The sequence below is a fragment of the Lycium barbarum genome, chromosome 4, assembly GCF_019175385.1.
Source record: "Lycium barbarum isolate Lr01 chromosome 4, ASM1917538v2, whole genome shotgun sequence".
Classification (NCBI taxonomy): Eukaryota; Viridiplantae; Streptophyta; class Magnoliopsida; order Solanales; family Solanaceae; genus Lycium; species Lycium barbarum.
In genome coordinates, this window is record NC_083340.1 from 127,690,743 (window position 1) to 127,762,831 (window position 72,089).

General features: G+C 36.5%; 2 protein-coding genes across 4 annotated transcripts; one reads left to right on the forward strand and one right to left on the reverse strand.

Moving 5' to 3' along the window:
* The first annotated feature begins 14,833 nt into the window (after nucleotides 1-14,833).
* Nucleotides 14,834-33,581, forward strand: LOC132636413 (anaphase-promoting complex subunit 6). Of its 3 annotated transcripts, none has more exons than XM_060353270.1 (16): nucleotides 14,834-15,309; nucleotides 18,679-18,813; nucleotides 18,919-18,992; nucleotides 19,914-19,953; nucleotides 20,234-20,279; nucleotides 21,146-21,225; nucleotides 21,494-21,678; nucleotides 21,843-21,968; nucleotides 28,094-28,186; nucleotides 29,505-29,630; nucleotides 30,661-30,730; nucleotides 30,913-30,995; nucleotides 31,292-31,405; nucleotides 32,270-32,369; nucleotides 32,480-32,515; nucleotides 33,221-33,581. In XM_060353270.1, the coding sequence occupies exons 1-16, from the start codon at nucleotides 15,064-15,066 to the stop codon at nucleotides 33,341-33,343; spliced, it is 1,677 nt and encodes a 558-aa protein (XP_060209253.1). In that variant the 5' UTR covers nucleotides 14,834-15,063; the 3' UTR covers nucleotides 33,344-33,581. The 3 variants fall into 3 exon arrangements, with proteins under 3 accessions (XP_060209253.1, XP_060209255.1, XP_060209254.1); XM_060353271.1 differs by having other exon boundaries at nucleotides 14,836-15,309; nucleotides 28,112-28,186; XM_060353272.1 differs by lacking the exon at nucleotides 21,843-21,968 and having other exon boundaries at nucleotides 28,112-28,186.
* Nucleotides 33,582-34,438: 857 nt separating this feature from the next.
* LOC132636414 (pathogen-related protein) lies at nucleotides 34,439-54,911 on the reverse strand. The gene is made up of 5 exons (XM_060353273.1): nucleotides 54,499-54,911; nucleotides 53,913-54,045; nucleotides 52,192-52,377; nucleotides 51,457-51,569; nucleotides 34,439-34,857 (listed from the first exon to the last, which is right to left on the reverse strand). Exons 1-5 carry the CDS (start codon nucleotides 54,652-54,654, stop codon nucleotides 34,696-34,698), a joined length of 750 nt encoding a protein of 249 aa, XP_060209256.1. The 5' UTR covers nucleotides 54,655-54,911; the 3' UTR covers nucleotides 34,439-34,695.
* Between the last annotated feature and the right edge of the window lie 17,178 nt (nucleotides 54,912-72,089).

A 72,089-nucleotide genomic window follows, 5' to 3' on the forward strand; every position in this document is an offset into this window, starting at 1 on the left:
CCTTCTCAGCTTTGACCACAATTTCCTGGCCCTGCCATTCAAATTTTATGGCCTAGTGCAAACTTGATGGTATCGCACTAGTGGAGTGGATCCAAGGCCTTCCCAGGAGCATATTGTAGTTGGCGGTGATTGCCATGACCTGATATTCTGCTGTGAAGGATGCGGGTCCGACTAGGATTTGCAGGTCTATCTCTCCCAGGGAATCAGTTAGAGATCCATCAAATCCCCTGACGTTTGTCCCACTCTAGCGAATCTTACCTATGCCACAACCAAGTTGTGTCAATGTGGTGATAGGGCAAATATTGAGGCCCGATCCATTGTCCACAAGCACTCTCCCTATTACTTTGTCATGACACTCCACGGTGATGTTAAGGGCTCTGTTGTAGGAGGTTCCTTCTGCTGGCATATTTGTGTTCTCTGCTGATGTGGGCTACCAACCTAGCCAAGTCTTCGTTTCTCGTACCAGTTGGTACGTGTACATCATCCAATACTCTCATGAGGGCCTGTCTATACGATGGGGAGCTGGCTAGCAATGCCAACAACGATATTAGTGTCGGTGTTTTCTTAAAATGCTAAACGATGGAGTAGCCTTTTGGTTGCATGCACCGCCAGAAATCTTCAGCTTCTCCTTCCGCTATTGTTCTCCTTTGGGTGTTTTCTTTCCTTGTATCATTCTGAGCTAACTCTTTAGGAGTGTAACGCCTCCCCGAGCGGGTCATGCCTTAAGCCATGGCTGCTTGTATAGTGATTGGCTCTTTGGGTGTGAGAGCAATTTGTTGTGCTTCCTGTGCTACCACGGGCGATGGAATCAAAGTTCTTAACCTCGATATTGCGTTCGTAGCTCCTGGCGCTGAGACCAGAACCTTGAAATTGGGGGTCTCCTGGAGTGTGAAGGAGGCTACTGTTTATTCCAGGGACTCGACTGCTTTGGGGACCAATGCTTCACAGGCTTCCCAGTCCACATTCCTCTCAATCATGTGGAATCCGTTGTTTCCATGATTAGGTAATGGGTTCATGCTCACATTGGGAGATGCAGTTTCCAAAATGATTTCCTTTTTGTCGATCAGATCCTAGATTTTGTGTTTGAGATTTATGCAGTCTTCAGTGTTGTGCCCATTTCCTCCTGAATGATAGGCACAAGTCTGATTAGCCCTGTAAACTCTGTTCCCTGGCTGTGCTGGCTTTGAGGGGACCTTCTGAATCAAACCTGCGGCCAATAGCCTTTCGAAGAGCCGAGACCTAGGCTCGAGGAGCATTGTGAATTCTCTTACTGGCCTCTTCTCAAAAGTAGGACGTGGAGCATTGTATACTCGGGGTGGCGGTTGATTTTGGTAATTCTGAGGTAGTTGATATGGTTGTGGTGCATTATTTGGTAGTGGACGGTAATTTTGTTGAGGTGGTGGTTGGTAAGAGGGGGCGACTACATGGACACTAGGCGGAGCCGTGTAAGCTGGTACGGTGGTGGTGAAGCTTGGTTGTGCATAATACACATTTGTTAGATAATTTATGAGGGGTGTAGTTATGTGAGAGGATTGTGGTTCTTTTGGGCTTGGGTTTGGAATGTGGGATATGCTTGACACGTCCTCTTTCTTCTTGCGGAAGATTCCTGTTGTAGCTTGTCCAGATGCCTTGTTAAAGACACTAACTATTTTCCCGGATTTGAGACCATCTTCTATGGCCTCTCCCATTTTGACCAATTTAGCAAATGACATTCCAACCATGGACAACATTCTGTCGTAGAAATCAGGCTCCTGGGATCTGATGAACACAGAAACTAGCTCTCCCTCAGACATCGGTGGCTGCACACGGGCTGCCTCGGCCCTCCATCTGCTAGCAAACTGCTTGTAGTTTTCTATTGATTTTTGCTTGACCTTTTCAAGGTAATAGCGGTTTGGCACTGTTTCGACATTAAAATGAAATCTCTCCATGAAGGATTTTGTCATGTCCTCCTAGGTTTGCCATTGGCGCATATCTTGAGTTGTGAACTATTCAGTGACCTCTCCGGTCAAACTATGACTGAATAATCACATAATTAGATGTTCATTTTTCTTTACTCTGACCAATTAGTCGCAGTAGGATCAGAGGTGTCCCTTGGGATTCCCTGTCCCGTTGAACATCTCAAAATTTGGGATTTTGAACCCTTCCGGCAAGTCCAAATCTGGATGCATACACAGGTCATCATATCTTAGACCTGTGGCCTTCCTCGCGGACATGTTGGATTTCTCCAGTAATTCCTCTATCTTCTTTTCCATATCCTTTTTGCGCTTATCATGTTCAGCTCTTCAAGCCTTTTCCATTTCTTCATAATTATCTAACTCTTTATACGCTGGGGAGAATTCACTTGGGATGTTGGGAGTGAAGGGCATGATAGGCTAGTTTGATTCCAAACCAAGCAGCAGGGCATGATCAGTCTTATCGGGGGAATGACACTTGGTGGGTGGTATGGTTGAGCGGGGCAGTGGTGGCTTGCCCAGTTGGTGGAGTTGGAGCAGGCACTTGGCTTGTCGAATAAATAAAACCCGACTGAGGAACCTAGTAAGAAGGGACGAAGTGAGTGGTCTTTTGGATTTGAGCGTATTTTGTTGGTGGAGGAGTGCAGTAGGAAGGACCGGCATGGTTTGGGTTGGTGGAGCCTAGTGGTGGGATGGTTCCTGGTGGGTATATAGGAAAATAATTGGGCATTGGGGAGCTCAGCGAAGGGAATAGAGGAGGAGGCCTCATTTTCTCTGTCGAGGCATTCTTGTCCGTATTTGTTGTCTCATTCCTAACCACCTTTTCTTGGAGGGCCGTAACGGCAATCAGTAATGTCGCAATCACATCTTCTTGAGATGATACTTTTTATGGGTCTTGGGCATCTCCGTCAAGGAGAGCGAGCTCATTTTTGTTATCGGGTGTACCAATCATCTTCTTTTTGCCTTTATTTGTGAGGGCTGCTAATGTCGCTTTGGATCTTGTGAAGTATGCCAGCTTTCAGTACTATGCTAATCGGCCTCGTTCTATAAGATAAGAATAAATCAACAGTAGATAAAATCAAATACTTATAGCAAAATATAAAGGCAAAATATCACATATTGATATTTAAAGCGCACATAGCACATAAAGTCATCTATTAAGCTTGAATACTTTTGATCCTTTGTTCCAAATGTTCGGATGTTTATGGGCCTTTGATGTTTGGGTGGAGCTTGGTTCAATGGGCTTTATGGTTGACTTACTTTGGCAAACCCTTTCCTATTATAGAAATTAAACAAATGGGGCGGGGAATTATAATTTATATTATGTAGCCGAGTCTCACGTAAATTGCCTACGTATCTCACCAGGGGAAATTAGGCCCTATCGTAGTTCGTTTTATAAAACAAAGGACATATATACTCTCTAAATATCCTTTAGGCTAAACCTAGCTAAAGACATCCCCCAAGCCCGGCTAGGGCTTCCCGCGTATCCCTCCATAGGGACGTCAGGTCGGCGTGGTTCCTTATAATATTTATGGGGGAGGCGGTAACTTTTTATGTGCAAAAAATGGGGACACCTAATTTCTACCCAAAAATATAATTTCGTGAGTCGCTGTCCTTACGAACTCGCTTCCTCATTTTCCGTTCATCTCAGTGCTATGGTGGTAGGATGACCAAGATCTCTTCTGTACTGATCTTGTGCTCGAGTTCAAGCTTGAATATGTGGCACTCCTCTATGTCGTGCCCCATAGCTCCTGTATGATACAGGAAAAACTTGTTCCTATTGGTCCCTAGTGGCGGGGGCTCGTGGGCAGGTTCCACTGGTCTAATCTTTCTTAGAGTAGCCACATTTGAGAAGATGTGGGCTTATGACTCCTCGAATATCGTTAAATCATATAGCCAGATCTGAGTACTAGCGGTGACCCCTTCTCCAGGGATAACAGGGTCATGGATTAGCAGGGTGTGTGTGGCCCCCACGAGGTCCCAATGATCCTATCATCAATCAAGCTACATATTCTTCTCATTAACCCTAGACACTCGTTCAAGGTATGATCGGCCTGTTGCGGTGAAAAAGGCATCTTTTGTATGTGTACACCAACTCGGGCGACGACAACCTAGCCCTAGTGGTGCAAGAAACTCCTGTGGCGACCATCCTTTCGTATACCTCCTTACAGGTAACGGGTCGTGGAGCTACCCTGAATGAGGAGGAATGGCCTTTGAAGTCTATGTCCCGCCAGGCCGGTTCGGAAGGGTCTGCTCTTTTAAAATTCTCAGATTCCATGGTGGAGGTGGCAGGTACCATCATGAGCGACGGTGCATAAAAGTCAGACCCCTCATTGGTTGGGGCATAGTAGTCAGATTCCTTGTTTGCCTTATTCTCTTCTTCTGCAAACTCAGGAAACATCTCAAATGGTTCTTTTATGTCCATGGGCTCTAATCCTTCTTCCTTCATATCTTGGGGCTCTTCTTCTTCCCCTTCCGGTTCCTATTTCCTAGTAGTTTCGGAGGCTTCCTGTTGAGGCTCCGACTCGCGGGTCTGATTCTGTCACCCATGGGTCTGATCTAGCTCTTTGGTTGTCATTCATTCCTTCCGGGGTCCCCTCTCTAGGCGTCATAGGCCTTCTCTCTAAAGGTATATAATTCAATACCAAATCCCTTACTTCTTCTGGGACATTACCATAGTATTGTTCTTGGGGTATGCCTCTGGCGGGTTCCCAACCATCTCTAGAAATCTGTCCACTTCCTCAATTTTCCTTCATATTTCTTGGAGGTGCTTCTCCATTTGTAGTACTTTGTCTCTTAGCATCTCAGTTGTCTCTCCCAGGGTCCGCGTTTCTTGTTCTCCTTAGTTTGCCATTGTAAGTCAACCTTTTATGGAGATGAATTTGGGTAAGTTTTAAGCTTTGGGGTTTTTCTTTTGGTATGTAGTTTATATCATCGAATCAAATGTATTCAAGCCTTTATATATGATAACACACATGGAAAATAGACATGTGAAGCACGTAGCAAGCATTCATGTAATTTGCAGATATGTATACTATTCGCGTTCCTAAAGCCTTTTTGATTTAAGGCTCTCTTAATCTAATTGAGACAAATCTAATTAGTTTTGTTAGCTAGCAAGATGGTTGTGAGTCCTTAACCCGATTAGTGACTACTTTGGGAGTGAAAGATGTAAACAAAAAATGGACGGAAATAGTTGTCAAGAATCTGAGAACCTGTTCTGTCAGCTTTGATCTCTTGTTTTTCTTTTCCCTATCCCCCATTATGTGTCCTATCTAATTGGTGAAGCAACCTGTGTTATGAAAGTAACTGGTGTGCTATAAACTCTTGCATCTGCACTGCTATTTATTCATGAATTGACCTTGGTTTAATCGGTGATCTTAAGTGTTCAATTTAACAAATTTAAAGTAGTAGGAGAATGGTGAGATGAAGTAAGTTTGGTCATGCTTTGTTAAGTCTTGAATAGCTTGGGTATTGAGGTTTGTCCTTAAAACATGGGACTTGTTTTTTCCTTGTACATGGATGTGGAATATGATTTCATAATAACTGATGATCATTGATTGCTTAGGCCTAAAAAATGAAGATAAGTATGTAGGATCTTGTAAGTCCTGTCAAAGTAAAAAGAAGAGGATAAAAAAGGGGACTGTAGTTGAAACCTTGAGGAAGTTGGATTTATAATTTAAACTGTCCAGCCTCCCTTTAGCATGTGCGCAAGGATAAGAGAAGAGGACCATGGTGTAGATGTGTGGGTTAAAACCACTTGACAAGTGGGGAATTCTTTTAAAGACATCTTAGGAGAAGATTGAGAAAGGGTCAGGTATCACTTGATCCACAATACTTTTCTTCCCACATAAGAGATTGTCATGGCATATCCCCTAAGTCTATGGGGTGTAACTTGCTATATTTGCACACTTGGTGATTTCTTTTCCATTTTGCTGAGTTAGATGGACCCTAAAGAATGAACTTTCTTTTACACTAATAGTTGTCCACTTAGATCATTAAACCTGATCTTAATATTTGACTTTAGATTCATATGAACTTGCTGAACTACTCAAATATGCTTTAGGGATTGGTTGACTAGACTAGATGATACACAATAGTTTAAAGATTACATTTATTGCTTAAAAATGAAAAGATGAAAAGACTTCAAGTAGAAATACCGATTGCTGAAAAATAAGGCAAAAGTGTTTTATGTGGACAATACAATAAGGTGTAAAGACTCTCTAATACCTAATTAGACTGGGTTAAGAGTTAAGACCTACATGGGAGTTCTATGTGTATTGATTTGGTTTCATCTGTGTTTGGAAAAAATGGTTTGTTTTTCTTTTTCTAAGAAGCATTAGAGTATATGAAAAAAAAAAATGTATATATATATAAAAAAAAAAGGGCAGTGGCTTATATTAATTTAGGTTGGTAGCATAATGACTTAGGAGTACACTTGACTTTTTCTTTATGGTACTCCAGATGATATATTATGTCTTTTACCTCGGAGATGTACTCTTGAGCCTACTAGTCCAAACCCTGTTAGAGAATAATAGATGAACTTAGCCATGTTTGAATAAGTGCATTGCCCTCCCCCCCTCCTTAGAACACCAGCTAAGGGTATACTAACAATAAGTGAACTTTGGAATAATCCCAGGTGAGTTAGGAATACTGTTCAGTTAAAAAATGAGAAATCTAAGAGTAGGCCACTAATTGTGAATATGTTTAAATCATGTGCATCTTCTTATGGAATTAACCCGTTTCTTTCTACAATGGAATGGGATTAGGGGAAAAGGTCTAAAAAGGGATTTCAAAACTCTGAACTTTAAAAATATTGAATCTTTTATGTATCCTTGGGACTCTTGGTCTTTCTATTTGCTTAAAGTGTGTGTGAAAATGCAGTTGCTATACTTAAAACTATATACTTTACATGGAATCACTAGGACTTAGAGTCTCTTGGCATTGCTTACAACTGACCTTGGCCTGAATTCTAGTTGTTTTTGTCTTGACCTTTAACTGAATGATCTTGAGGGAAATGCAACATCTCACTTGTGTTTATTAAAGCTAGCAAAGCCATGACCCCCTACTATACTCCCTTGGAATAATCAGATCTGTCAGTGCTGTATTTCTGTTGATGTCATAGTAATTAGGGATCAGTTGTTTCCCTTGTGTGCTGCATGCTGGTAAATGACTGTCTCAATAACAGGACTTTGATTTCACCTACTTGAGTTTGTCCATATCATGTCTATTCGGATTGCAGACGTTGTTCTCCTGTTCGTTTCCTGCATCATGTGTGAGAATCACCTAGACTTTAAAAATATGATCCATAAAAAATGTTAAGGACATTTGCTTGGGTTGTGCATAGGACACATAGTCCTGTTGAAGGTTTTGTATGAATAACTCTTCATGTCGTCTGTGAATGCCAAATTTACTGCTCTTCTCTGTTGTATTGTACCAGCACTGAAGTTGGTTTACCCTATGCTTATATGTCTTTACTTGCTTTACCATACCTACTTGATTCTTCACTGCTTGGGACTATGCAACCTCTATATGACTGTTTATGTTGTGATTGTTTAATTCAGTTTAGTTTTGGCCACATTATGTCCATATAGGTTGCTTCTTCCTTGTCTAAATCATATTTAGTTGCCTTGGTCTTGGTTCATAAGAATGGTATATCTGCTGAGACTATCCATCTCTTCTCTTCATGTTCTCATCTGTTCTTATTGATTTATGACTGTTCTATAACTGAGTATATTAGACCTGTATTCCAAGCCTGTATGTGGATATGTGAATCTATGTCCTCCATGGTTGTGTTGGTTGAGAGAGGCAGTTTAGGGGGGAGGGGCTTAGTTTGAACCTTCCCCTGGTGACCAGCCATGCCGAAGGTTCATGAAACCTCTTGGAACTTGTGCGGCATCAGGAATAAGGGAGGTGATGACTTTGCCTCCCCACCACCCACGTTTTGAGATAAGTTTAAGGACATGGAAATACATATGCACATTATATGATCTTGTGAATAAATAGGATATTGTGCTTGTATGTGTGTACATTTATGTGTATGACAGGACTTATGAGTGAATAGGGTACTGTGTATGTACGTGTGTATAGCTATATGTATGATAAGATCAGTAAAGTATAAACTAATCAGGGTCTTTGTTTCTTTCCTTCTCCACTGCATGGCCATTTGGGCCTTCGAATTCATTGAGTCTAGGAAGAAAAGAAAGAAGGGAAGCTAATATATTGAAGGCCCAGTCAGGGGTAAAAATGACACGAAGGCCCAACCATAGGTGAAAATGGTTACTAGGGGTTTGGTACACCCCTAGTCTATCCTTCTTATATTATTTATGTCATTTCTACTTTCTAAATACGTTTTTCTGTATTGTATTCATACTTGTAAAAACCCACAGTATTATTGGAATCATTTATGTTTCGAATTAGGCATCTTAGGCAAACGGTGCATATGCCGTTTAGATGACTCTAGATCCTTAAAACAATTCCTTTTGAAAAAACTGAAAAAACACGTACTAATTTTTCAAAGTTAAATGGGAAGCAAACCACATCTGTTTTTTATAACAACAAGACTAAAGAGGTTTTTGAGGTCAAAATAGTATGATGTATCGTTCGAAACTAAAGAGGACAAGTAAATTGGACAAAATCCTTTTTCATGATAAACACTTTTTTTAGGTTTTTTGAGTTGACAAAATATAGTAGTTTGGGCCAGAGTCCACCTAAGTTTTTTTTAAGAAAAACAAGATGGTCAAAATATTCTTGGGCCAGAGCCAATATCACTTTGTTTCTTGAAAAACAAATGATATAAATTATTTTTTGGGGCTAGAGCCCACTTGACTCTTTCTTGTATAAATTTACGGTTAAGATATTTTGGGCCAAGGCCCACGTTTTAGAAATGACTGAATGAGGTATTTGGGCCAGAAACGATTAAACAAAACAAATGAACTTCAAGCTGGATTTTTCCTTAAATAAATCTGGGACTTTACCCAGAAAAACGATGAGCATCTTTTCAAAAAATATATAAATCGTTTTGCCATAAAACTCAATTCGTTTTCAGAGAATACTATTCAATATGTCTAAAATTATGAAAAAGCTCTTTTTGGTAAACTAAACGGTCAAATTTTATACACCCATAGTTTTGAAGTTTTAGATAAGGATGTTATGGAAATGTATTAAATGGATTAACCCGGTCCATGTATGAGCCAAGCATGAACAAAGCCTATTCACCCCAGATTATAAAATAAATAAATTCTCTATCTTTCAAAAAACTACTATCCTTATATATAAAAGGAACTAGTTATATCCGGATATTATAAATCTGAATATAAATACCCTATATGTAAAGGGAATATTTTCAACTCTTTTCAAAATGATATGCAAAAAAAATGACAAGATTTTTACGGGAAATAAACATCAAATAAATAGTTCATGCAAATACTTACACATTGGAATTCGAAGGTCAACCGTATAGTACGGATCCTTAATACTAGGGTGCCTAACACATTGGATTAAGAAGCATTTTTCACGGTGTATGAATAAACCCTTTAAAACTGGTTTTCCTAATTTCCTAAAAATTAGGTGGCGACTCTTTTAAAACAAAGTCCGAAAGAGCACCAACAAGTTCGAAATAGCTTTTCCGAGCACTAACCCCGCCCGCAAAAATGCGAACCGTAACAGATGGAGACTTCGCTGGGGACTTAAAGGTTCTAACCATAAAGATTCCAATATAATGTGGGTATATTTGCTTCAACTGTTTATGTGTTTACTTTCCCGCAATTATCAACTGTCATTGCATGCTTATCATAACTCCGCCACTCCTGGCATTTAGTTTACCCTTTGTTCCAAAGGAGACTTCGCGAAGCACGCGGTCGTACGTTTACTATAAAATTAAAATATTTCTCTTGGAACTGTTATAAGGCGGGGTTGGTTCGTGGTCGTCCAACAGCACTAACAGTTCAGCCCCAATTGTCCGCTCGGGTTCTCGGCCTTTTGTGAAAAGCCCACTCAAGTAAAATTAGGATAGAGCTAAGCCAAATCCCTACTGAACTAGAGCATTCATACTTAGATGAGATTTGGGTATCTCAGACCTACCTAAAGCTCATTAAGAGAGGCCAACCTGTATTTGGACGGTCTATGACCCGAAGAGCACCGCATCATCCTGGCGAACATTTTCTAGGCTTTAGACAAATGCCGGAATCGCTGGCGATACTTCCAAGGATGTAGCATGTTGTTACAATGGTGGATTATCAAACACATCAACATGGCTAAGGAAGTCCAGTATCTGAGCAACCACAACAGGATAGACCGTCTTACAAATTATTGCCCGAACCTTGGTTACATATCCAAAGGGGCATGGGCCCGCTTCTTTGAGGAATTGACTAAAGATAGGATCCAGTGGAGTTTCCCGACTTCATAGCTAAAATTGTGGTGGTTCGGGGTAAGAATTGTCCCTTTGTGCCATTAGCAGGGTTCGAGGAATCCATCCTTATTATCTATCTCGGGTTTTAAGGCAATTTGGTAAGAGGCAAGTGATACCTCAGGTAGGAAATCCTAAGCAGTTCATCATTGAAAATACAGAGCATAAGATTAAGAACGCCAGGGTGATCCTCAGGGAATGGAATGGTCACGTGAGTTGGGGTTCAGATACTTTAACTCCAGACAGGTTCGATGCAGGATGTAACCCTGGGTATCATGAATGGCTACAGGGACACTTGGCCTGTGCATCCATCCCAAGGCCCACACTTCCTCACGATGCCCAAGAAGAAGAGCATCTGAAGGAATGTTTGGAAAGCACAGATGAGCACTTAGCCAGAATTTTAGAAGCAACAGATCCAGTGATAATAAGGATGGAGATGTACGAAGCACGACTTCGAATTCAGACCACCCTTCGGAGGGTCAAGAAGGCCAAGACAAGCTAGGCCTCGACATCAGCCGCTGAAGGAGAACCCTGCTGCTTTATTGCTTTATATCAAGCCCCATGTCGGCTTCGTCATCTTTGTAAACCCTTTGGGGAAGATATTTTTATTATTATTTATTAACTAATGATGATGTTTTTGGGGCAATGGTTCACTTTCACAAATGGCACTTGCATGTTTTAAGCGAGTTAATACTTTGACTTAAAGAGTTGGAGTTTTTTCTCAGTTCTAAAATTATTTTCTTGCTTATTCTCTATTTCGCGTGGCTGAATGTCGAGATTGGAAGCATAAGGCTCCAAAGTCCATTCTTTTCTTGGCAGCACATATAAAAGGGAACTCCTAATTCATTTTGTTTCCTTTACTTAGAATGTTTCCTAGTCTAAGGGTATTGTATTGGCTAAGCTGCTTGGTTTTTAATATTTGCCAATGACGGTTCATATTGTTAAAAGCTGTCTCATTTTGTTAGGTGTTTAGTTTTGATTCATTTGAGAAAAGATGGTATAACCAGTTTGAATATCATGTTGAAACTTACCTAAAATAGGCTGATTAGTTTTCATGGGGGCTTGTTTATCTATGTGACTTCAATGCTTCTATGTCAGCTGTGAAATGGTGTGGCTAATGTATCTTGAACATGTTTTTTTTCTTATTCCATCTTGAATGACTTTACTCACACAGACTAAGATAAAGTCAGGACTAGTTAATAGTTTTTTTTTTATACCAACTAATATGCAAATTGGAAATAGAATTTAGTTCAGTTTGGCTTTTGGGTTGGTGAACTAGTAATTGAAAACATCTGTGATCATGGTTTCACCTAGTCAAAGCCAGGACGTGTGCCAAACTGCTTATGTTTTTTTAGCAAATCCTAAAACTAATGTGACCAAAGGCCTGAATATGAATCTGTCTCTTTGGTTTGATTAATGTCTCAATCTCTTTCTAAACTTGTATGACTCGAACATATGATGCTTAAAAACATTGTCTTGGTATAACTCATGTCACAAGTCCTATATTTTGAAACTGGTCTATCTCTAAGGACTAAGAAGTTTGGTGAAACTGGAAAAGAAAAGGATAAACTTTTAGGGACCATAGGACCAAGTCATCACTTGAAGTTTTGAAATGAGGGAGTATTACTCCCTTCATTAAACCGCGATTTGGGCCGGGTCTGGTCCATTAGGCGGACTGGGCCTGGTTTGGAAAAAAATCGATATGGCCCTTTATTGTATACATGCATATGTATACCTAGTGTATATATGCATATATAGAGAAAATAGATAATTTGACAATTAAGATGATTATTAGTAACAATATTTAATTTTACTGAGAAGCTTTTAAAAAAAATCGAATTTTTGCTTCTTGAGCCTTTCAAACTTTTTCTTCTCTTTTTTCAATCCTTCCTCCTCTTTTTCTCGGGTGTGTAGAACCCCAAAATTTATCCAAAGACTAACATTACCGATGTGGTACAAACCTCATTTCTAGAACCAAACTTTCAACATATGGAATTAACGACCCATATCTAAAGGCATGGCAACGTATGTGGCTAGATCTGACCCATCTTGGGTCGTTCTGAGCCAATATTTAAGGACCAATAGGAAATCGTGAAAACAATAAAACAATATAACCTTAAAGCAATAGAAAATCATAAGTTTGATTAGAAATCTGAAAAAATAAGCAAAAAGAGGGATCTATTACCGTGTTTGGAATGAATTTTGAGTGAAATCGTGTTGAATATTAATGGTTTCACCCTTTTGATCATGCAAAGACTGTCAAAGTTTGAGCAACCTATATTTTTTCCATTTCTGGCATGAGAGAGGAAAAACAAAAGGGGCGGCGTCTTTAGGGTTTTAAGGAAAAGGGGAAAGGGAGGGAAAGAGAGGGGTAGGCCACGTTTGTTTGATTAAAGCGAATATGACCTTAATTAATTCTAATCCAACTGATTATTTCGATTATGGCCACAGTTGGCCTAATTAGCAAATTTTGAAATTAAATTGCATTAATGACTTTAATAAATTTGAACCAATGAAATCTGGTTATTTCAAATAAAGCCATTAAGAGACTGATTTTGCAAAAAATGACCCTAATTATTTTAAATCAGGAATTGATTAATTTAATTGTGCCCATAACAAAAAATAATTAAACAATTAAAAAATCAATTTGCAGTAATGATCACCTAATTGATTAATTAACCTAATTAAAACATTTATGAACTATTATGCATAATTTTGGCAATTTACACAATTATGCAAAATTAAAGATTAAAGGGTGAAATGATTAATTATTTAAATTACTCAAACTTCATGGATTAAATAAAGTATTTGCTAATTTTGATTTTCAACAATTTAAAAAATTAATTAAATGATTATTATTATTTTTAACAAAATACCCTTTTTTTTTTCTTTTTGATTAAGTCTAACAAGTATCTCACAAAATGTCATAAAAGGTACCAATTAATTTCTAAATAATTTGTGATGTCATGAAAAAACCTTTTACCAATTTAAAGGAGTAAAATATTGATCTGAACAATTATTTAAAAATCATTTAAACTCTTCAGGGTGTACAACTCATTTTATTTATTACCCCAAGGACTCTGAGTGATTAAAATAAATTACGGGAGGTAAAAAATTAGGTGTCAACAATAACAAATGATAATTTTAGAGAGATTTGACTGTACTAAACACGAGCAATTTTTATTCCATTTAATATAATTAATAAAATGATAATAGAATATTTTATTTAGGGTCTATTTGGAAAGCCACATGGTACTTGGAATGGGTGTAATTACTAGGGTAGTAATTACGCAGCCTAGTAATTACACCATGTTGTAATTACAACGACTTATTTGTTTGTCATCACGTAATTACAGTGTAATTACAAGCGTATGTAATTACACAGTTAGTTTAATTTAAAAATAAAATTTAATTATCAAAAATTAAAAAATAATATTTGAAAAATATGTGCCTTTATAAATAATATTAAATTATGTATTTAACAACCCATTATTTCTTGAAAATATGTTAATTAATAATCATATATTTGTAACTCATATTGTAAAAATTAATTGATATATTTTTTTAACAATATTTTAATTTTAATTAATTAAAAAAATTAAAAGCTGACTTTTTTGTGAGAACATCATTGGTTGGATGCTTGACAAAAAAAAAATATTTATAAATATAATGCCATAACATTATTCAAACATTTGACCAAAAAAAAAAAAACACTGTCAACTATAAGTGAAAAATAAACAGCTTGCAATATGAAATAAGAAGTCAATAGTACTAAAGCAAAGAAATTAAAATTGAAAATACAACGTAACTTCAAATCCAAAAATAAATTTTAATATAATACTATGTCAAATTCCTACATTACATAAGTAAGTTCCAACGTAACTTAAGTAAATATAATTTAAAAGAAAGAGAAAATATAAGTCTATAACCTCATTCACAACAAAATTCTACTTTAATAACATGACTCATTATATGCCGAGTTTGTTAATGACTCATTCTTTCATACTAAGAGGTGTAGTTTAAAAAATTAGAATAATCACACAGTTATGCTAAATGAATAAAACAAAAAAAGAGCAATGACATGAAATCACAAGAAGTAAACGTTGAGAATGAAATAAGTAATACAAAAATAAAAATATATTTTAAAAGTAAAAATAATTAAAAAGTAAAATATAAAAGAGGTTAAAATAATAGAAGTAAAAATAATAGAAGTAAAAATAAATTAAAAAGGAAAAGAAATTAAAATAAATCAAAAAAAGAGAGAAACTAAAAAGTATAATTACAGGGTGTAATTACATCAAATTCTCAACCCCCTTAGGAATTGAAGAGTGTAATTACACGCTTTCAATTATACTCAATTCTCACTTAACTAAGTAATTATTTAATCAAACAAACAGATAAAACTGTACAATTATATCCAATTCCAATTACCCAGTGGCTTTCCAAACAGGTCCTTAAAGTGACAATCCACACAAAACAACGGGCAAGAACCTCAACAAAATTGCGTTGAATTTTGGTAGCCTCATCAGGCATATGTTTTTTCAAAAACCCATCTAAAACCCTCCCGCTCTTTCACCTGTCTCTTCCGCCCAAATCCGACTAACACCCTTTTTCCCCAATCATTCCACAACTCCCAAAACACTAAACTTCCAAACTCAAAACTTCACAATCAATCCTCAATTAGCATACAAACAAACTAATATTACAATGAGGGAAGAAGAAATAGAGAGACTAAGAGGTGTTGTTCGTGATTGTGTGAGCAAACATTTATACTCTTCAGCTATATTCTTTGCTGATAAAGTTGCTGCAATTACTTCTGACCCAGCTGATATATACATGCAAGCACAAGCTTTATATCTTGGGAGACATTATCGCCGTGCTTTTCACCTTCTTAATGCGTCCCAAATTGTCCTTCGTGACCTAAGATTCCGATACCTCGCTGCTAAGTGCCTCGTATGCCCCTTTTTTTTAATTAATTTAATTCTATAGTTGCTGTTTGGTGAATTTATTTGTCTGTTTCAAGCTAATTGGGGTGTCATTTCGATGTCTAGTTGCCTCCATTTGGACCCATTTTTGTCCAAGTTCGTGTCTTTTTGCACTTGTATAAATAGGGTTATGTGTAATTTGGTACGATTTGTGTTTGGAGTAACAAACTACTTAATTCATTAGTTGCGATTTAGTGAATTGTTTTTCTATTCCAAGCTAATTGGGGTCTTGTTGATGTCTATTTGGACCCGTTTTGGTCCAAGATTGTGTCTTTTTGCACTTGTATGAATAGGGGTTCTAATGTGTAATTTAGTACTGTTCATGTTTAGGTGTTAATGGAGTAACAGGCTACTTACTCATAGTACTTTTACCCTTTTACATTAATGGTTTGTTTGGTATGAAGGAAAATGTTTTCTTGCAAAATGTTTTTCAGGAAAATAAGTGGGTTTCTTAGTTATTTTCTTGTGTTTGGTAAGTACGCAAAAAAATATTATCCAAGATCGTTTACATGTCATCTAACAAAACACTAAGAGGATGGTCATGGGGTTGGGGGGGGGGGTAGACAGTGGGGGGTGGGGAGGATGGTCATGGGGTTGGAGGGGTGGAGAGTGGGGATTGGTGGGGGGATGGAGAGTGTTGTGTGGTGGTGGGGGGGGGGGATGGTCAAGGGGTGGTGGGTGTTGGGTGGGTAGGAGGAAACAATGAACTTGGGAAGTAGGAATAGAAATTGCTATACATACAAACTATAATACAATGAGGGAAGAAGAAATAGAAAGACTAAGAGGTGTTGTTCGAGATTGTGTGAGCAAACATTTATATTCTTCAGCCATTTTCTTTGCTGATAAAGTACCCACAATTACTTCAGACCCAGCTGATATATACATGCAAGTGCAAGCACAAGCTTTGTATCTTGGGAGACATTATGAACGTGCTTTTCACCTTCTTATTGCTTCCCAAATCGTCCTTCGAGACCTAAGATTCAGATACCTCGCCGCCAAGTGCCTCGTATGATCCTTTTTCTACATTTACTAATTTTTCAGTTGCTATTTACTGAATCATTTCTCTATTTCGAGCTAATTGGGGACATATCGACGTCTATTTGCCTCCATTTAGACCTATTTTATTCCAAGATTGTGTCTTTTTGCATTGTATAAATAGGGTAATGTGGGATCTAATGTATAATTTGGTACTATTCTTGTTTAAGTGTTAATGGAGTAACAGGCTACTTACTCATTCTACTTTAATATTAAGGGTATGCTTGGTATGAAGGAAAATGTTTTCTTGGAAAACAAGTGGGTTTAGAATAATGTCCCAAAAGCATTTTATGTAATCTAGGAGAATACTATGGGATGGGGTGGGGAATGGGAGTTTTGGGGTGGAGGGGGTGGGATGAGGTTGGGGTCCGTCGGGGTGGGAGGAGACGATGAGCTTGGCAGGTCCCTTATGGAAGTTGTTTTCCTAGAGAAAATGTTTTCCAAATTATTTTGACCAACCGAACATGGGAAAATTGGAAAATCCATACCAAACACACCCTAAGTGGTGATTTAACGTGAGTACGCTTAGGCTCTAGTTTATCCAGATAACATGGATTATAGTTTTGGTATAGTAACAAAGTGGGGCTCAAAAACTACCCCAAAGAACTGTATGTTTCCCCTTATTTAAATAGGGTTGTTGGGGATTCAGCATGTTTAGTGATACTCCCTAGCTGTTAATTGAGTTAGACTGGCTACTTGTTGTGCTTTAACATCAGAAGTGGTGATTCAGCAAAGTAGCTTCAGCCTCTACCCTCTAGGTTGTCATATGATATGGAATTATGTGTGGTTGTGGTTTAGTTATTAGTAGTAAATGGAGCACAAACGCTACACAAAGAATTGTAGTTTAAGCTGTTATCGAGCAGTGCGTTGGACCCTATTATGTAAAACTTCATATGTTCCTAGATTGTTTGGGACTTGATTCAGATGTTAAATTTCAAGGGTTGCAATCATTTGTCAGATTGTTAAAATATTTAAGGGATTCGATCATATCTTGGTAAGGTCGATTGAAAATGTGAAAGCTTGATGAAACCCCGTGTTTTTAGCATCAACCACTTTGTCCCATCCCAAGTAATATTATGACTTTCACTCCCTATCTATACTATAACCTCGAGCCTCTTTCTTGTTTTTGTGCACCGGGCATTGATTGATGGGATAATAGGAGCATGCTGTGGAATCAAACCACAGTCTATTTCCTTATATGGCGAAAGTTGAGTGTGAAAATCTAGACTTGAAAGCATATGCTTGTTATAGGTGGTGATCCCGCCTCCCCTTTTCGCCTAATCCATCCGTTCACAGCTTCGCTACTCTATCGAGGATCGAGCTACCACACTCTTGAAACCTTGTAATTTCTCTTTTATTCAGTGAGAATATAAAGAAAACTAGCAATTCTAAGAAAAAAGATGAACTGAACAAGTGGGTGAGATTCCAGTCCTATTCTTCTTTGTTTGTCTGCGCTAACTTGAAGTGTTACAGTTGCCACAGCCACACTAACCAGCTGCATTTAACTCAACAACTTGGTAGCTGATAGTATGCCCAGCCTGACAAGCCTCACTAACCTTCTAATGTTATTGAAGTCCCGCTTGACACATGCGTAACCCATGAAACTACGTGCAAATAGGTTGAGCGCTTCAACGCGCTTGGGCGGTGCTTCAGTGCAAATACAAAGGTGTTAAAGGCGTGTGTCTCAGAGTCCAACTGTCTTAAATAGAGGGCACTAAACAATAAATATTTCACCTAATTCTAATTTTTAAAATGATTTATATAATTGTTATTTGTTTTTCTAGTTATTATACATTGATACTTGAACTACTACATATTCTGATCTTTATTTCTTAGAATCCCATGCTTTATTTGCGTGTTGCGCTTAAAGTCCAACAGACATTTGTGCTTCTTTTCGCTTTTTGCCTTCCATAATGGCTGCTTACATTGGTCAAGGTGCTACCATTTCTATGTAGGTTGCCAGCATTCCTCTTTCAGTTATCAACATGTCACGCTCCTACGTATGATTCTGATTTGGTTTTAATGTATAGTATCTGTCCCATAACTTAGGATCTTATTATGAATGTATCAGTTAACGGAGCCTCAATCCCTAAAGAATTGGGTCCATATTTCCACTACTAAATATGTCTCTCTCATGAATAATTAGGGGTTGTCCAAATTACGAGGTCATCATAATCTTGTACTTATCCAAACACTAACATACAAGTAATTAGCCAGACTAAACATTAAGCCCAGCAAGTTTCATCCTATTATGTTCTAAAATAATTTGCTTAAAGTTCCTTTTATAATTCTGTATTTTTAGGAAGAATTAAAGGAGTGGGATCAATGTCTTCTTATGCTGGGTGATGCTAAAGTGGATGAACATGGAAATATTACTGACACAAGGGAGTGCAACAGCATGTATTTAGACAAGGATGGTGAAGATCGTGAAATAAATGTAAGTTTCTCCATTCTCCCTGACCTAGTGGGGTTTTCCGGTGGAATCTGTTATGAATCCTTACCTTGCCACAGAATCAAAATGCTCTGTGTAAATTTTTGACAGATTTTATCAGCAATATGCTTTTTAAGGGGCAAGGCATATGAAGCTTTGGAGAATCGTGCTCAGGCTCGACTATGGTTAGTGATAGTTTGGATATAAGACTCTGATGTTCATGGACATAATTTTGGATTACAGATTTGGCTGGAATTTCTTGTGTGTAAGGGCATTAATAGGAGAGATTGTTCGGTGCTATGTTTTCTGTTTGGCTGGTAATCATGTTTTCAGACTAGTTATGAGGGAGAAGAAATGACAGAAAGTACAGAAAATGAGGCACAGTGACTTTCCACATTTAATTTAAATATGTCTTAGCAAAGAAAATAAGCAAAGAATGAATAAATTTAAAAGTGGTAGTTGGGATACTTGGGGTAAAAGTGGTTTCAGTAGTATTTAAACTCCTTACATCCGATTTCTGGTAGTTTCTTAAACTCAAAAGAAGAGTAACATTCAGAAAGAGCAAATTATTCAATGAATGATATCGAAGTAGTTAACTCTTGACTAGTACCAGTTTCAAAAAAAAAAAAAAAAGTAGTTAACTTTTGACTATTTCCTATCTTACGGATGAACCTTTTGTTTATGGACCCCATGCTTTCCCTCTGTTCTCTTCTTTCATTTGTTGTTTATTACTACAATAAAGAAGTTATCGGTTCCCTTTAATGTAACTGTAGGAACAAATTATCCTCTTGTCTTTTTTCTTGTGTTCAGCTTCTCTGATCGTCAGCAATCCCATCTTCTAACCTCTCAGTTCCTTACTTTCTTGTGCATTGAATTAGGTTAGAAAATGAATCTTGAAGTTCCTATTTGATCAGGAATGAAAGAGATGTATTCTGTCTCAAGTTAAACTGTATTGCAAGAGATATCATTGGATCTGAAGTTAAGGAATGACAGTTCCATCATGTGCTGGGCTGTCTTTCCTTATTTCTTAATATTGGTCTAGTGGTTGCATATTCGTTTATATCATTGGGAGGAGCTGACTTGTTATAACTCCATGACACTTGTAGGTATAAAGCTGCTATCAAGGCTGATCCTTTGTGTTATGAGGTATGTAAGTTTTGCTGTAGCAGTCTTGCTTCTGTAGTTTATGGAAGTGTATGTTTCTTGGTTTCTTGTTTAGTTTTCCCCCCTCCTTTTGGGATGTTAGGGGGGGGATAAATCCTGGCAATTACTGTATTAGAAGCCAGTTATACGGTAAAACTCTAGAAGATACTTAGTTATCTTATGTTCATGTTTTTCCCATGATAGAAGCCTCATAGTATGCTTTCAATTTTCAATTCCATGACAATTTTACGAAATTCATCTATGCTCATTTACTCATTTTCAGGCATTGGAATGTCTGATAGAGAATCACATGCTCACTTGTGATGAAGGTGAGTGCCTTTGCTGGTCAAAGTGGACCTCCTTGGAACTCTGAAATTGTACAAGCTAGTTTATAGAATCAAAATGTCTTAAAGCAATGCAAGTACTTTTGGAGACTAAGTTGATTGTACTCCAAAAATCCTTGGTGTGTGTTTTTAAAAGTAAGAAACATTCTCTTTTCTATTATTGTTCATTGTTCAGTGCTGTTAAAGGCTGTGCAGTGGCAGTTGGCTGCTCACCGTTGCTTAGGGAGCATCTATGTAGGCAGCAAGACTAAGGGATCCTCCTCATCGCCTATAAGCACGATCTTCTAGGGGGTGGAACTAAACAATATATATAACTGGAGAAGTTCTAGTTGAAAAATAGAAGAAGGCAAAGTGATACACTAATTGATAAAGAAACGTAATAAAAAATATGTACGTCATTAGAAATAGTAAGTTAGAACTTTAGTATGGAAGTAGCCACTAAACCTAAATTGGAAAATTAAATTGTCTCTTAGCATTGGAATCAGAAATTTTGAATTGTTTTGAAACAATTGATATGATTTATATTCCACTTAACTGTAGCTTCTTAAATTCCTTTGTCCTATAAGTATTATTCGTGTTAAAGTTATTCTTTAGATCACATTTATATTTCTCATTTATTTCCTTTTGCACCTTTATTTACTAAGGCCTGTGCTTTAGTTGTGTTTTGCACTTAAAACCTTGATGCATTGTGGTGTTTTTAATGCTTTTGCCTTTTATAATGCTATTTATTGTTGGTATTATTATTGAAAACTGCTAAATTTTTTAGATCATGGTATTATTGTGTTAATGTAATCTTTGTTGAAGGCATTATTATGAAAAATTGACAAATCCAATCGCTAGTGAAATTTCAGAGAGAAACCTGCTCTCATGTTTGCAATTTGGTCCTGAAGATGGGTGGCTTTCTTCATTCTATTCGTGTCTGATAAAGAAGGTAATTACGTGTTATAAGACTACTTTGTATTCCATATGACCTTCCTTGTGGATCATAAACACTTAAAATTTTGTGTTTCACTCAATTGAAAAACAGAATATTGAATTTGGTACTTTATGTTTTTTGGTAAATAGACAGAAATAGCTCTACTTGAATTTTTACTGAAATGTTGAAATGTTTTATCATTTGCATAGAATAATTTTGATTTTATGTTTGCGTATCCATTTATTCTTTGATGGAATAATTTTTTCTTTTCCGTGCTTCCCAGTATGATAAAGAAAATGTGGTGGAAGCCAAATTTAGAGAGCTGGAACAGAGTGGTGGACCTAATACAAAGCCGTCGGACAAATCTGTTTTGTGTACGCTTAAAGCCAACACTGATCTTTTGGCCTGCAAAGCCGAGTACTATCATCAATGTGGTGAATATCAGAAATGCTTTGAACTAACATCTGAGTAAGTTGGTGACCCACCAGAAAGGAAATTATGTCCTTCTTTGCTTTTGCTTGATCTTTATGCTACACTGAGCACATGTATTTTGGTACCTTGTTTACGTCACTGCTTGAAATTTGGTGACTGTTTCATTTTCCTCTTATCCTTTGGTACATGATAAAATACAGATTGCTTGAAAAGGATCCATTCCACCTCAAGTGTACCCTGGTGCACTTAGCAGCAGCAATGGAGTTGGGACATTCCAATGAGCTGTATCTTATGGCTTGCAATTTAGTGAAGGATTATCCTCAAAAGTGAGTAAGCTTGAGTTTGGTCTTGGAGTTTTGAAAAATATATTGCTGCGTCTTCGTTCACAAGGCCTACTGCATGAAGATTTCTTCGCTGAATAAGCTTAACGTACAACAAATTCTTATTAATCAAGAAAATTATGATTCTACTCAGCTTTTGCTGGAAGTTGAGTTCCTTTCAAGATCAATAGAGTTAAGAGTGTTATTCATGCTGTTAGCGGAAACGTAAAAGAAAGAACACAAGATTTAACGTGGTTCGGATCAAAATGATCCTAGGTCCACCAGAGAACAGTTGCCTTTATATTATTAACAAAGAAAGGGGAGAGATCCCAATAGCACTCTGACTATCATATCTAAGGGTTGATTCCTGCTGAACCAAACTCAATTCCGCCACCAAATCTTTCAACCTAATAGCTTCTTTCACCGCCTCCGCTGCTGCCATGTATTCTGCTTCTGTCGTAGACAAAGTGACAATCGACTGCAGAGTCGATTTCCAACTAACGGCGCTGCCAGCAAGAGTAAAGATGTATCCAGTTGTGGACCTCTTTCTGTCAAGATCCCCTGCATAGTCAGAATCCACATAACCGAGAATTGAAATACCTCCACCACCTTTTTGAAAGGTCAGACCAACATCAGAAGCTCCCTTGAGATATCTCAATATCCACTTGACAGCTTCCCAATGCCTCTTTCCTGGGTTGGACATGTATCTGCCTACCACACTTACAGATTGAGCAATATCTGGACGTGTGCATACCATAGCATACATAATGCTACCAACTGCCCTGGCATAAGGAACCTTTGACATATGCTCCACCTCATCCTCGGACTGAGGCATTTGTAAATCTGAAAGCTTAAAATGAGGAGCTAACGATGTACTTACAGGCTTGCACGTATGCATATTGAATCTTTCGAGAACCCTTTCAATGTACCTCTTCTGAGAAAGATGTACAACACTGTCTTCTCTTGAAATCTCCTCACTAAGGATTTTCTTTGCAGCTCCCAAATCCTTCATGTCAAATTCCTTACTCAACAGTTTCTTCAAAGCATTTATCTCTGTAATGTTGTTAGCAACAATAAGCATATCATCAACATACAACAGTAAATAAATCATTAAGTTACCAGACATCTTCTTGTGATACACACAACTATCAAATGCACTCCTTGAGAATTCATGTGTAGTCATGAATGCATCAAACCTCTTGTACCACTGTCTAGGGGATTGCTTCAAACCATACAAAGACTTCTTCAGTTGGTATACATGATCTTCTTTTCCCTCAGCTAGGAAACCTTCAGGCTAATCCATATAGATTGTCTTTTCTAGATCATCATGTAAGAAAGCAGTTTTGACATCAAGCTGTTGAAGCTCTAAGTCAAATTGTGCAACCAATGCTAGTAGCACGCGAATTGAGCTATGCTTCACGACTGGAGAGAAAATCTCATTGTAGTCAATTCCCTCCTTCCGACTAAAACCCTTTGCAACCAATCTCACCTTGAACCTGACATTTTCCACTTCAGGAATTCCCTCTTTATTTCTGTAGACCCATTTGTATCCAACTGTCCTCTTCCCCTTTTGCCTTTTCACCAAGACCCATGTCTGATTCTTGTGAAGAGACTCCATCTCTTCAGTCATGATTAACCGCCATTTCGCAGCATCCTTGCAAGAAGTTGCTTCGACATACGAGGAGGGCTCCAGATCCCTAATCTCTCTTCTGCAGCTACGAACGCATATGCAATCAGGTTTGCTTGATCTATAAGGCGTTCCGCTCTTCGTATTTGCCTCTTCTCCCTTCCCTTCGCAATTGTGTATGGTTCATTGACAGCAAGTTCTTCAAGATCTACATCATTTGACTCATCTTTAACCTGAGTCTCTTGATCCTTTTCCTTGGTAAGCTCCACCGGAAGCTCGTTGTTTTCGTTTCCTAAAAACTCCACGGAAACTTTACTGGGATCTAGTATAGAGGAATTATCAAAGGTGACATCTCTACTACTTATAAATTTGAGTAAAGACAAACACCAAAGTTTGTACCCTTTTACTACATCCACGTACCTTACGAATATGGCCTTCTTAGCCCTTGGTTCAAGCTTTCCTTCATTAGAATGATAATACGGTGGGCACCCAAATACTCGTAAGTATGAATAGTTAGAGGGTTCACCTGACCGTACCTCATTCGGAGTCTTAAAGTCAATCACCGATGCTGGAGATCGATTGACAATATGAGCAGCAGTGTGAACTGCTTCAGCCCAAAATATTTTAGACGTTTTGGCTTGTAGGAGCATACAACGAGCCTTTTCCAGAAGAGTTCTGTTCATTCTCTCAGCAACTCTATTCTGCTGTGGGGTGTGCCTGACAGTCCTATGTCTTGAGATCCCATGAACCTTGCAGAAATCATTAAACTCTTCGCTGCAAAACTCCAAGCCATTGTCTGTACTAAGATATTTGATTTTTTGCTCCAATTGATTCTCAACCAAAATCTTCCACTCTTTAAATGCTTCAAAAGCATCACTTTTTGCCTTAAAAAAAGGCACCCAAACCTTTCGTGAGAAATCATCAGTAAAAGTGAGAAGATACTTCTTTCCGCCCTTTGATGGAATTTTAGACGGACCCCATAAATCTGAATGGATGTAGTCTAGCACCCCTCCTGTCTTGAGCTTCCCAGTGCTGAAGCTGACCTTCTGCTTCCCTAGAACGCAGTGCTCACAAAATTCGAGTGTGCTAATCTTCTCACTTTTCAAAAGGTTACGGTTGCTCAACATCTCCAGTCCATGTGCGCTCATATGACCCATCTCATGTCCCATAATCTTGCCTTGTCATCATTAGATAACTGCATTGTAGATGCATTTGCAGAGCCAACAATGGTGCTTCCTGCCAATGTGTAAAGGCCATCCTCCAGCTTGCCTTTCAGCATGACTAAGAGCCTGTTTGGATGGGCTTATGCCTATAAGCTGCAAACAACTTATAAGCTAAAAAAAATAAGTTGGGTAGTCTAACTTATTTTTTTTGGCTTATAAGCTGAAAACAGCTTATAAGCTGCTTTAGATAAGCTAAGTCAAATGGGCCTAATTATTTTTTTGAGCTTATTTTAAGCACAAAATGACTTTAACCTGGCCAGCCAAACACTCAAAAAAGCTGAAAACAGCTTATAAGCAACTTATAAGCCAATCCAAACGGGCTCTAAAGAACCTTTAGTCACCTTCATAGTTCCTCCTTCGCTCATGTATTTGTAGCCTTGTTCATCCAGAGTACCTAGGGAGATCAAATTCTTCTTCAGATCAGGAACATGACGGACTTGTGTAATAGTCCTCACAGTTCCATCATGGCAGCGAACCCGAACAGAGCCAATGCCAACTATTGCACAAGTTGCATTATTGCTCATTACTATGGTTCCTCCACTTTTCTCATAACTGCTAAACCAGTCTCTTCGGAACGTCATATGCAGAGTACAAGCAGAGTCTTAACACCCATTTGTTTCCATAACTTTCATTATTGCATGATGTTGTAAGTACATATTCATTATCAGAATCATGTACCTGCTCAACTGTGGATGCACTCGCCTTTTACTTGGACTTTGACGTTGGGCAATCCTGTTCAAAGTGTCCCTTCTTGCTGCATCCCCAACAATCTGCATTCTTCTTGTTCACACGAGACTTTGATCCGTGCTTTGATTTTCTCGTTCCCTGTTGGCTAGTCCGGCCTCTCATAAAGTGCCCACTTGTCTGATCATCTCTGTCTCCTTCGAAATGCCTCCTCACATCACTAGAGTTAAGTGCTTGTAGCAGAGCACATGCAAATGTCTCCTCGTCCTTTTTAATGCCGGCAATCTGTAAGTCCATGACAAGTTTATTGAACGCGTCTAAATGATCTTGTAACGAAGTACCTGACCCCATCTTAAATGTGTGAAGGCGCCGTTGTAACAACATCCTTGTTGTCACTGATCGGTCCTGATAAAGCCCTTGTAGCTTGTCCCATAACTGCTTGGCCGTCTCTTCGGTACTTGTACTCATTTCACAAAGTACGTTAGGTGCAAGGGACAATTGGATCACACTCAATGCATCCCTTTCAATCTTCTTCTTGTCGGAAGCCGATATACCATCGGGATACTTTCCGTCAATAGCATGGATTGAACCTTCCCTCCACAGTAACGCCATCATCTGGATCTTCCAGATGTTGAAGTTGTTGCGTCCACTAAATCTATCGATTTCAAACTTCATGGAACTCATCTTTTCTTGTTCCTCCTCCTTGGATCTTCAAAGAGTTCTAACGCTCTGATACCAATTGTTAGCGGAAATGTAAAAAAAAAAAAAACACAAGATTTAACGTGGTTCGGATCAAAATGATCCTACGTCCACCAGAGAACAGTTGCCTTTATATTATTAGCAAAGAAATGGGAGAGATCCCAATTACACCTAAGAGAATTGCTCTCTCTACTCACTACAATGGATTTATGAATTTTTCGAATGATGAACAAAGAAGAATTGCCTATTCTTTTATAGGCAAACAATGACTTGGGCTCCAAGTGTGCTACATGGGCATTTCAATTATCCTCCACATCTTAGCATCCTTTGGCTCCAAGCAATGTATTCTTTAGCTCTAAGTATTCTTTGGCTCCAAGTAATTGAGCATTTTTTGGCTCCAAGTAATAGAAAGTCATCCAACTAAAATTGGCACATGAGTTTTCTATCACATAACAAAAATCAACTCTTTCACATGCAAAGATCTCTTTTCGTGGTGACATTTAACCTATATGCTATTCAATAGAAATGGAAACAATCAAGAGATGGTGGGGGCTCGAGTTGGGAGTTCAAATAAATTTGCTATTCCTATATGTCAATCAAGTGATACTTTGACAGTTTAGAACTAATCGAACAGCACTTGTTTTTCTCATGTAAAATATTCAACATGATGTATTCAATAGAATGGTAAAAGAAACCATAGCTGAGTTGAGGAATAGCCGAATAGGAAAGTAAAACCAAATAATGACAGCATGATATACCCTGCTTCAGCAGCTTGCCCACTCTAGACCCACACCCAACCTTAGAATCTATTCCAGTTGATGTGAAATCTGCAAACCCAGCCTTTTTATGGTACAGTCTTTCGGTATTACGACTTTGCCTAGCGAAATTATACCAATTCAGTGCTAACACTTCACCCAAATGATCCACACTTTGAAAAAGCATCTTCAGCTTAAGCACTGTAACTAATGCAAATCTTTAAACTGATAATAACTGCATATATGATTTCATTCTTCAGTAAAAGGTATAACAATTATGTTACCTTCTCCAAAAAAAAAAAAAAACAAAAAAAAAACACTGATTTCTGTCTACCCGCAAGGGTGGCTCAGATGGTTGAGCATGAGGCTTTCATGATGGAGGTCTCAGGTTCGAAACCCCCCGCCTACGACAGCAGGGGATTTGCCTTTTGGGTCGAGCTCGTCGCACAGGGCTTGCCTAGTGCGGGTTATCTGTCCTGTGTGGTTTGCGAGCTATTGCACAGGAGCTGGGTTTACCCTGTGCGCACCCGAAGGGTAGCGGCTGCGGGTTCCCATGTCATAAAAAAAAAAACTGAGTTCTGTCTATTTTCCAGCATGCCACTATTAACCAGTCAATTTGTGGAATCAAGAGAAAATCTAGACAATTCAATTTGAAAGATTGGCAAACTATTCAAACTTAAGCATGTCAAGAGTTGAAATATTAGCTCAAGTTTTGACTTTCATGTCAATCATTTTTCGGTCTTTTTTCCAGAACAGTGGTGTTCGAGCCAGCTTGCATGTAGGTCTATATTCCAGTGGATACTGCTATCTTCCACCGGCAAAAATACCAGTGTCACTTGAGTAGACAACTATCAGATAGGAATCTCCACTGCTAGGTGTCAGTTTGTAGATAACAACTCATAGTCTGAAATGTGTGCAGTATTGAATTTCTGTATTGCATCATTTACAAGAATGGACTAGTCTATTGGTGGATAGATTAGTATAAGATGGCCTTGGAGAGATGGCGTTACCGTTTGTTTGGAGTGATGAAAAGTTTTATTCATTTTCTATGTCAATAATTTGTGGTGAAAATTGCTATTATATCATTAACTACCATTTTATTTTATGTTCTAGAACCTGTTCTGAATCTAATTGGCTCATTAGACCATGCTGTTTATTCAGGGCTCTGTCATGGTTCGCTGTCGGTTGCTACTACTATTGTATCAAGAAATATGACCAAGCACGCCGCTATTTTAGGTACAAATATTTATGTCATCTTGTCGTGAAGAAGAGGGTTTGCAATTCTATCCCTCTTTCTCTCTTGTGGAGCTTCTTTTGTTTCATGACAATATTTCTGGTCAAACATTTTCTTCAAGGTTTGGAGATGGGGTTTGTTTTTCTGCTCTCGTTGTCTTATGCAACTCTTTTGGTACATGAGACAATAGTTTTAGTGAAAACACGTCGACGTAAGAATCTGAGTGGTGGGTAGTGATATTAAAAGTGATTATTCTAATGCTTAAATTAATGATGCGATGGGAAGCAAGGGGGTCCTCACTTTGCGTGGGTGAAGCAAAATGACTTTGAGGAATCATGTGCGTTGAATGAAAGGCGAAAAAAATTGAACGGAGAAGCGGTCATTTCTTTGAATTTGTCTTTAAAGGTGTTAAAAAGAAAAAAGGAGAACAAAATAGTGCCATTTGCTATCTGAATACTAGGACACTCTCCAGATACATTACATTGCCATCTTCATTTGTTAGTCCAATTCTTTCTTATTGTGTTTCTTCTTTAGGATGACCTATTGATCTATTCATCTTTTTACTAAGTTGCGCGGACTCTTCATTTTTGATGCCGAACCCGTCTCGAATGGAGACTGGGACGGGTGCCGCGATACGTCTCGGATTCTGTCAACCAACTTTGGATACTTTGACTGGAGTCCATGGACAAATTTGGGGGAAAAATTGAGATTTTGATTTCTCAAAATAAAAGATAAAACCGATTTAAGACATGGGAAATGGCATGCCCATGTTGGAGAATGAAAGATTGAATTAGGTGATAACATGTAAGTTTTCGTAGAAAATCTCTCAAAATTTAGAATATCTTTATAGCTCTATTTTTATAATTTTGAATTTTCTTAGCCGAATCTTCCCTCCTTAATAGTTGAGATTTTTTTCTGTGGATATCAGTTTTCTGGAAGCTACATTCTACCAAAAGTTTGACTGAATCACATATGAAATTCTTCTAAGATTTTCAGGATCTCTGATTTCCCCTGGTAAATAAAATATATTCTTTGGGTGGTGATTTTGTACTTAACTGCTCCGTCACTGAAGCGAGGACTGGTCCTTTTTCCATTGAGGATATAAAATGATATGATTTCCTGAATGAATTACTCTTATTAATTTACTTTTACCTGATAAAATGGATAACCTTAGCAGTTGTGCAAGTGCTTAAGCTTTGAGAGTTAAGTGCTATCTCATATTTCTGGTTCTTTGGATATTCTAATGTAGCTTACAAATAAGTCATCCACATTCAGTTGTCAAAGGTCTTATTTTGTATTCTGAATTTTTACATTTGGCAGTAAGGCAACAAGCTTAGATGGAACATTTGCTTCAGCTTGGATAGGATATGGAAATGCTTATGCAGCTCAAGAAGAAGGAGACCAGGCAATGTCAGCTTACCGCACTGCTGCTAGATTATTTCCTGGGTAAATACTATTTTTGCTTGATAATTTTGTCTTCTCGTACTTGTGAGGGACCTACCATGTTCAAATTTCTGATAGACTTCAACCTCTATTTGTGCTAATTCTTTCATCCATACTAAATTGGAGTAATACTTTTCTACCGATTCTAATATCCAACTGGACTATTCTTCCAATTCATGGGTATTTTGTCCCTTTGCAACTTAGAGCTGACACAAAAATGTAGCAACAACGTATCTTTTCGAAACAATAAACTCTAATTTGACCAGTATGTAGTATTTAACACTGTTTTGCATAGTGATTTCTAAAATTGGAACCAAACAGTGACTGCCATTTAGAAGACACTTCTAATTCTATGAAATTGGATTAAAAATGAAGTTCAGCATGTCAACAAATATTTTAATGGAGCCAGTGCTGCCAGAGCATAGTTACTGAAGATTAGTGAAAATATATACATCTGACTTGCTTCTTGAGTGTGCTCAACAGTCAATGTTCCAGCTGTAAACCCAGCTGGCTATATTCATCACGACGTATTTTCATGAGCTGCGAGCCTGCGACCAACACCTGAAGAGCTAGTATCCATTTCCGTTCACATTGGTCACCATTCCTAACACAACGTTCAAAATTGAACCATATCATATATGTTATCATTAGATAATCGATGTAGCCCCCTCGCGATTGCGGCTTGCACCAGATCTGGGCACCAGATTTCAGCCACTGCTGTCAAGCTGCAAATTTGTCTGATATGACCCCGAGCCTCTCGGGTCCCAACTCGAACCATGCCAACAAGTCCCAAACCACAGTACCAACCTATACTACAAATACTCAAACAAAGGGGCCAGGTTGCATGAATTAAGCCCAATTCCTGAAAGAAATTTAAAAAAAAATGAACTCAAAATAAAGATGGATTTTATATGATGGAGATAATTTTGTACTTTGGCCCACCAGAGTAACTTCTTATCTTGGCAGTCCCTCTTATTACTTATAGGGTATACTTTTTCCTTGACAGGTTGAATCCTTAATTTTCTTATTCCAGGTACCATTTGCCTACTTTGTACATCGGAATGGAATACATGCGAACTCACAGCTTTAAACTGGCTGAGCAGGTGACTATACATAGTCTGTGGCTTCCAATGTTCAATTCTCGGTCATGCTTTAGTTGTGAGAAAAATATTCTGCTTCTCTGAGTCTGCATAAGTATGCGTGGTGGTTATTCACCCTGAAGTCATTTGACATTTGATCGTCTGGAGTTCTCCCAAATAACAGTGCTGATAATGTTTCCCTTTAGTTTTTTATGCAGGCAGAGTCAATATGCCCCTCAGATCCACTTGTATATAATGAACTTGGAGTTGTTGCTTATCATATGAAGGAGTAAGGATTTTTACTCTAGTGAAATTTGCGGCATTTTTCTTTAATTGCATAACTAAACTTTTTTGAAAAGCTGCATGACATTTTTCTCATTTATCCTCTAGAAGTGATAAAACATGTATTTTCTGTGTTAACCTCGAACAGTTCACGCTTTGGAAATTATGGGTATATTGTTCTGAAGTCTTGTTCAACCGAGTATACTTGAGTATCTTTCCCCGTATATCTGTTTATCTTTCTCTTGTTATATCCTTATCCCTTTTACCAACATTTTATTTGTATCTCTCTTCTAACTCTTTCAGGTATAAGAAAGCAGTACGATGGTTTGAGAAAACATTGGCTCACATTCCATCTTCCTTAAGTGAGATGTGGGAATCAACTGTAATCAATCTTGCTCATGCTCTCAGAAAACTAAAGTAAGTGACTTATGCTACGATTAGTTCTGTATGTACAGCTTATAGTTTGGTGGCCATTTGTTATCCTTCTCGTTAGATCTAAAAATAACATAGATAACTAGGTTACATGTCGTCAGGATTGCTATCACAGTATTCTTGGATGAGGTTTATATTTCTACAAGTTCTTCAAAAATTTAAGAAGACTTATCAACATATTTGTTTCGGTTAATGTGCTAATGACTTCACCAGCCGGAGAAAGCTGAGCAACTTCACCAGCAATGTGATTACTACTATTGTTGCTTTGAAAACCATGCAATGGAGTGTTATCATATGGAAGATATTGAGAGAACTCTTTAGTTCCTTAGATCATTGACTATGTGGCCATCCTTTTGGGAATTAAAATATGAAGACTTGAATTAAACAGCTGCCCTCTCAATTGCTTAAACTAAAAATAGTCGGATATATAGTATACGTATAATCCATGTATAACTATGTATAATCAGTGTACAATCTATATATACCGGCTAGGAAAAGTAAACAGTCAATTCGGCCGGCTGTTTGTGTAAAGTTTCCATCAATATTAGGGACGTCAAATTGCCCAGCAAAGCAGATTGTATTGCCTGAAGGGTAAGCAGAGGCGGATGGAGCCCTTATTTAATTGGTTCAACTGAAACCAATATTTTGACACAGAAAATCGATATAGATATATGTGAATAAAATTTTAACGCATATGAACCTTTGAACCCATAATTTTTAGAAGTACAGTGAGTTCAGTGTTAAGAACTTTAAAAGCTAAACCCAACAATTTAAATCTTGGATTCACCTTTGAAGGTAAGTCGGTAAACATTTTAGCTGTGGGTAACATTAAGCAAAACCTTCTTTCAGGAGGTACAATGAGGCAATTGAAAATTACGAGAGAGCCCTTGCATTGTCTACGAGAAGTCTAAGTACTTATGCTGGTCTTGCATACACTTATCACCTCCAGGTAATAAATCTCTGAAAAAGAAACTTCTCTGATTGAATATGATGTCCTTGTTCGCGATGTATATATTTAAAAAACATGGCTTTGATTTGTTGCTCTTTGCTATTGTGCAGAACAATTACACAGCAGCTATTACATACTACCACAAGGTGGGTTTTCGGACTCAAAATAGTCTCTTATGTATGCATTTAACATTTTCGAGTGTAGGTTAAAATGGTCTCTTAAGTATGCACTTAACATTTTGGTCCTTTACGTTTTCCAGAAGTTAAACATCTTTAGCCTTCATCAAATATTTACCCAACTATCTGTTAGATTTGACGGGAACTTTGAAAAGGGGAAATTAGCACGAACTCACATTTAGATGTACAACTTTTGTAGTTTTTGCTTTTTAAAATTTATTTTTAGAGTCTGGTGCAATTTTTTGAGGTGTAATTTCTGTTTTTTTTTTTTAAATATCTTTTTACTTTCTAGTGTAACTTTATGTGTGTTGCATAGTTTAGGATTTGATGAGACTTTGTTGGTGTTTATAGTTAAGCCTTTTTTTTGCATTGTTCCCGTCAAATCTTACATACAAAGTTTGGTAGGAGACTAAAAGTGTTTACTTTCGAAAAACTTAAAGGACCAAAATTGTTAAGTGCATACTTAAGGGATTTGTTTTGAACCTACATTCAAACATAAGGGACCATTTTTGTCATTTTCTCTTAAAAATAAGATATGGTTTTAAGCCAAAAGATCCATTTTAGTCAAATATGAAGGAAAATCCTGACATGGAAAATGTTGATATTTGGTCTGATAGTTTTACATGGAGTTTTGCACAAATCCATATTCAGTCTGCTGTTCCATTTTCCAAACAGGCTTTGTGGTTCAAACCAGATGATCAGTTCTGCACAGAAATGTTAACTTTAGCTCTTGCTGATGAAAGCCGCCATGGAATTGACCCGTTAGTTGGATCTCGTTCCGGTGGTCTATTTGTCTAATGTGGAACCCGAGGAAGAGAATTTTCTGGTAATGTTATTAATTTATGATTTTTTATGATGATCAAAAGGTTAGGAAAAAAATCTACAAGATATACTTTTATCTTGTTGTATCATAGACGAGTAGGAGCAGTAGAAGTTTGTATCTGCAGCTAGTTGTAGCAGTTGAAACCTGTATAATGACTGTACCAGGTATCACGATTTTTTTATACACAATATGATGCATTATTTTTTATTTTTATTTTTTATCTTCCATTCTTGGTAAAATAGCTGAATAGACAACATGTAATTGCATGAGATTTTGTTCTCGACCCCTCAACTTCACGAGGTTTCATTTAGGCACATATACATGTTAAAAGATGGTTTTTTGAACCTGTCGTTGATCAAGCTTATGTGCCATTGATTTAATTGAGTTGGACTAAGTGCGGTAGGTACGAGTGAAAAGGGTTTGCTTCAAAATAATAAAACTTGTGGTTCTAACTTCTCCATTGGAGTGGAAGTGGACACTACAACAACTGAATCTTGGGACAGTAAAGTTTCGTTCTATGTTCTAAATTGCAATGACCAAAGTGGAAAATAACTTGATAATTTTGGCATGACCGTAATAACACAGGGTTATCTTGTGATCATGCAAATTGGGAAGAAATCAGTTTGCCCTTCCCATCAACAAGACTAGCAGCACCAAAGTTTCCAATTTTCTCATTGATTTATGACCCACGATTGATGCCTGTGAATCAATGGTGAATCAGATTCAGAGATCTAGAAGTTGGGTTTCAAGAAGTTGCTAAAGGTTGGTGGGAACGGTTTAGAGGGAGGAGGAAGACTAGAAAAGAGAAAATGGGTGGCGGATTTGGAATTTTTAAAGAAAATCATTTTCGCGATATGCATATGATGATGTGTTATATTTTTATCTGACATAGATAGTGATTGAGGAACACTCGAGGTTAGAGGGGGTCTAAAACACTAGTTTTGAATATGTACAAGTGTTTAAACCAAATCTCGTGATGTTGGGTGAGACGGGATCACAATCTTGTGCAACTACAGTTATTGGTTTGATATAAATACGGGATGCAAGTAAGTATTTCTCAATTCACCATGTTATCTCTAAGTGAACGGATAGGATCATTTAGTTTTACTTGTTTTCATTGTCCATAATCTTGATGGTTCGAGAACTTAGTTTATATCTTAATGTATACAGGAAGATTGAAAGACAGTCATCGTCTCAAAAAAATGTAAAGAAAGTCTGATTTGACTGAAAAAACATAAAGAGCTGCATAAAATTTATTAAAACAGGACCCATGAGGAGAGTACCAAATGTTGAGTAACATGCAAAGATGTGTTGAAATTTGATATAATTAGTTGTGGCTGTACGGGCAGTATTGAGTGGTGGTATTATCACCATGGCCTTGTTGCTCAATGTTAGACTCAGAAATAGGTGGTCCCTTAAGTAGTCCAGCAAAAAGTTCTGCTGGATCATAGTATATCTCCACGTCCTCTGCTCTTAGAGTTTCATCAACCTGCCAATATAGAAAAACAATTTATTAAACCAACAAAGTTTTATATAATAGACTTAAAAAAAAGTTTTAATATAATAGAAGTGAACAAATTCTTTTCTTCATATTGGAGACCCGAAATCCCCAAAATTACACCCAATGACCTTGAGAATGGGTGGTCTTAAACTTTTGAGTTCAGCTTGTCCCATAGGCAAAATTTGTTGAACTTGAAGTTTTGCCCATGAGACAATCGGGGTCAGAAGTTTAAAACCAGTCACCTCCAAGATCATTCTTTCTTGGTAAAATTACTCAAATGACTACCTTATGATAGTTTCCTATCATTTATAACTACCCTTTTAAATATTACCATTTGTAGTTATGTTTTCCCAAATTAAGGTATTTTTTCTGAGTATTTGATGCGTGTAAATTCATAGAAATACAGTAAAAAAGAAAACGTATCCCTTGATTTTAGGCCATAACGGTGGGATCATTTAATTAGTTATTAATTGGTATATTTTACCATACTCTTCCACAAAATCAGATTTTAGATTTCTTTTCCGTAATCGTTTTCTATTCCTTCATCCTATCTTCAACATTCAAACGTAAAAAATCAAAGATTCAAAATTTGAAAACATTCAAGAGCCAATGTGTTTGAAGTTTTCAATATTGATTTCGTTTTTTATTTACCCATGTATTTGATAGCATAACTAATGTATTTGAAGTTTCCAATCAAACTCCATGTATTTTATATTAAATATCATGTATTTATATGAGTAACAATTTGCATCACCCACGTATTTAGTGGTAATGTATTTGAAGTTTTCAATATTGATTTCATTTTTTATTTACCCATGTATTTGATAGCATAACTAATGTATTTGAAGTTTCCAATCAAACCCCATGTATTTTATATTAAATCTCATGTATTTGTGTGAGTAACAATTTGCATCACCCATGTATTTGATGAGATTAATTTGAACAAAATACATAAATGGTAATTGAACATTACTGTGTAGCTATAATAGTTAAATTAGAAAAGTATTTAGTTATTATTAGTAATTAAAATAAAAGGTAGTTATTACTACTAATTATGTATTAGAAGTAGCTATAACGAGTAAAAATTCCATTCTTATAAATCACCTGAAGAAAGTCCAGTTAGGCAAAGCATTTGTTGTTACTTACTAGTCAATCCTTTTCAGTTTATGTGTCCTAATTGGATATATAATTTAAGATAGAAATCCGAATTTTGAATCTTGTGGTCAAAAATTAAAGATATATGTAATGCATTAAAATATTTTTTAAATTTTGTGATCTTAAACATATTTAGAATGATGAAATTAAAGAGTTACTAAATATAAAAAATGACATTTTTTTAAAAAAGAAACAGATTAAAAAGGAAATTAAAACCCAATGTAAAACGGGGAGAATATACTTATTATGCTTATATTTTAACAAGAAGATATATGCAAATTTAAGATTCTTTTCATTTTTAAACAAGCTGGAACGTCGACGACAAATGAAGGATGGCCAAGCCCCGTTTTCCAGGATTAGGATATTCTATTATGAGCTTTTGTCCCAAGTTAAATTTAAACACTATAAAATGAAATGGACTGTATAGTTCATTTATTTTCGATACGTTTTCAAAAACAAATGTCAAACTAGAAGAATATAGAGAGAACATGAGAACGTGTGCCTTGGGGAGGGGAGTTGGAAATGAATGAGAGATGAATAGTTTGATATTGAAATTTAAATTGAATCCAAGATAGGATACGTGTTCGATTTAGACCATGAATGGTTTCATAGTTTGAGATCATTCAAATATGTTTGGTACATGTCAGCTGTCAAGTGGAGTTGATTAATGTTGAGCTTTCATAGAACACCCAAGCATAGTCAGTATCTTATGGGTCCATATAATACCTTTCTATGTCAGAGATCCCATCATCTACTGTACTGCCAAACATCATGGTCTTGCTGGCAAACTTGATGCCACTAAGTACGGGTGTCTTCCATACGTAGGCAAATGTGTTTCACCAATTTGGAAAATAGGTAAATTTCTTATTTATCTTTTAATATTTGATAAATAAAAAATATAATTCTAAAAGTAATTATTTTCTGTGTTTCAAAATATTTGTCTGATTTTAGTTTGGCATAAAGTTTAAAAAAGTAGAGATTTTTTTTGAATTTTATGGTCTTAAATTAAAGATGTGTTGAATGTACTAAAATGTACTTTAACCTTGTGATCTTAAACATGCTATTTGAAAAGTTGAAACTAAAAAATTGTCAAAAAAAAAGAAAAAAACATTCTTTTTTAAATTGAATAAAAAAAAAAGTAAGACAAACACTTTGAAACAGAGGAGGAATAGAGGTGGGAATAGGTGTTAGGGGTGGTGGGTGATGGCTATGGTGTGATGAGTAGGAGGGTGGGGAGGAATAAATCAATATCTAATGATACTATAAACCATTATTTCCGTACTTTGATAAGAGATTTGAACCTGCATCCTAACATAGTTTTTTAACTCCTTTTATTATTACACTATAATATATGCTTCTCGTATGTCCCGGCGGTTCAAAAACTCAAATATATACAAAATAATTGTATTTTAATTCTATCTGCACAATATAATTTTCAACGAATTGGATTTAATTGAATCCCCTCCTCAATGGGTAGCTCCGCCCTTGCTTTTGCCTATTAACATTATACTAAATTTTACACTATTATAATTTGTTATAAAAAATTTATTTTCCTTATTTTCACGATCAAATTCTAGTTACTATAGCAATTACCTGCAAATTATCTAATACTATAGAAAAATTTAATTACACTATTCAGTGTAGAGTCAGTTCTCTCTATAACTGTCATCCTCTATAATAACTTTTAGGCCAAAAATATTCAGACAAACAATGTCATTATAGAATGGTTTGGCTGTGTAATGTAGTTAAATTCAAGTTCTAAGGATACATTAGGCATGTGCTAAAAATTCTTCAGTCTTCCTTAAATTTCATATCTAATGAAATACAGGCCAGGGGCGGACCTATGTGTTAATATTTGGTGCTCGAGCACCCATTAAGCGTGGCGGATACTCTATGTAGGCATATATAAAATATTGAGATTTTGGTATAAAATAATAAATAGCACCCATGAAGCAATAAAAGATGTTGATGCTCTGGTTAAAAGGTTGTATGCTTTAGGCTAAGCCATAGAGGAGCTGAAATTGAATCCTACTCAAAGCAATATAGTTTTTGTTGATTTTAAGGTGAGCACCCAGTGTTACACCTTGGAAATTTCCCCGTTAGCGTATAGTGAATAGGCTAGCGAAGAGCACGAGGTATACGATGACTTGGGTAAGTAAGAAATAACATTTGATGATCCTAATCGAGATTCAAAGACAATTGATGTAAAGGAAGAAGTTTGTCAAAGAAAGTAGAGGATATGTCGCGTGTTGGGTAAGAATTATGAGTGACAAGTTAGCGAGGGCGTAATGGTGTTATATCCCGTATTTTATACATTCGGATATTTCAAGGTGGTCGTGGTAGGTTAAGGGCAAGACTATGTTCCAAAATTATTTTAATATACAAGTTGTTTATTAGTATGGAAATATTGAGAAAGGTTAAGGGTAAAAAGGAAAATTCACAAAATGGCTCATGGTAATATTGCGGAAGGCTAGGGGCAAAATGAGAATTTCACAAAATATTCGAGAAAGTTCTTGGAGGGGCCATGTTGGCCGTGTGGCACATGCCATATTGTATTAAATGGGGGCTAATTATAAAAATATATATGGACCAAGCTTATGTAACAAGCCAAGTGGTCTTCTTGTTTATTTTTAAGAAAGTTCAAGAAAAATGGAGAAGAGGGCATGTGTCCACTTGGCATTGGAAGGAGCTAAATATATATATGAGAGAGGACCACTTCATTCATTAATTTTAATTTAGGAAGTTGGAGAGAAAGAAAAAAAAAAAAGAGAAGGGGGTGTTCGGCCATGGTGGCCGAACATGAACCATGGAGAGTGATCAAGGAAAAATTAATTCCTTCTAGTATTTCAACCAATTGGAACGTTCTCTTTAACATGGAGTAGTTATTGGAACAAGCAAAGCATTCATTTGGGCAATTCATAAGCCTAGCCGAATGAAGGAGTCAAGTGAAGAAGGTATGTATTCAATCTTCTTTCCCATGTGTTATGAATGATTTGTGAGTGTTGTAGCATGTAGAGACAGATGAAATTCATGAAATAGATGTATATGGGTGGTGGCCGAATGGGATTGTATGATGGTAGGATGTGATGGATTGATTTTATTTAGAATTTTAATTGTTGTTGTGGTAGATTCTATGATGAGAAATGAGGATTTAATGGTTAGAAATGAAGTTGTGATTGTTTTTGGATTATGGAAGAAGTTAGTGTGACATTAGTATGGTTTCTTATATTTGTAGGAATGATATTGCTAATGTGTAGGTTGTAAATATAATTCATGAACTTGGAAGTGAGACATTTGTTTGGAAGATTGTAAGTTGGGTTGTGGTGATTGAATTTGAAAGAAGGAAATAGGTTGTTATTGTTCTTGTTGAATTTGGAAGGTGTCGGGTGAAGTAGTATGTTGATTGAGTCGTTTTGAATGTTATGTGAATTGAATTGAATATAAATGAAATATCGTTGAATTGTATGACAAAGGTTGTTAATGTTAGAATGAGTCTTGAATTGATTGTTGATGTTGTTGGCACGATTGTTGTTGATAGTTTGGCCGAGTTGAATTCTCGGATTGTTGATTGATGATTTGGGCCGAGTTAGATTCTCGGGGATGGTGTATTTACCGAGGAGATGCTGCCGAAATTTCGACAGATCATAAGTGAATTTATTTGAAGGATTAAGACAAGTATATGATAATGAGTCTAATGATTGTGTCAATCTTCTTGAATGTAGACTAGCGATAACGAGCTTGGACAATTAAGCGTAGCTAATAGGACGTGGAGCGGGTATGTAAGGCTTACCCTTTCTTTCTTTCTTTTGGCATGATCCTTATGAAACAAGTAGATGATGTATATGTATGACTTCAAAGAGATTCCTATTCTTAGAGCCACTAGGATGGCTAACGTTCTTGATTTCCATAAGCTGTCTCATATGGTTTTGATGCATACTTATGAAGTCTGAAGATCTATTTGATATGTTTCCGAACGACTTTCGAAAGATAATTGATATGACTAAAGTTTTGGTTTTCAAATGATAGCACGTTCGATTATTCCATTGAATCTTTGATATGTTTTGATATGTACATATGGTTCCAAAAGCTATATTTGATTTGATCCATAACGATATCCGAAAGGTATTTGATATAATTGTTGCTTTGATTTTCCAAAAATAGTTTCTGAAATGCTTGTAGAAGGTTCTGTACTTCAAACGCTCATAACTTTCTTATACTAAGTCGGATTGACCCGAAACTTGTTTCTGGGCCTTCAAGTGTCGACTTATATACGTACCCATCGAGTCCTAAAAATTTGTTCTATGTGCATATGTATATGAAGCGACGCCTTATGAGATTTATGATCTTATTCTATGTTCTCTTAACGCTGTTATTCGTTGCTAGTCTCATCTTATAATTATTGCTCCTTCAAGGTGAGACAAAGTCATGATGATTATTCCATAATGTAATCGGAGGTTACCGACCTTACGTCACTCCGATGGAGTTATAGCTTTTGATTGGGCTCTTATGCATGCTTAAGTTGTGATGATTACACCGCGCCTATACGGCCGGGCAGCACCGCTAAGGCGGGCGGCTTATGGATGATTACACCGCGCCTATACGGCCGGGCAGCACCGCTAAGGCGGGAGGCTTATGGATAATAACACCGTGTCTATATGGCACGGGCAGCACCACTAGTGGGCGGCGTGAGATGATTACCCCAGACGCGGGCTAATGATGTTATTTGATTCAGACAGTTTATGTATGCATGAAAGTAAAAGTGAGCATGCATGATTCCGCCTTAAGAGGCAAGCAGTTACAGTCATACCTTTTCCTTTATCCTCCATATTTCCTTATTATGTTGTTATTCATGTTCTGTCCATATTGTCATGTTATCATTCATGCCTTACATACTCAGTACATTGCTCGTACTGACGTCCCTTCTTGTGGACGCTGCGTTTCATGCCGCGCAGGTACACCCAGATGAGTAGAAGCTATTATAGAAGATGTTCCAGCGGAGTTGGCAAGCTCCATTTGCTCTGGAGTGTTGCCGAGTCAGAGTACTATGCTATGATGTCTTATTCGAAGTTAGAGACTTTGCAGACAGAGTCGTGGGTGTAGTATGTCGGTATTGTAAGCGGCTTCACCAGTCGATGTGTCTTTATATTTTATGTTACAGACTCCACATGACCACAGATATTGTTTGACTTGAGAACAACGAAAAAAAAAAAAGAGATTCTGGAGGCTTAACCATGTATTTCATTTCTTATTGATGTAAGAATCTGAAGAGATTAAGTATGTAATAAGAGTCAGCGGGTTCGCTCGGCTCCGAATATGGGGCCGGGTGCCCATCACACCCTAGTAAGATCGGGGTGTGACAAATGGTGTCTTGGAGAAGAGTGATAACGTCCCTTAGATTAGTATTGAAGTGTCAAACAAGTGTTAAGAAGGTTCCATAAGGATTGGAGATCAAACGAGTCGACGAGAACAAGTCCCGGATAGCTGGACATTATACGGCCAGACATACTGGCCGTATAAAATACACGGACCGTATGTTCAGCCGTAGGTTCAGCCCAGAATGGCACACTTCACTGGACCAAACATACGGTCCAGACGTACGGTCAGTGAAAAATATACGGACCGTATGTTGGTCCGTATGTTCTGGTCGGGACAGATTTTGAATTAATAAAAGGGACCTCTCTCTCATTTCATTCACTCCACAAGTCAAGAAACCTCTAGAATATTCTCCCCACTCTTCATCCACAAGAATCCAAAGGAAATTGATGATTAACTTCATCAAACCAACAAGAATCAAGAGTGTGAAACCCATTAAAGTCATCCAAGCCAAGAAATCCCAAGAGAAGTGAAATAGGATTTTAGTGCTAGAAGAGTATTTCCACTCAAGGCTTGTTTCTACACTGTCTAAGGTAAGTTTTATGGTATTTTCATGATGTTTGAAGTATTGATAAGTTGGAACACTTGGATTGTAGAAGAGTATAGAAAATGGGTCATAAATGTGTGAATAGTATCATTGTTGACTAGTAGTTGGAATGAATCATGAAAATGGATATGTTGAGATTATAAATATGTTATGAATGACATTTAGAACAAGGGATGAGTATTATATGTGAAAGAACGTAATAGTGAATTATAACCACAATTATGGAGATATTGAAGGGAAATGGTGAATTGCGAATAATGTAAATGAATGATGATTGTTGTCTATTGTATTGTGAAGGCTGTTATAAATGTTTGGGAGTTGATATGGAATATGGAGTAAGTCGTATAAACAAAGGAAATGCTGCCCAATTTTCTCTAGCTTTAGTAAGCCCGTTCTTATAATTGTGAGCTAATGTCGATACGCATTCTCTTGAAGGTAGAACGTGTGCATTAAAGGAGAACAAGCAAGCAATAGATTAGTTAAACGACAAAGGTATGTGAGGCTAGTCCTTCCTTTTTAAGGCATGAATCTTATGGCATGAATTTCCTCCTTCTTCATGAAATTCCTATCTTCAATAAAACTAAGAGTCCTTGTTCATAAATAGCTATATGAGATACATTATGAGTACGATAACGATGATGATAAGCTTAATTCTAAAGATTCTAAAATCCATGATATGATTATCCTATAAAGCTAATGATGCTATCTATAACCCATTGATGTCGTTATTGTATACACTCACCTTATATGCTAATTCCTTCAAGGTGAGGCAGAAATGTCAATGAATGCTCCATAATGAAATCGGGGGATCACGACCTTACGTCACCCCGGTAAAGTATAGTTGTCTTTGAGTCTTTATGCATGTATTATGATGAGCATACTATGAGGAGCATAATATGATGAGCATACTATGATGAGCATATTATGATGATGATATAACACCGCGCCTATATGGCCGGGCAGTCACCGCTAAGGCGGGCAGCGTATAGACCATGGCCAGATGGCATGGGCAGACACCACTAGTGGGCGGCATGAGATGGTACCCCGGACGCGGGAGGCCTGGACGTAGGCTAATGTTATTGATTATCACACCGCACCTATATGGTCGGGCAGCTTATATATATATTTACACATACATGAGATGATGATGATTATGAAAGTAAGCCAGCATGCATTATTTCTTTTATGATTCACAGTTAGTTACAGATTGCTCCTCCTTTGATGCCTCCTCATTTCATTAATGTTTCATTATTGTTTATGTTTTACATACTTAGTACAATATTCGTATTGACGTCCGTTTTCTTTGGACGCTGTGTTCATGCCCACAGGTAGACAGGGAGGCGATCCAAACTCGTAGGAGCTATTAGTTGATTTGAAGAGCACTCCATTTTTCGGAGGTGCCATTGATTATTCTTTTGGTATATATGTATATATATGTTTTGGGCACGACGGGGTCCTGTCCCGTCCATATGTCTAGTAATCTAGTAGAGGCTCGTAGATACGCAGTATGGGTTATATGGTCTCACAAGGTCACTACTGTATATGTAAATATGTGTATATCATCATTTTGATAGCCGAGAGGCTTATGTATATAAAAGTATTTATGTTCTCAAATGAAAGAAAAATGATTTTCTCATGATTTGAGTATGAATTGGGTAAAAGAAGTCCTATTGAGTATAATGAGTAACAGAACGAGTGGTGCTCGGTGGTTAGCCTCGGGTACCCGTCGCGGCCCCTAGTCGGGTCGTGACAAGAGTGGCATCAGAGCAGTTCAGTCCTAGGAAGTGTCTATGAGTCGTGTCTAGTAGAGTCTTGTTTATGGTGTGTTGTGCGCCACACTAATAAACAAGATGCTACAGGGCATTTAGGAAAAATGACCATCTTTCTTCTTATGAGATCGTATGATAGAGCCGTGTATAAGATTTTATCCTCCCTAATAGTATGTTGTGATTTCAGAAATGCCGCCAAAGGGAAAAGCTAAAGCCGCCCAGAAGGGCAAGACTACGATGAAAAGACGGGCAGAAAGAAAGCCGCCAATGAATGTAGATGAGGGTGAATCACATAACGAGGCTCCATCTAATGCTTCTTCCACCCCGCCTATTACGGAAGAACAAGAAGGGGCTTCAGCTCCAGCTCCTATACCTCTAGTTCCTACTCTGACTACTTCGGGTCAACAAGTGACCGAGGCCATTAATCTATTGACGCAGCTAGTTGCCGCCCAGGCACAGAGGCAGAACGCGGGCCCAAGTGGTCGGTTAGCCAGTACGAGAGCCCGTGATTTTATGAGTTTGAATCCTCCGGAGTTTTTCGGGTCAAAGCCGGATGAAGACCCGCAAGGCTTTATTGATGAGATGCTGAAAACATTAAGGATTGTTCATGCCTCCGAAACTGAATCTGTAGAGTTGGCATCATATAGACTCCGAGATGTGGCGGTATTATGGTATAATAATTGGATAGCATCGAGAAGAGAGAATGCGCCTCCTCCCGTTTGGCAAGAATTCGTAGATGCTTTCATTCGCCACTATTTGCCACCCGAGGTCCGCCGAGCTAGAGCGGATAGGTTCTTCAATCTAAGGCAAGGGAACATGAGTGCCCGAGAGTATAGTCTTCAGTTTAATTAATTGGCTAGGTATGCTCCAACTATGGTGGCCGACATGGGAGATAGAGTGCATCGCTTTGTGAGTGGCTTAGGGCCACATTTATTTAAAGATTATTTGACGGCTTCATTGCAAGACGGGATGGATATTTCCCGAATACAAGCCCATGCCCAGAACTTAGAGGGACGACAACAACCACAAAATGGTGATCACGACATTAATAGAAGGCAAAGCAAGAGAGCCAGATCTATGGGGGCAGGTAGCGATTATAGAGGGGGATCGAGGCAGACTTATTCCAGACATTCAGGCCAGTCGGTGACTAGTGCACCTCCTAGATTTACGGGTAGGATATTTGATCGCTCATTTCCTTCAGGATAGGGTCAGAGTTCGAGAGCTTCAGATTCTCAGTTCAGGGGAGATTATAGTCAGAGGAGACCCCCGGTACCGCGATGCAGCCAGTGCGGTAGATTGCATTCCGGACAGTGTCGCCAGGGCACAGATGTTTGCTATGCCTGTGGTCAGGTTGGGCATATGATGTGAGATTGCCCGTCGATCAGTGGTAGAGTTGGGGTTCAGCCCACAGGATCAGCAGCAGGTTCATCTTCAGTGCGCTCGGCAGGTCAGACGCCTCAGATGTCAGTAGGCTGAGGTAGAGGCAGAGGGGGAGCATCTACTTCAGGTGCCACTCAGCCCCGTGTGTATGCTTTAGCTGGACGACAGGATCTTGAGTCCTCCCCGGATGTAGTTACAGGTACATTGTCCATATTTTCCCATGATGTATATGCATTGATAGATCCAGGTTCTACTCTCTCTTATATTACTCTGTATGTTGCTGATCGTATTGGGGTGAAACCTGAGCCAATTAAACCTTTTGAGGTATCTACTCCAGTTGGTGATCCCGTGATAGCTAGACAAGTGTATAAAAATTGTGTACTTGTGATATGCAATCGCCAGACCAAAACTGACTTAATTGAGCTAGAAATGTTCGATTTCGATGTGATTATGGGTATGGATTGGTTGGCTTCATGTTATGATAATGTTGATTGTCAGATGAAAATAGTTCGATTTCAATTTCTGGGAGAGCTCGTACTTGAATGGAAGGGTAATACAACGTCTCCAAAAGGTAGGTTTATTTCCTACCTTAAGGCAAGGAAGATGATAGCTAAAGGCTATATTTATCAGCTAGTCCGAGTACATGACACCGAAGCAACGTCGCCAACTTTCCAATCCGTTCCGGTAGTAAATGAATTTTCGGATGTATTTCCAGATGAACTTCCAGGTCTTCCTCTGGAAAGAGAAATTGATTTCGCTATTGATGTATTGCTGGACACCGAGCCTATTTCTATTCCTCCTTACCGAATGGCTCCGACAGAATTGAAAGAGCTAAAGGCACAGTTGAAAGATTTGCTTGAAAAAGGGTTTATTAGACCCAGTTCATCGCCATGGGGAGCACCAGTCTTGTTCGTGAGAAAGAAAGACGGTTCCCTACGAATGTGCATCGATTATAGGAACCTGAACAAGGTGACAATAAAGAACAAATATCCTCTCCCAAGGATTAATGATTTGTTTGACAAACTACAGGGTGCTAAATGGTTTTCTAAAATAGACTTGAGGTCGGGTTATCATCAAGTGAGAGTTAGAGAAGAAGATATTCCCAAAACAGCTTTCAGAACGAGGTATGGCCATTATGAGTTTCGGGTGATGTCGTTTGGGTTGACCAATGCTCCGGCCGTGTTTATGAATTTGATGAATAATGTATTCAGGCCACTCTTGGATTTATTTTTGATAGTATTCATTGACGACATTCTGGTGTATTCTCGCACAAAATCAGAACATGCGGATCATTTACGTATCGTTCTGGGAATTCTTCGAGCCCGAGAATTATATGCAAAATTTTCAAAGTGTGAGTTTTAGCTGAATTCGGTGACATTCTTGGGTCATGTTATTACAGATGATGGTATTCGAGTTGACACTCAGAAAATTGAAGCTGTGAAGACTTGGCCAAGGCCTACGACGCTTACAGAGGTCCGCAGTTTTCTGGGTTTAGCAGGTTATTACAGAAGATTTGTAGAGGGATTTTCCTCCATTTCGGCCCCATTGACGAAGCTAACCCAAAAGTCAGCTAAATTTCAGTGGAATGATGCTTGTGAGCGTAGCTTCCAAGAGTTGAAGAACAGGTTGACCTCATCTCCAGTTTTAACAATTCCAGAAGGGCCAAATGGTTATGTTGTGTACTGTGATGCTTCTGGTATTGGGTTAGGATGTTTATTGATGCAGCACGGTAGAGTTATTGCTTATGCTTCGAGACAGTTACGGAAATATGAAAAGAACTACCCAACTCATGATCTTGAATTGGCTGCAGTTATTCATGCGTTAAAAATGTGGAGACACTACTTGTATGGTGTGCACGTTGATATCTATACAGATCACAAGAGTCTTCAATACGGTGGTTAGAATTATTTAAAGATTACGACGTGAATATTTTGTACCACCCCGGAAAAGCAAATGTAGTAGCCGATGCGCTTAGCCACCGATCAATGGGTAGTCTATACGAAATTCCTCCGGAAAGGAAAGAAATGATTCAGGAACTCCACCAACTAGCTAATCTTAGAGTACGCCTAATTGATTCAGGTGGGGCAGGAGTTAGTGTTAATAATCCCACAGTTTCGTCCTTGAACATGGAAGTAAAAGAGCGACAGTATGAATATCCTCAATTGAACCATTATAAAGATACATGTCATGCAAAATAGAAGTCCCAATTTGACGTTTCTATGGATGGAATTCTTAGATACCGAGGCAGGCTATGTGTGCCGAATGTGGCAGAATTACGCCGACGAATTCTAGAAGAAGCCCATCATTCTCGGTATTCTATTCACCCAGGTGCAACCAAGATGTATCACGATCTCAAATTGATATATTGGTGGGATGGCATGAAGAGAGACACAACAGAATTTGTAGCCCAATGTCCAAATTGCCAACAAGTAAAGATCGAACATCAAAAGCCAGGAGGATTATTGCAAGCAATGGAAATCCCTACTTGGAAATGGGAAGTGATCAACATGGATTTTATTGTGGGATTACCTTGTTCTCGAGGCAAGTATGATTCCATATGGGTGATCGTGGACAGATTAACAAAAGCAACTCATTTTCTTCCAGTCAGAACCACATACTCAGCAGAAGATTATACAAGGTTGTATCTTAAAGAAATTGTGCGACTCCATGGTATTCCACTATCCATTATCACAGACAGAGGAGCATAATTTACAGCCAAGTTCTGGAAGTATTTTCAAGAAGGTCTAGGTACCCAAGTGAAGCTTAGCACGGCATTCCATCCGCAGACTGATGGGCAAGCCGAACGTACTATTCAGACTTTGGAAGATATGGTACGGGCATGCGTATTAGATTTTGGTGGTAGCTGGGATGATCACTTACCTCTGATTGAGTTCGCATACAATAATAGTTATCATTTCAGTATTCAAATGGCTCCGTATGAAGCTTTATATGGAAGGAAGTGCAGATCTCCAATTGGATGGTTTGAAATTGGAGAAGTACAATTAATAGGCCTTGAGTTGATTCAACAAGCAGTAGAAAAAGTCAAGGTGATCCGAGATCGATTGTTGATAGCCCAAAGTCGCCAAAAGTCTTATGCGGACAATCGCCGGCGAGACTTGGAATTCCAGGTTGATGATTGGGTATTTTTGAAGGTGTCACCAATGAAAGGGGTGATGAGATTGGGCAAGAAAGGGAAGTTAATTCCTCGATACATTGGACCCTATAGAATTATCCGCAAGGTGGGTCATGTAGCCTACAAGTTGGACTTGCCTCCAGAGTTTGAATCAATCCATCCAGTTTTTCATGTCTTGATGCTCCGCAAGTGTGTTGGAGATCCTATGAGAATTGTTCCGATAGATGATGTGCAAGTGACAGAAAAGCTAGCATATGAAGAAGCACCCATTGCCATCTTAGACCGGCAAGTACGAAGGCTTTGAAATAAGGAAGTAGCTTCAGTCAAAGTCTTGTGGTGAAACAACAACCGCGAAGAGATGACTTGGGAGGCGGAAGAGAAAATGAAATACACATATCCGCATTTATTCCAACCCCCGGGAGAGAATCAAGATGAGACACTGACACTATGAGGTATGTATATTTTCCTTTTCATGCTTTTGGTCGTGTGTGGCCAATTTATACTGCTATTGTGTTGTGGCCCTGTGAGGAAAAAATATTATGGGTTGTTGTGACAGGATGGTAGTGCCATATTACAGGGGAAACTCTGGTAAAAGTTTTGTAAAATTCCCGAGTGTTTAACATTCGAGAACGAATGTTTCAAAAGGGGGGAGAATATTACACCTTGGAAATTTCCTCGTTAGCGTATAGTGAATAGGCTAGCAAAAAGCACGAGGTATACGATGACTTGGCTAAGTAAGAAATAGCATTTGATGATCCTAATCCAGATTCAAAGACAATTGATGTAAAGGAAGAAGTTTGTCAAAGAAAGTAGAGGATATGTCGCGTGTCGGGTAAGAATTATGAGCGACGAGTTAGCGAGGGCGTAATGGTGTCTTGGAGAAGAGTGATAACGTCCCTTAGATTGATATTGAAGTGTCAAACAAGTGTTAAGAAGGTTCCATAAGGATTGGAGATCAAACGAGTCGACGAGAACAAGTCCTGGATAGCTGGACATTATACGGCCAGACATACTGGCCGTATAAAATACACAGACCGTATGTCCAGCCGTAGGTTCAGCCCAGAATGGCACACTTCACTGGACCAAACATACGGTCCAGACGTACGGTCAGTGAAAAATATACGGACCGTATGTTGGTCCGTATGTTCTGGTCGGGACAGATTTTGAATTAATATAAGGGACCTCTCTCTCATTTCATTTTCACTCCACAAGTCAAGAAACCTCTAGAAGATTCTCCCCACTCTTCATCCACAAGAATCCAAAGGAAATTGATGATCAACTTCATCAAACCAACAAGAATCAAGAGTGTGAAACCCATTAAAGCCATCCAAGCCAAGAAATCCCAAGAGAAGTGAAATAGGGTTTTAGTGCTAGAAGAGTATTTCCATGCAAGGCTTGTTTCTACACTATATAAGGTAAGTTTTATGGTATTTTCATGATGTTTGAAGTATTGATAAGTTGAAACACTTGGATTGTAGAAGAGTATAGAAAATGGGTCATAAATGTGTGAATAGTATCATTGTTGAGTAGTAGTTGGAATGAATCATGAAAATGGATATGTTGAGATTATAAATATGTTATGAATGACATTTAGAACATGAGATGATTATTATATGAGAAAGAACATAATAGTGAATTATAACCACAATTATGGAGAAATTGAAGGGAAATGGTGAATTTCGGATAATGTAAATGAATGATGATTGTTGTCTATTGTATTGTGAAGGTTGTTATAAATGTTTGGGAGTTGATATGGAATATGGAGGAAGTCGTATAAACAAAGAAAATGCTACCCAATTTTCTCTAGCTTTAGTAAGCCCGTTCTTATAATTGTGAGCTAATGTCGATACGAATTCTCTTGAAGGTAGAATGTGTGCATTAAAGGAGAACAAGCAAGCAATAGATTAGTTAAACGACAAAGGTATGTGAGGCCAGTCCTTTATTTTTAAGGCATGAATCTTATGGAATGAATTTCCTCCTTCATGAAATTCCTATCTTCAAGAAAACTAAGAGTCCTTGTTCATAAATAGCTATATGAGATACATTATGAGTACGATAATGATGATGATAAGCTTAAGTCTATAGATTCTAAAATCCATGATATGATGATCCTATAAAGCTAATGATGCTATCTATAACCCACTGATGTCGTTATTGTATACACTCACCTTATATGCTAATTCCTTCAAGGTGAGACAGAATGTCAATGAATGCTCCATAATGAAATCGGGGGATTACGACCTTACGTCACCCCGGTAAAGTATAGTTGTCTTTGAGTCTTTATGTATGTATTATGATGAGCATACTATGATAATGATATAACACCGCGCCTATATGGCCGGGCAGTCACCGCTAAGGCGGGCAGCGTATACACCATGGTCAGATGGCATTGGCAGACACCACTAGTGGGCGGCATGAGATGGTACCCCGGATGCGGGAGGCCTGGACGCAGGCTAATGTTATTGATTATCACACCGTACCTATATGGTCGGGCAGCTTATATATATATTTATGCATACATGAGATGATGATGATTATGAAAGTAAGCCAGCATGCATTATTTCTTTTATGATTCACAGTCAGTTACAAATTGCTCCTCCTTTGATGCCTCCTCATTTCATTGATGTTTCATTATTGTTTATGCCTTACATACTCAGTACAATGTTCGTACTGACGTCCGTTTTCTTTGGACGCTGTGTTCATGCCCACAGGTAGACAGGGAGGCGATCCAGACTCGTAGGAGCTATTAGCTGATTTGAAGAGCACTCCATTTTCCGGAGGTGCCATTGATTATTCTTTTGGTATATATGTATATGTATGTTTTGGGCACGACGGGGTCCTGTCCTGTCCATATGTCTAGTACTCTAGTAGAGGCTCGTAGATACGCAGTGTGGGTTATATGGTCTCACAAGGTCACTACTGTATATGTAAATATGTGTATATCATCATTTTGATAGCCGAGAGGCTTATGTATATAAAAGTATTTATGTTCTCAAATGAAAGAAAAATGATTTTCTCATGATTTGAGTATGAATTGGGTAAAAGAAGGCCTATTGAGTATAATGAGTAACAGAACGAGTGATGCTCGGTGGTTAGCCCCGGGTACCCGTCGCGGCCCCTAGTCGGGTCGTGACACCCAGGACCATTGAATCCTGGGCCCGCCACTAATGAAATACTGCCGAATTAAATAAAACGAAAATGATATATAATAGGGAAAGAGAGGGAGAGACCTTCATTATTCCAACGCCATAGAATTGGACCTTCTCACCAGTAGGTGCATGTCCTTTAAAAGGTCCTTCAAAGAAACCCCAGTGCCTGAATTTGTATGTCACAACAGGTGGCCCTGTTTATAGGGTGGTAAAATTAGTCCATGAAAACATAATTAGTCCAATTCGTTCAATTATTAGCTAAGTTCATTTGACCCGTCCAATTTAATCCATCTAAAAATTAAACTGATATATAATCCAAATTTCCATATGAGAAACCTTATCAAAATATTTCTAAAATACTTATAATTGATATAACGTAGTCATAATAAAGAACTTTTTATTTACTAGATACTTAAAAATTTATAAAAGAACAAAGATTGAAAGTAAAACCTAGTAAGAGTTGAACGTATTCGATTATGACCCACTTTTTGGTTCATTTTAGCCCAAGTTATTTCAGCCAAACTAACTCATAGGAAAATTTCAATAATATACAATCCAACATAAAATATTACATCCACATAGCTATATTTTTAATTTATATCCGCATAGCCAACATTTTTTTTTTTTTTGCAACTTTGTTTATGCACACGATATACAACATTATACACTTATTATAGACAATGTATAAACCTTATATAAAAGTGCATAATAATGTATATAAGGGCCATTTTGAGTAATATTAGAAATACGGGCCATTTCGGATAAATATTTTCTCCAGATAGAAGTGTTATTTTCCCTTAACGCATTTCACCCTACCTGTATACACGTTGATCACTTCCCAGGCGAATCCTCTTGGAAAAGCTGATCGAAAAGCATCATGAGATGATTCAAAAGTCTCTTCAGCTGCTTTGTAGTATTTGAATTCATTTGGCACTGAACTCTTCAATAAAGCATTATAACTTCCTAGTTTTAAAGTCTCTTCGGCTGATAGTCCCTCTCTTCCTGTTAATTAAGTAGTCAACATAAAATAACTAAATTAGAGTCCGTTCGGGTTAACTGATTATAAATAGTTGATTGTTAGGTGAACACTCTAACTTACAAAATGATCATCTAAACATTTCAACTCGTTTCCACTGTATCAGTTGAACACTCCAACTTACAAAATGATCATCTAGACACCTTCAGAATTTATGTTCCACGTCAGCGTCGGGTGTCCACGATACACGTGAGGACAAATTGAGGTGTGGAGATATGCATTTTCAAAATTGGACGGGATAAATAGAAATGCTTAGGAAAAAATAATGGCAGTAGATTGGAGGGTGTCTACTGAAATTTTGGAGTATTAAAAATTGATAACAATACTGTTCAAATTTAGTTGAAACAAGTAATACGAAATTAAAAGCAAGACATTTATAATGAAAATAACTTCTGTCAATAAGTGAGGAAAGTTATTTCTCCTTTGATGGAAAATGCTTTATTCGAAATATAAGTTACTAGTTTTATTATATAAAAAGAAATAGTTTTTTAAAAATGACTTTATACCAAAAACATATTCTAGCTAGTATATCGTGGTTCTTGAACCATCTTAAATCTTAATCAAGAATGTTTTGCGTGGGAAGTTTTATTAAAAAGGAAAAGAAACTTATTAATTTATGTTTATGTTAACAAAAAGATGGGATTTTACTTATTATAAAATAAAATTTCACACCTCTTCCATCTAATTCAAGTGAATTGTTTTCTAGACTAATCGCCAGTTTGGTGACACGTGGAAGGGCATCAATGCCACAAGTCGACAATAGAGGGATTTAGGGCAAAGATATGCAGCTCTTGAATGCAATATGATATCATCAAATCTAGAATTTTGTAAGTTTTAAGTCCCTATCTTCTAACAAATAAATATAGACATATGCAAGAGCATCACTATCTTGGAGAGTATTCGTCACTTCCTTAGCGTTTTAAAGATTTTAAAATTATGTAAAAGATTTGAATAATTTATATATATATATATAAAGTAAATATGCTTAATAGACTGAGATCTAAATGGTACTTCATCCGTCCGGAATCAATTTGACAATCTTTGAAATTAAATTGAATTAGATCAACTAAATATTTTAGAATTAAAAGTTAAAAAATATAAAAAAAATATTATACATTGCAATTTTTCTCATATCATACAATGACAAAAAATATTCTAAAATGTTGGTCAAAGTTTATATAATTTGAATCTCGACAAGCGAAAAATGCCACAGATTATGACAAATAGAGTGATATTCCTCAGTTTCATTTTATTTGGCCCTTATACTAAAAATAATTTTTTCTTTTTACTTATCAATTTTAGCAAATCAAGATAATTATTTTTTCAATACTACCCTTATCATTAAATAACTACATAAGATACTAGTAGTCAGATTTAGATTTTCTCCAAAGTTTAACAAGATTAGTTTAGCAAAATATACTCCTAATAAACACTACATGAACCAAATAAAATGAAATTGAGGGAGTAATATTCCAGTGGGCTTGATTATTGTAAGCCTTACCATTAACAAAGAGCTTGAATTTTTCAGGATTAATAGTCCTAAAGTCCTTTGCACGAGTCTTGTGAGAAAGCTCCATTTCCCATGACTTTATAGCATTTTGTACTGTTTCCTCCAGAGACCCTTCTGGCCAAACCTTCAAAACCATGAAATCAACATATTATAATTCAATTAATAAATGGTTATTGAAATTGCTGGAAATAGTTATTGTGTCGGGTTCACCCATAAGGGTTAATTAGCCGTTGAGTCATTAGTTTGTCCTCCTCCAAATCCCTACATATAACGTAAATTTACCATATGTTTGTCGGAAAATACAATATTTTCCGTCATATATGACACGGCTAGGGTTTACAACGGAAAAACGCTCTGTATTTTCTAGAAGATGCCTAACCGTGGACAAAGAGAATTTATCCGATCCGTGATGATTACCAAAGACCGGGTGACACGAGTTGGGGTAACTGCAAATCCGCTTCCGCCAAAGAGAAACTCGTAAGTTTCCTAAACTAGTATTTCTATGGTTAATTACAACAGATATAAACAGAAAGAATTGTATGATCAAGAATAAAGATGATGTGGGTATTACACAAACCTTGGTTCTTCCTTGTTCAAAGAGATCATTTACAGCGTCATAAATGGGAGGGCCACCATGTCTCCACTCGATGGTTCCTGCAGCAGCATGATCTTCATGCAGGAATTGCCTGTACTTGTCACTTGCCATTTGAATCGTTTCCTTCTCACTTGCCATGTTTCAACTACTTAAAAAGTTTGTTCACACTTCTCTCTTTCTCTCTCAGCTTATTGATTTGGTGAATTCCACTTTGTGTGGCTATGCCTTTTTTATAGATGAAATTTGATCATACTTTCTCCGTCTCAAATTAACAATCATTTTAGCTCAAAAATATCGTCCTAAACTAATTGTCATATGAACAATTGTTTCCAACTATACTCGTAATCGCATAGTATATAAGAAGAAGAAATTAATCTACTTTTATTAAATATGGATAACTGTAAACTATACCTTGTGTTTATTATTCTTTATAATAGTGTAAAAAGGGCTAAAGCAACACTTAAAATGGGACGGAGGAGTATATCTTAACTAATTATATTGCATTGAGGTATTTAGAAACTAATTAATTTGATTTTTTGTATAAAATAGATAGGGGAAATATAATAATTTTTATTTGGTCCATTACGAAATTATAATGTCAATAATTATCAAGCTGACACGCAGTTTGACAAATAATTGATGAATGAGAAACTATTTTATGTTCTATATAGTAAAGATTTAAAGGAACTCTAATTAGTGGAGAATTGAATGGTAACAAAAGATATTTTTTTTAATTAAAAAGAAGGTACTACAATACTAGACGAATTGTATAACATAAGAAATGATAATGACATGGTGTTTTGTTATATAAGGTCATGTAATAATGAAAATTTGTAGGCCAAGTTTATACTGAAGCAAGTCCGTTTCAGCTCAGAAGGAATTAGATAAGTAATAATATTAGCTTAGTCAAGTTTTCGAAATTTTTTAGAGAAGTAACTTTAAGGAAAAAATTGTTTTTTGTCAGAGTTCTCAAAAAATCTTTAAGGCATCTATTAAAACCTCAAAAAGAATAAAAACTTTTCTGAAAACCATCTAAAAGAATTCCATAATACTAATTAAGGGGTCGTTTGGTTACTAGTTTGGAAGGGAATCATTCATGAATCCAAATTAATATAGCCAATATCATGTTTGGTAGCTTTTTGATTGCTTTGTATAAAGTTCAGTAACACATCAAGTACGTTATTTGGTTATCATTTTACAATCCCATACATAAATAAAATATGTATAATTCATAGATTTGACGGGAAGTATGAAAAAAGGGAAATTAGCAGGAACTCACATTTAGATGTACAACTTTTGTAGTTTTTGCTTTTTAAAATTTATTTTTAGAGTCTGGTGCAATTTTTTGAGGTGTAATTTCTATTTTTTTTTATATATCTTTTTACTTTCTAGTGTAGCTTTATGTGTGCTGCATATTTTAGGATTTGATGAAACTTTGTTGGTGTTTATAGTTAAGCCTTTTTTTTTCCATTGTTCCCGTCAAATCTTACATACAGAGTTTGGTAGGAGACTAAAAGTGTTAACTTTCGAAAAACTTAAAGGATCAAAATTGTTAAGTGCATACTTAAGGGATTTGTTTTGAACCTACATTCAAACACAAGGGACCATTTTTGTCATTTTCTCTTAAACATAAGATATGGTTTTAAGCCAAAAGATCCATTTTAGTTAAACATGAAGGAAAATCCTGACATGGAAAATGTTGATATTTGGTCTGATAGTTTTACATAGAGCTTTGCACAAATCAATATTCAGTCTGCTGTTCCATTTTCCAAACAGGCTTTGTGGTTCAAACCAGATGATCAGTTCTGCACAGAAATGTTAACTTTAGCTCTTGCTGATGAAAGCCGCCATGGAATTGACCCGATAGTTGGATCTCGTTCTGGTGGTCTATTTATCTAATGTGGAACCCAAGGAAGAGAATTTTCTGGTAATGTTATTAATTTATGATTTTTTATGATGATCAAAAGGTTAGGAAAAAAATCTACAAGATATACTTTTATATTGTTGTATCATAGACGAGTAGGAGCAGTAGAAGTTTGTATCTGCAGCTAGTTCTAGCAGTTGAAACCTGTATAAAGACTGTACCAGGTATCACGATTTTTTTATACACAATATGATGCATTTTTTTTTTTTGATCTTCCATTCTTGGTAAAATAGCTAAATAGACACATGTAATTGCATGAGGTTGTGTTCTCGACCCCTCAACTTCACGAGGTTTCATTTAGGCACATATACATGTTGAAAGATGGTTTTTTGAACCCGTCGTTGATCAAGCTTATGTGCCATTGATTTAATTGAGCTGGACTAAGTGCGTTGGGTGCGAGTGAAAAGGGTTTGCTTCAAAATAATGAAACTTGTGTTTCTAACTTCTCCATTGGAGTGGAAGTGGACACTACAACAACTGAATCTTGAGACGGTAAAGTTTCATTCTACGTTCTAAATTGCAATGACCAAAGTGGAAAATAACTTGATAATTTTGTCATGAACATAATAACACAGGGTTATCTTGTGGTCATGCAAATCTGGAAGAAATCAGTTTTAGTCCTTCCCATCACCAAGACTAGCAGTGCCAAAATTTCCCAATATTCTCATTAATTTCAAATCCATCAACTAATCTTTTTTATGACCCAAAATTGATGCCTGTGAATCAATGGTGAATCAGATTCAGAGATCTAAAAGTTGGGTTTCAAGAAGTTGCTAAAGGTTGGTGGGAACGGTTTAGAGGGAGGAGGAAGACTAGAAAAGAGAAAATGGGCGGTGGATTTAGAATTTTTAAAGAAAATCATTTTCGCGATATGCATATGATGATGTGTTATATTTTTATCTGACATTGATAGTGATTGAGGAACACTCAAGGTTAGAGGGGTCTAAAACACTAGTTTTGAATACGTACAAGTGTTTAAACCAAATCTCGTGACGTTGGGTGAGACAGGATCACAATCTTGTGCAACCACAAATGATTATTGGTTTGATATAAACACCGGATGCAAGTAAATATTTCTCAACTCACCCTGTTATCTCTAAGTGAACGGATAGGATCATTTAGTTTTACTTGGACGGGCTTATGCCTATAAGGTACAAACAGTTTATAAGCTAAAAAAAAATAAGTTGGGATAGTTTAACTTATTTTTTTTGGCTTATAAGCTGAAAATGGGATAGTTTAACTTATTTTTTTTGGCTTACAGCTTATAAGCTGCTTTAGATAAGCTAAGTCAAATGGGCTCAATTATTTTTTTGAGCTTATTTTAAGCATAAAATGACTTTAAGCTAGCCAGCCAAACACTCAAAAAAGTTAAAAATAGCTTATAAGCAACTTATAAGCCAATCCAAACGGGCTCTATATCTCTACATCCTCTGCTCTAAGAGATTCATCAACCTGCCAATATAGAAAAACTAGTTAAACCAACAAGTTCTGTATAACAGAAGTGAACATATTTTTTTCCTGATATTGGAGAAATCCCCGGTATCGGCGCATCACAATTCTCGCTTGACTTAGGACTCATCTCCTTATCCGACTAGATATTTATTTCCTACTATTATTTACTGTTTGTCTATTAGTCTAAGACTTTAATGTATATAAATATACCCATTAATGTGTAAGTTAAAATAAGTAAGCCTTTGCATATTTTTTATATCTTTTTCTTCTGCTTGCGTCTCTGTCAAGATTTAATACCTAGATATTTTAGGCTTTGGCCTAGATAGGATTCAAACTCATAACGTGCTACGTTTTTATTACTGAACCAAAAACTTGAGGGGCTAAACTAAAGTGAACGAAATTGAAGTTGCCTTAAAAATATAAAATGAAACGGACATAATGATTCATTCATCCTCGATAAGATATTTTTTCGAAAACAAAAAAAGTCAAAAGAAAAGAAATAGAGAGAACATTTGCCTTAAGGGCAGGAGTTGGAAATGAATGAGAGATAAGTAGTAAGATATTGAAAATTTAATTCAATCCAAGATGCGATACGTGTTCGATTTAAACCATGAATGGTGTCATAATTTAATATCACTCAAATATGTATGGTCTAAGTTATTATCAAGTGGAATAGGTTAATGCAATTCTCATAGAACAGCCAAGCATAGTCATTATCTAACAGGTCCATATCCCATCATTTACTGTAGAGTACGTAAACATCATGGCTGACAAAGTCGATGCAACTAGATACTGTTAGTTTTATGTTTCATGGCACTCCTGTCTTTCCTGCATGTTAAAAAATATTTTCTATATTTGAGTTTTAAATGTAGTATATTTTATTTTTTTCTACTGATACGTTCCTGACAAAAGATTAACTTATCTTCTGGCAGAGCTTGGAATTTCGATAAATTTGAAGGAAAAAAATAATTACGCCACAATAGGGACTTGAACCTGCATCCTAACATAATTTTAAAGCCCTTTTTTACTACACTTGATGCTTTTTCACACGTTAAAAGGGTTAAAAAACTTAAATATAAACCTAAACAATTATTTTTATTTTATTTGCAAAATATAATTTTTTTAACGAACGAGACTTGATTAAACCCCGCCTAATAGGTAGCTCTGCCCTCGCTTATGCCTATTAACGTTAGAGCACTAAACTTTTATACCATTGGTGCATTTTAACTTCTTATAAAAAGTTGTTTTCTTTATTTTAAGACGTGCTATTTTTTCCCTTTCCTTCTTATATTTCGCATCCAATCAAACACTATCACTATCAGAAGAAATAAAATGAAAATGATCATATAAGAGGGGGAGAGAGAGACCTTCACTATGCCAACACCACAGAACTGAACCATCTCACCAGTAGGTGCATGTCCTTTAAACGGTCCTTCAAAGAAACCCCAATGCCTGAATTTGTATGTCACAACAGGTGGCCCTGTATATAGGATGGTAAAATTAGATCATATTCGTTCAATTATTAGCTCAGTTCGTTTGACCGTCGAATTCAACCCATCTAAAAATTAAACTGATATATAGTTCAAATTGGCATATGAGAAACCTTATCAAAATATTTTTAAAATATATTCTTTTTATCTAATATGTTATATATAGCCATAATAAAGAAAATAAAAGTTTTACTAGATATCGAAAAATTATAAAAGAACATAGAAAGAAAGTAAAATTTGGGAGGGCCGTTTGCACTTTTGTCCCTATTTGTGTTGGTCTTTAATATTTGCCCTACAAACGGGCTGATTTTTAATTTTTGTCCTTCAAATCGAACTTATGTCTAGAGGGACATAAGTTACGTATCATAATATCCACATGTTATGTCCGCACTCTTAAAAAACTTATGCCCAGTTCGATTTGAAGGGAAAAAACTAAAGACCAGTCCATTTGAAGAACAAACCGTGCAGAATTAGTTATGACCCGCTTTTTACCCATTTTAACCCTATTCATTTCAGTCAAAGTAATTTTTGGGTCGGTCATCGGGAAAATTCAGCCCAACCCGCTTATTTAACACCTACCTGTATACACGTTGATCACTTCCCAGGCGAACCCTCTTGGAAAAGCTGATCGAAAAGCATCGTGAGACGATTCAAAGGTCTCTTCATCTGCTTTGTAGTATTTGAATTCATTTGGCATTGAACTCTTCAATAAAGCATTGTAACTTCCTAGTTTTAAAGTCTCTTCTGCTGTTAGTCCCTCTCTTCCTGTTAATTAAGTAGCCAACATAAAATATCTAAATTAGAGTCCGTTCGGGTTAACTGATAAACTATAGGCATAATACATAGATAGACACTTAAACTTATTCTCTACTGTCAGTTGAATACTCTAACTTACAAAATGATCATCTAGACACCTCGACTCGTTATCACTGTATCAATTGAACACTCCAACTAACAAAATGATCATCTAGGCACCTCCAGAATTTATGTTCCACGTTAGCATCGGGTGTCTACGAGACACGTGAGGACGAATTGAGGTGTCTAGATGTGCATTCTCAAAGTTAGAGTGGTAAATAGAAATGCTTAGGAAAAAATAATGGCAAGATCGGAGGGTGTCTGGTGAGCTTTTGGAGTTTTAAAAATTAATAACAATACTATTCAAATTTAGTTGAAACAAGTAATATGAATTTAAAAAGTAAGACATTTATAATGAAAATAATTTCTGTCAATAAGTGAGGAAAGTTATTTCCCCTTTGATGGAAAATACTTTCTTCGAAATATAAGTTGCTAGTTTTATTATATAAAAAGAAATAATTTTTTAAAAAAAATGACTTTATACCAAAAACATCTACTAGCTAGTGTATCTTGATTCTTGAACCATCATAAATCTTAATTAAGAATGGTTTGGGCGGGAGTAAAGGTGTCAACCGGTTCATTGTAACCGGTTTTAACCGGTTAAATCGGAATCGGAATCGGAACCGGTATAACCGGTTAACCGGTTCCGGTTAACCGGATATTAGTTTACCGGTCCGGTTCCAAAAATTTTTTAACCGGAACCGGACCGGTTAAACCGGTTAAAATTAAAAAAAAATAAAAATAAAAAGGAAAGAGCCGTTGGGCCTCGGTAATGGACCGTTGGCAACGGTCCATTTGCAAAAATGGCCGTTGCCAAACGGTCATTTTCTTAATTTTTGGCCCCCAATTTTTTTTTTAACACTTTAACCCCTCCCCCACCCCTATATAAACCCTTCTTCATTTTCATTTCAATTCACTCTTCTTCATCTTTCTCTCAAATCTCAATCTCTCAATTATAGTTACTTTGCAATAATTAGCCACAAAGTCTTATTATAGTTTCAACTTTCAATTATTAATTTTGCAATTATAATATTGTTGGTGGAGTTGGTGATTTTGCAACAATCCGAAGTAGCTTTGGTGGATTTGCAATTCTAGCCGCCTTCGCTTTGTTGGAAATTAATTCGGCAATATGGTACCTTCGTTCCAACTCTATCTTTAATTTTCGCAATTTAATTCTAGCAATTTATTTTTCGAAATTTAATTTACGCAATTTAATTCTAGCAAATTTAATTTGTTGTAATTTATTTGATTGTGATTTAAATTATTTCTATTTAATAATGTCAAAGAGATTAAGACGTGGTGCCGGTAGTAGTAGTCGTACTGTTAGGGGTGCGCTTAATGAGGAAACATTTGTGGAAGAAACACCTAATTTAGGTATTGATGTTGGTGGAAATAATCCACTTTTAGGTCATGAGGCAATGCAACAACATTTTACCGACACTTTTAATGAAGACTTAGATGATGATGATGATGAAACACAACCCCCCGAAAATCCCATAGGAGATACAGGTCCTGCACAATCACATACACAAGACAAACCGCCTAGAACTCGTAAGCCAACAGCTAAAGTTTGGAAATTTATGACTAAGGATAGGGAAAACCAATCAGTTACATGTACCCTATGTGCACAAGTATTTAGTTTTAAGCAAGGAACTGGTAAGGAAGGTGGAACGGGTACACTAAATGCTCATATGAGAACCAAACATATGGATATTTGGGGAGAACAAACGGGTTCAAATGTGGGGGGGATTCAAATGACGATAGACCCACGAACCGGTAGAAATTTTAAGTATGACAAGAAAAAAGAACGCGTAGAAATAGCTAAAATGGTAGCTTATGATTGTTTACCATTTTCCTTTCCCTCGGGTTTGGGGTTTGTTACTTACATTCAACGTTGTTATAACCCGTTATTTGAGGGTATTCCTAGAAGTACTTGTAGAGCCGATGTTATAGATTTGTTTAAAAAATATAGATTTTATTTGCGCCATGTATTTAATTCTTTAAATTGTAATGTTTGTCTTACCGCTGATTTGGGTCTTAGTATTAACCATTTAGATTTTTTTGCTATTACATGTCATTGGGTTGATGACAACTGGGTTATGCAAAAAAGAATTATAGCTTTTTTATACGACGAAGGAAAAGGTCGTCACGATGGAAAATTTTTAGCCGATTCAATGTCTACTATAATGAGATTTTTTAACATTTATAGAAAAACACTTTGTATTGCTTTAGATAATGCTTCTAATAATACAAAGGCAATTGGTCTTTTAAAAAAGAGAAATAAACCCTCCTCTAAGAAATATTTTTCATGTAAGATGTAGTTGTCACATTTTAAATTTAATTGTTAAAGATGGTCTTATGCATTTTGATGATTCTGTTCAAAAAGTTAGAAATGCTGTTGCGTTTCTTTTTTGTAATGCTAATAGGGGAAGAATTAGAGATTTTAAGAATGCTTGTGTGGAAAATAACCTTAGACCTAGGAAAATTCAAGTAGAAATTGAGACTAGGTGGAACTACACTTACATTATGCTACAACAAGCATATGAGTATAGGATTCCCATACAACAAGTTCACAACAAGTATAATATTGATAGTGAGGATTGGTTAACTTTTAGGCATTGGGAAGATGTTAAAGAATGTATTGAACTCTTAGAAAATTTTTATAATGCAACTCTTGCTTTTTCTAGACAATTCTATCCCACGGTAACCGGAATTTTAGCCTACTTAGCGGAAATAGCTAGAGTTTTACAAGAGTATAAATATAAACCCGATTATCAAGTGGCTATTTTTGAAATGATAATCAAATTTAAGAAGTATTTTTTTTCCATCCCAACTTTATTTATATTGGGTTCCCTTTTAAATCCTTGTTTAAAAGTGTCTTATACTAAAAATTTGGTTAGTCAAATTTATACATTTTTAGAAATTGAAGAGGGAGTTCAACCATCTTTAGCTGAAGCCGATCTCGCTATTGATGATGAGTTTAGAAGAGTTTTTACTCATTATTCTAGTTTGGAAGAACGTGCTACACCCGTTGCTCCACGCCCTACTACTTCTCAGAGTAGCAAAAAGGGCTTGTCGGGTTTAAAAGTTTTACATTCACAGCCAACGTCTTCTTCTACTGCAAACTTTGATGAATTTAACTTTTATTTGATGCAGCCAAATGTGGATATCAAGGATGACTTGGACGTCTTAGCATGGTGGAAGAAGTACAAGGTAAGCTATCCGGTACTTTCAAGAATGACTCGAGATATCCTTACGGTTCAAGTATCAACCGTGGCTTCGGAGAGCGCATTTAGCCAAGGAAGACAACAAATTGGAGACCATAGACATTCATTATCCGGCTTTAGCTTGCAAGTACTAGTGTGCATTCGAGATTGGATTAGATCGGAGCGACGCAACCAAAACTCAGAAGCGGAGCAAGGCGAAGAGGAAGAAATTGAAGATTTGATAGCTAGTGGACCGGACCAAATGGAAGACTTTGAAGATATTTCCATGACCGAATATGATGTGGGGGAAATTAACGAAATGGTTCAAAATTGATGATTTTATTATTCTACTATTTTTGTATAACTCATGTATTATTTGCAAGTTAAAAAAAAATACAACTTGCAAATAAATGTTATCCAAGAATGAATAAAATATATGGCTCATTGAGCTTTCTTCTATTTACTTGTGTTCATATTTTTACTTTTATTAAGTTAGGAATATAAGTATATATAGTATATAAGTAAGTATATATAGTATATAGTACATATATACAAGTATATATAAGTAAGTATATATACTATATATATTAAGTTATACACATATATAAGTATATATAGTATATAAGTATATATAGTATATATAGTATATAAGTAAGTATATATAGTATATAGTACATATATACAAGTATATATAGTATATACTATATATATTAAGTTATACACATATATAAGTATATATAGTATATAAGTATATATAGTATATATAGTATATAAGTAAGTATATATAGTATATAGTACATATATACAAGTATATATAGTATATACTATATATATTAAGTTATACACATATATAAGTATATATAGTATATAAGTATATATATTATATAAATATATATAGTATATATATTAAGTATATATTGTATATATAGTAGATATGTATATATAGTATATATATTAAGTTATACCTATATATAGATATTAAGCTATACCTATATATTATACATATATATAACTATATAAGTATAATATGTAAGTTATACATATATATGTGTACGAAAAACACTATTCTGTATTGCTGACTTGCTGTTAGGCTGTTAGTCAGTAAATATTTAAACTTTAATTATAAAGTTGTATAACATATGTAAATATACCTATAATATACAAATAAATACTATAATATATATATATAATACAAAAAATAAAAAAAAATATTTTAACCAATCCAAATCGGACCGGTTCCGGTTTGGACTTTAAAACCGATTAACCGGAACCGGTTAGGCGGTTCCGGTTTTGGAACCGGAACCGGCCGGTTTCCTAACCGGTTCCCGGTCCGGTTCCGGTTGGAACCGGTTGACAGGTCTAGGCGGGAGGTTTTCTTAAAAAAGGAAAAGAAACTTATTAATTTATGTTTATGTTAACAAAACGATTGGATTTTACTTATTATAAAACAAAATTTCACACCTCCTCCATCTAATTCAAGTGAATGGTTTTCTAGACTAATCGCCAGTTTGGTGACACGTGGAAGGGGATCAATGCCACAAGTCGACAATAGAGGGATTTAGGGCAAAAATATGCAGCTCTTAAATGCAATATGATATCATCAAATCTAGAATTTATAAGTTTAAGTACCTTTCTTCTAACAAATAAATATAGATATTTATTCGTCACTTCCGTAGTCATCTATAAGTGAACGTTTTAAAGATTTTAAAATTATGTAAAAGATTTGGATAATTTAGATTTATTATTAAAAATAAATAAGTGGTTATAAAAAAGAAGAAGTAAATATGCTGAATAGACTGAGATCTAAAGGGTACTTCATCCATCCTTATCTGGCGCTATTCATTTTTCCAGAATCAATTTGACTATCATTGAAGTTAAATTGAATTAGATCAACTAAATATTTTAGAATTAAAATTTAAGTAACGGTAAGATTAGACATTGCAATTTTTCTTATATCATACAATGACAAAAAATATTCTAAAATGTTAGTCATAGTTTACTTAATTTGAATCTCGATAAGCGAAAAATATCACATAGATTGTGACTAATAGAGTAATATTCCTTCATTTCATTTTATTTGGTCCTTATATTAGAAACAGTTTTTTCCTTTTTCCTTATCTATTTTAGCAAATCAAGATAGCTTTATTATTTTCTTCTAATACTACCCTTATCTTTAAATAACTACATAAGATACTAGTAGTCAAGTTTAGATTTTCTCCAAAGTATAATTAACGAGATTAGATTAGCAAAATATTCCAGTGGGGTTGATTATTGTAAGCCTTACCATTAACAAAGAGCTTGAATTTTTCAGGATTAATAGTCCTAAAGTCCTTTGCACGAGTCTTGTGAGAAAGCTCCATTTCCCATGACTTTATAGCATTTTGTACTGTTTCCTCCAGACACCCTTCTGGCCAAACCTAATTCAAAAGCATGAAATCAACATATTATAATTCAATTAATAAATACTGTAGTTACTGAAATTGCTGGAAATAGTTACTGTGTTGGGTCCACCCATAAGGGTGCTAATTAGCCCGTTGAGTCATTGGTTTGTCCTCCTAGAACATGCTTAGCCGTGGACAAAGAGAATTTATCCTCTTCGTGATGATTATAAAAGATCGGTGACACAAGTTGGGGTAATCACAAATTTGCTTTTGCTAAGGAGAAACTTGTAAGTTTCCTAAATTAATATTTATATGGTTAATATATTACAACAGAAATAAACAGAGAGAATTGTATTGTCAAGAATAAAGATGATGTGGATATTACACATACCTTGGTTCTTCCTTGTTCAAAGAGATTATTTACAGTGTCATAAATAGGAGGGCCACCATGTCTCCACTCGATGGTTCCTGCAGCAGCATGATCTTCATGCAGGATTTGCCTTTACTTATCACTTGCCATTTGAATCGTTTCCTTCTCACTTGCCATTTGAATCGTTTCCTTCTCACTTGCCATGTTTCAACTACTTAAAAGTTTGTTAACACTTTACTCTCTCTAAGCTTATTGATTTGGTGAATTCCACTTTGTGTGGCTATGCCTTTTTTATGAATCCGCGACTTTTGTAGGAAAAAAAAAAAAAGTTGAACCAAACTAACACAAAAAAAAAAAAAAAACATAAGTAGGTTTCACGCACTAATTTAGTGCGTGAAAGGACCAAACTGCAAAAATAAAAATTTGGCCTTTCACACACGAAATTCGTGCGTGAATGAGGCCAACAAAAAGTCATGCGTGAATAGTGTACTACTCCAGCTTGGGCCCATCATAATTGGTGTGCATTGTATTTTGTTCAAGGATTTTTTTTTGGCCTTTACGTACATTAGATTCATTTTTTTGCGCGAATTGCCCTGCTTTTGGCGTGGTCTTAGATTTTGCCCCTTATATTTGTGGTCTTTAAATTTTACCCTTTGGCAGAAAGCAAGATTCAATAGTCTAACACTCTTACGTCTAAAATCTATTCGGGTAAAACCTGTTTTACCCTTCGCGTAGACGTAACAATGCTAGACTGTAGGTTGTAGGTGGAAGCTAACTCAAAATGTAGTGGCTCCGAATAGATATTAGACGTAAGAGTGTTAGACTATTGAATCTTGCTTTCTGCCAAAGGGTAAAACTTAAATACCACAAATATAAGGGGCAAAATTTAAAGACCACGCCAAAAGCAGGGCAATTCGCGTAAAAAAATGAATCTAATGTACGTAAAGGCCAAGAAGAAATCCTTGAACAAAATACAATGCACACCAATTATGATGGGCCCAAGCAGGAGTAGTACACTATTTACTATTCAGAAAAGGACCAAAGATTAAAGCCAATTGCTGCTAGAGCAGGAGTAGTACACTATTCATGGATGACTTTTTGTTGGCCTCATTCACGCACGAATTTCGTGCGTGCGTGAAAGGCCAAACTTTTATTTTTGCAGTTTGGTCCTTTCATGCACTAAATTAGTGCGTGAAACCTACTTATGTTTTTTTTTTGTCCTACAAAAGTCGCAGATTCCCTTTTTATAGATGAAATTTGATTATAATTTCTCCGTCTTAAATTAACAGTCATTTTAGCTTAAAAAAATCGTCCTAAACTAATTGTCATACCAGCAGTTGTTTCCAACTATACCCGTACTCGCATAGTAAGTAAGAGGAATAAATTAATTTACTTTTATTAAATATGAATAACTATAAAATATATCTTGTGTTTATTGTTCTTTATAATAGCGTAAAAAGAGCTAAAGCGGCACTTAAAATGGGATGGAGGAGTATATCTAAACTAATTATATTGCACTGAGGTTTTAGAAACTAATTAGTTTGATTTTTCGTATAAAGTAGATAGGGGAAATATAATGACTTTTTTTTTTTTTTTGGTCCATTAGGAAATTATAACGTCAATAATCAAGCTGACACACAGTTTGACAAAATAATTGATAATGAGAAATTTCTTTGTGTTCTATATAGTAGAAATTTAAAGGAGCTCTAATTAGTGGAGTTTTGAATGGTAACAATTTTTTTTTTTTTTAAATAAATTAAAAAGAAGGTACTACAATACTAGACGAATTGTATAGCATAAGAAATGATAATGACATGGTGTTTTGTTATATGAGGTCACGTAATAATGAAAATTTGTAGGCCAAGTTTATACTGAAGCAAGTCCGTTTCAGCCCAGAAGGAATTAGATAAGTAATAATATTTGCTTCGTTAAGTTTTCGAAAATTTTCAGAGAAGTATGTGATGACCTGCCACATCATCATGTCACCTAGGCGCCACGTGGAACTATTTTTGTCATGTAGGAAACTTATGTGGATGTTTACATGGAAACGAGACTAGCTTATGTGAGAAGGTTCTAGAGAAATATGGAGATTTTTGATGGAAGACCTTAGAACCTTTGGAATTGCATGAAAAGTCCTTGGAATAATCTAGTTGTGTAGAGATTTCTAGAATATGGGCTTATTTGTAAATATGTAGGGACTTGTACAATAATTATTATTTACATACTAGTCCCTAGGTGAGTAGTATAAATAGGAGGGTCATTTATTTGTAAACTATCAAGCAAAAATCAATCAAGTCTTCTATGATAAAAACCTTCCTTCTAGCAAATTTCTCTTGTCTTATTCACCTACTATTCCCTTAGCGATCTTGAGTGTAGTAATCTAGGCCGACTTGGCATAGCAAGATTGTGAGCAAGTTGTGCAAGAATGTGAGCGAGTTGTCAAGTGCCGCACGTGTGCTTAGTTGAAGACTAAGGACGTGACAAGTAACTTTAAGGGAAAAAAATTGTGTTTTGTCAGAGTTCTCAAAAATTCTTTAAAGCATCTTTTAAAACCTCAAAAAGAATAAGAACTTTTCTAAAAACCATCTAAATGAATTCAGTAATACTAATTAAGGGGTCGTTTGGTTACTAGTTTGGAAGGGAATCATTCATGTACCAAAATTAGTAGAGCCAATATCATGTTTGGTAGTACTTTGATTGCTTTGTATAAAGTTCAGCAACACATCAAGTACGTTGTTTGGATATCATTTTACAATCCCATACACAAATAAAATATGTATAATTTATGTGTCAATCTATGTATTATTTTATGTACGGTAGAAGATGAAATGACTAACCTTGCATAATTAATCCATACGTTACTAATTCTCTACATAACTAATCCCTGCATAGCTCGAACTAGCAACCAAACGACCCCTAAGTTTTGAAAAAACTTTGCTAGCTGTAAAACTTTCTGAGGCCAAACAGATGATAAAAAGTGCATCATGACTTCATGACTGTATTCTAATTCTTCTAATTATAAACAAGTACTAATAATAGTACTCTAATTGATATAGGGTTGACTTTCGTTTGTTGTATGATTTGTATCATTATCATACTTATAAAATAAGCGTACTGGACCACGTTGTTATTATATATAGTTAATAGCTTCATGCGTATTGCGTACCAATAACACTTTTGTGATTGTGACATTTGCTCATATATAAAGTTTGGTTTCAGTGCAACGTGCAATCCCCATAGTGTACAGCGCATGTAGACTTCTTTCTGTTGCAATCAATAATCCACAGTAATTGAAGGCTGAAATTGTCTCATAATTAAGATTGTGACCCTTAGATTAATAGTTCAGCACATGTAATTTGTTTTTTATGTTTGGGAGAGGATCAGCACAATTCAATGGTAGGATCAGCACATGCAATACAGCAGACTCAATACTAGGGCTGACAACTAAGGGCTTTGTTTAGTACCGATAATTTTGGGGGCCTCATTTCCAAAGTAGTATGTGTATGTTCACCTTTTCTCTTTTAAAAACGAGAATAAATCAGTATAATTTTTGCCTTGGCTCTGAAGATAATTTTTGGACTTTTGTATTCTTTTTGGTACCATGAATAATACTAAAAAGTTAAGTTGGTTCATAAGTTACACTACTTAAATTTGTTCAGAGCAAAAACTTCATTTCCTTGATTGTATTCTCCCATACAAGTAAAACTTGGGGGAGTTGGATAGAAGGCCACTTCCCAAATTTATTTAGGAAACAAGCTACAAGTTTCGAAAAATTAGGGGCAGGGCCACCATTTATTAAGGACATTGTTTCAAATGTAGCAATAGCAAGTAGCAGTAGTAGTTCAAGCAGCCTGGTCACATTTCAAGCTTCAAATATGCCGGCTGCTCAGCAGCACAATCAACAACCCATCCTTGGTGAAAATACAAGCTAAACATAATGACAATGAGGCTCAACTCGACAACCAGTACAGCAGCCAAGCACAGCGGTCTTCGCATAAAATATGTAGCCACAAGTTGGCTTAAGGTTTCAACCCTGTTTGTTTCATCAAATGGGGCATACCGGAGATCTTTACTGTTTTCCTTTAGATATACTTTAACAAGACTTAGTCAGAGGAGGAATCCTTTAAATCCTTAAGCCAATATTTAACTGGTAAAACACTCTAATCTATGTGTCAAACTAGTTTTCAAGCAAGGAAGGCAGGCCATGGCTTGCACAAATTTAAAACTGGAAACAGTAAGACTCATGTTAATATATGTTCTCCTATTTCTTTTTGAAAACAAATTGTATCCCTTAAGCTACAACTGAAGCATGTTCAAATTTGTATAATAAACGAAGATTTAAACTGTCACACCTCGTGGTTTTGTACATTGAGATTCGTCGTGTGATTAGTGGTTCTAGTCTTGGACACTGGGGTCATCAAGGTTAAATGAGATTAGACAAGTTTATTTTATAGTTATAAGGGGTTAAGTTCATGTTTAGCAGGTGTTGGAAGGATTAGAGGCTCAATGAATTGATGAGAATACGTTACGACAAAAGTTGAGATTTATAGCCGAATCTACGGACCGTATATTTTATACGGACTGTAAATTTTATGGACTCCACCGTAAAATCAAACCAGTGAGTGGTGGTTTTCTGTTTGGGATTTACGGTCCAAATGTACGGACCGTAAATTATTTATGGTCCGTATATTGGACCGTATATCGCAGTGGCAGTTTTTTTTTTTTTTTTTTTTTTATGTTATATACTCGACCCTTACTCATTTTAGCTCATTTCCAACGTTTCCCAAGTCCATGAAAGCTCTAGAATCTTCCTCTAAACAAATTTAGCCAACCCAAGTGAACTCAAAGATTAAAGGTTAAAGATCAAGAGATTCAAGTATTGGAGGCTCTCTAGGGTTTGTAGAGTCCAAGAATTCCTTGGGTGTTGAAGTTGGAGGTTTCAGTCTAGTGGAATAAATTGATCCAAGCTTGCTTTTGTGTGATTAAGGTAAGTTTTCACATCTATTACATGTTATTAAGATTGCTTGATTGTGATACAACTTGATTGATGAAAGAAAGTGAAAAAGGAAGTTCAAATATGAATTTGAGGATAGCTTGAGTAGTAAATTAACTTGAGTTATACTTTTTGACATGTTATGATTATGATCTTGTTATGAGGGGTAATAGTAATGATGAGGAAGTGTTGTATACAAATTTATGAGGGGTTCTGTTGAGGTTGTTGCTATAAATTGATTATGAGAAGAACTTTTGGGATTGTGTTGGATATAAGTTGAATGAAATCTCTTAATCATGGTATTGTTGAAGTTGTTATTATTGTTGGGAGTTGATTTGGGATTTGATGGAAGTCAATAAAATAGGGGGAGTGCTACCCAAATTTCGTTAGCCCACTAATTTCTCTAGTTTGAACTCATGAGTATTTTCAAGACTTGACCTTAGTGTGACTCCTCTTGAATGTAGATTTGCGAGCTTGGGAGGAGAACGTTAAGTAGTTAGGGAGACATAAAGGTATGTTAACACTAACCTTTTCTTTCTTAAGGCATGATTCTTGAGTTGTAAATCTTCACACGACATCCATGCCATTCTTGTTCCTAAAAAAATGTTAGAAACTCATGATTCTCAAGGTTCTTATGATAATGTCGATAAATGCTCTTCATGATGATAGTGATGATTTCATTTCCGAAAAAATTCCAACACTTATAGTTCTTAACATTCTCATGATATTATTGGGCTTGTGTATGGTTATTGAATTATACTCATTGTTGATGACTCATCTTATGATATTTGTTCCTTCAAAGCGAGATTTAGCGATAATGATGATTCCATAATGGCACATCGGAGGTTACCAACCAGACGTCACTCCGATGGATTTATGGCTTTTTATTTGGGATATCATGC

What these genes read in the sequence shown, in the direction of transcription:
- LOC132636414 (XM_060353273.1), bottom strand. Translation starts at nt 54,654, where the DNA reads ATGGCAAGTGAGAAGGAAACGATTCAAATGGCAAGTGACAAGTACAGG. An exon ending in ATTCAAGCTCTTTGTTAATG is followed by an intron (nt 52,378 to 53,912) that starts GTAAGGCTTACA and finishes CTTAATTAACAG; the next exon opens with GAAGAGAGGGACTATCAGCC. An exon ending in ATGGCGTTGGAATAATGAAG is followed by an intron (nt 34,858 to 51,456) that starts GTCTCTCCCTCT and finishes CTATATTGGCAG; the next exon opens with GTTGATGAAACTCTAAGAGC.
- LOC132636413 (XM_060353270.1), top strand. Translation starts at nt 15,064, where the DNA reads ATGAGGGAAGAAGAAATAGAGAGACTAAGAGGTGTTGTTCGTGATTGT. An exon ending in GTGAAGATCGTGAAATAAAT is followed by an intron (nt 18,814 to 18,918) that starts GTAAGTTTCTCC and finishes AATTTTTGACAG; the next exon opens with ATTTTATCAGCAATATGCTT. An exon ending in CATGCTCACTTGTGATGAAG is followed by an intron (nt 20,280 to 21,145) that starts GTGAGTGCCTTT and finishes GTGAAATTTCAG; the next exon opens with AGAGAAACCTGCTCTCATGT.